Raw genomic sequence first — 60,199 nt, 5'->3', positions numbered from 1 at the left:
CACACAGATTGGTGAGGGACATTGATTGGTTAATGAGATGTATCTGGACTCATTCTTGTTTCATTGGAGTGTAATGTGGTTCAAATTTTGGAGTGGGCTAAAAGGAGAAAGTACAATGGGAAGATATTTCAAAATATTTCAAGCAGTTGGCCCATTGCTACCTGTCCTCTTTACTTCCACGACTTCCACCTTGACAGAAACATTTCAGGGTGTGGAGAAGGGATAGGGAGGGAGGGATGGAGGGAGGGAGATGTCCTCATCTTATAGTGCTGGGAGAGACCACTGATCCTAGAGAGTCACTGTCAGTCATTGCAGGCAGTACTGAATTAGATGGATCAAAGGCCTGGCTTGGTATAACTTAAGCTTTTTTCCCTATGTTGTCAGACATAACTTCAGCTGCTTAAAGAATGAGAAGCAGGATGAGGCTGAAACAACAGCACCAGATAGACTGGCACTGCAGGCTTATTGCTAAGACATTGCCTCTAATGTCTAGTGGAGGCAAATGGGGCACCACCCACCCACCTAAGCCTTGAGTCCTCAAAGCCCACTTTCCTACTGACAACCACTCCAGAGCCTGGCACTGCCTGTTGGCTTCCTCCTCCCGAGTCTCAAAGTTGACCCTGTAGAAACTCCGGAGGGAGGAGGATGGGGACAAAGCTAGAATTAGCTTGCTCTGCCTTTCATTGTCTCTACCTACTGTTGGGCTCCCTGCCTTTTGTCCCAGCTGTGCAATGGTCTGACTCAGTATAAGGCAGCTTCCTATGCTCCTATCCCTGCCAAGAACTTGCACACATAACTGATGTCTGCAGAAAACAGGCTTCGCTTCACCTCTTCTGCCCATTAGCCTCCTGCATTGGCTGTGTAAGCAAGTTGCCCGCAGAAGCTGGCGGTTGCTATTTTCCTCATGCTTGTGGATCTCTGGAAGGCATTCAGCTGGCCACTATAGAAAACCAGACCCTCTGCCACTGAGCTATGGCCCTTCCCTGTCATTTCTTATGAAATACTGTGTTTCTTCCAAGCTAGCTTTGATCTGAATTGAGAAAAAGAATGGCCTAGCTGTGTTTTAAGCCAGCAATATGTACACTGGCTGGATGCAGAATAAATGGGGGTATGTACACAGCCCTAGTCTAACTGCTGAGTTGCATTGCTAGCAAGACTATGAGCATACTGTTCTTCTGTTTTCAGGCTTGCAGGACAACCCATGGTATTGTGACTGTCGGATTTCCAAGCTAATTGAATTTTCCAAAATTGTGGATACCGCCATTTTGCTTCTGGACCCTTTTGTGGCTTGCAGTGGTCCTGAGAGCCTGGCTGGGATTTTGTTCCAAAGAGCAGAGCTGGAACAGTGCTTGAAACCATCCGTCATGACTTCGGCTACAAAGATCACCTCGCCCCTGGGAAGCAACGTCCTTCTGCGCTGTGATGCAACTGGCTATCCCACCCCACAACTCACCTGGGTTAGATCAGACAATGTGCCAGTGAACTATACAGGTATTGAGTCTCAAGCAAAAGGGAGACTAGAGGTCGTTTTACCTTGAGTTGACAGTGACCTGTGAGATCACTGAGAACCAATATAGGGGTGTAGTCATCAAGAGTGCTGGGCTGGAGTTATCAAAGTTCAAATGCCACTCAGCCATGAAGCTCACTAGGTAGTCTTGGCCAGCCACTATAGCCCTCTTCATGCATTACTCATGCGTAGAGAGCAAGTGTGGTGAAATGGATGGCAGGGATATGAATGACACTTCTCCTGCTGCTCTCTCCTTCCTTATGTTGAACACCACCCCAGTCCCCAAGCGGTGTGAAATTCCAGGGGTCCAGGCACTTACCCAGGGTCTGTTTATCCTTCTAGAAATGTATTAGATCTTTTGTATTGGATGCTGCTGGTCTGAGAGGCAGAACAAGAAATCAGTTTTTACAATAGCTTAAGGTTACCAGATTTTTATCAATGAATCCAGGGACACTTTTCAGCTTCAATGGATTTTGTCAGGGGACTGATTTGTGAATCCGAGGACTGTCCCCGGGAAACTGGGACGTCTGGTAACCTTACGATAGATCATTGTACAGCATGTAGGGCTGACTTGGATCCTGTGCCATTCAACCAGTTTCACATACCTGAAACAGATTTATAGCCCACCCTTGCATATATTTGTTTAGAATCAAGTCCTACAGAGTCCAGTGGGTTTTGGATTAAAATAGGCTGTACTGCAGGAGAAATGTTTCTTCTAAGATGGTGTCTGATTAATTAGACTTAAAGGTTTTTAACTGGTTGACCTTAATCAACCGATTGATCTTAATCAGTGAAATGTTGCAGCCCTATGAAAAAAGTTCCTTCTCATTTGAAATGTATGTTGTAACACCACAAAAAAGCACACTAAGGTAGTATGAATGCTGCTGCTTCGTATTCAGGTTATCATACTCACCTGCATTGAATTGTTTTCCAGTTATTCAAGAAAGTCCCGGTGAAGGTGTAAGATGGTCCATCATCAGCTTGACAGGCATTTCCTACAAGGATGCAGGCGACTACAGATGCAAGGCCAAAAATTTGGCTGGAATGTCCGAAGCTGCTGTTACAGTCACTGTTGTTGGTGTTGTCACCACAACTGTTTCTCCGCAAAAGTACGGGAAAAAGACTGGAGCAGAGCAGCAAAACACCACCCAGGAAGTGGTCAAACAAGAATCCTTGAATACAACCACCGCTTCTCCTTCAACATTGCCTACGAGCACTTCTCCTCCTACAACAACAACAGTGGCTACCAGTGAAAGGCCTACAACTGACAGAAGCAGTGACAAAAAACCACCCAAGTCGATGCCAGATGGAAGAAAGAACTCCAAATCAATTACAAATGGAGGCAAGAAACAACCAGGTGATGTTAGCAAGAAGGATGACGGGACATCCCTCAGCGCAGCAGCAGGAGCTGAAAAAAATGGCGCAGTAAAAAACCTAAGAGTAATTCCTGAAACTGACGACAGGGTGACCTTAACGTGGAAAACTGCCAATGTCACAAGCAACTCTTCTTTGACTGTGTTGTACTCAAAGTATGGGGAGAAAGACATGCTGCCCCTGAGCAGAGACCCCTCGAAAAACAAAGTCACCATAGATGGTTTAGAACCCAGCACACAATATATGGCCTGTGTTGTTCCCAAAGGGACCCCACCTACGAAGGACCAGTGCATCATTTTCTCCACTGATGGAATTACCGTGGAACGTGATTATCCGATTCCCATTTTGCTGGTGGCTGGTGGGGTGGCCTGTGCCGTTGTCTTACCGCTGATATTTTTCTTACTGTATAAAGTCTTAATGCTTCACAGGAAACCCAAACCCGTCAGGGAAGATGACCTTGAAAAAGAGACTTACGTCAAATTTGAAACCCTTTCCCTCAAACCGCGTTCCGTGGTGGCAGGTGGGGAGCTTTGGGCTCGGCGGAACACCGATGACTCAGAAAGACTACTGCTGTGTTCTAGGTCAAGTATGGATTCTCAGATGACCTTCAAAAGTGAAGGGTCAAGGTCAGAGTACCTCTGTTGACTCTGGGTGTTCTGCGGACCATCTGAAGATCCCTACTGGGGAATAGGGGAGTGACTGCAGCCTTGTTTCAGATGCTGGATCAGTGCCAGTTATAAAATGCGAGGATTAAGGACAGCAGCATTGAATAGAAATCAGAATCGTCTTTGGTGGGACATATGGGGGGGGGAATGCCTCTTTGAAAAGTGACATTTTTGAACTTTTGTATTGTTTTTGAAGCATTCTGCCTGTTTATATTCTGTCTTTTTATCAAATTGCTCTTGTTCAAATGAAAGATTTTGTGTTAAACATGTACCACCAGCCTGTCCATTGCTATCTATGTTTCTTGTTTTTTATATAAACTAACTTTAGATTAATAGGTATTAAAAACACATTTTTCATGTGCAGTTAAAATGTTAGGTTTCTATGCTTGGACATTTGACAGATACAAGGGCCACAATCCAGCACAACTCATTGAAATAAGTGTGGGTTCGTTGGTTTAATTCTGCTTTTTGAACTGAGGGTGAGATGTCTGGTGATAAAAACGTGGTTTGTGTTGTGGAACACAGTTGAACATTAAATAATGGCATGTTTTGATATGCAGTTTGATGTGCAGGTTGGATCCAGACTAAGTGACCTACTTAGGTCCCATTCATTTCAAAGGAATGGGAGGATAACAACTAACTTACTGTGGATCCAACCCGTTGTTGTTTAGTCATTTAGTTGTGTCCGATTCTTCGTGACCCCCTGGACCATAGCACGCCAGGCACTCCTGTCTTGCACTGCCTCCCACAGTTTGGTCAAACTCATGTTCGTAGCTTCGAGAACACTGTCCAACCATCTCGTCCTCTGTCGTCCCCTTCTCCTAGTGCCCTCAATCTTTCCCAACATCAGGGTCTTTTCCAAGGATTCTTCTCTTCTCATGAGGTGGCCACGATCTGTCCTTCTAGGGAGCACTCAGGATCCAACCCACTTAGCCAAAATTCATGGCTTTTTTTTTTCTTGTGAGAAATTATGCATCAGCTGCATATGATGGATACATTTGGGAAAAGTTTTATCTGCATTCTGAATTTAAGGAAAGGATGAATACATAGAATTTTGTAAGATACAAGTGTTTTGTTATACAGAAGTGTATAAAGCCTCCCCAAAATAGGGCTCTCCAGATGTTTTGTACTACAACTCTCATCTCTGCCTGCCTGCCTACACATTCATGTTGGTTGGAAGTGATGAGAGTTGATGTTCCAAACATCTGTAGGGACTTGGTTGGTGGCAGCTAGTTTAGAATACAGCTACAGTAATATATTCCTAATTTACACTGGTTAGACATAAGTGCTAAAGATATAAGAGGAAATCAAGGTAAAATTGACCAAACAAATTTCAATCCAGATGTCTCAAGGCACATAGCAGGGCATGTTTGGTTTTGCTTGTTTATTTAAGGGGTTTCTCCTTCCCTTCTGGAAGAAATCTTCCACAGAGCAGCTTGCAATATTTTAAAATACAAATCCATTCCATAAATCCTTTTAAAATACAGACAGCTATGACAAAAACCAACATTAAAACCACCAGTAGAAAACAATAATAATTCAGCAATACCATAGTAGTTAACTACCCTCTTTCATGCCCCACCCCAATCAAAACTGTTTGAGAAAAGAGATGGGGAATTGGCTTCTGGTTAGAGAGCCACTGCTGAGAATGCCCTGTTAAGTGTGCTAACCAGTTTAAAGCCTTTACTGTCAGGCACTGAAATAGGCCTTCTGAGCTAGATCTTTTGATATAGGCAAGACTAGCTCTCCCTCATTGCTTGTCCTCAGCACCTGCAATGCAGCACATGACCGTGGAAGGTCCATTTCAGCTGTCATGACTTATAGCAGTTGACAGACCATTATTACTCCAGGATTTTTGTCTACTCCTGTTTAACAACAACAACAACAACAACAACAACAACATAGGTTTTCAAGGCAATGCAAAACATTTCCCCTTCTCTTTCCAATGTTCAGATGTCAGTGCCACTCCAGATTTATGTTAAGCAACATTATCCACACAAGAGAGTAATAGCAGGCTGAGGGAAACTGCAGGGTTGACAGAAGTACAAACATATTTAGAAACTCCTCTTGGGGATGACTCAAAACATAACTCAATGAAGACACAGGTAGGTAGCCGTGTTGGTCTGAGTCGAAGCAAAATAAAAAAATTCCTTCAGTAGCACCCTAAAGACCAACTAAGTTTTTATATTGGTATGAGCTTTCGTGTGCATGCACACTTCTTCAGATACACTGGAAACAGAAGTGTCAGACCCTTATATTATATACAGAGGGTGGTGGGGGTGGGTGGGAATGGGTGATGGGCTGATGGGAGTGGTAAACCTGTGGATGGCTGTTAACGGCTGCTGATGACTGCAATTAGTCCTGGGGGGGGGGGGGAAGCAAGGGCTGAGGCGCTAAAGAAAGCTTGATCATGCATAATGAGATAAGAATCCGATGTCTCTATTCATCCCAGGTGGCTCCATGGTTTTAAGCTTGGTAATGAGTTTCAATTCAGCAACCAAAATAAAAACTTAGTTGGTCTTTAAGGTGCTACTGAAGGATTTTTTTATTTTTCAATGAAGACAGAGCATGTTCAGTTTCCATATCAACTAGTTTCCCCTGAATACATACTTTACGGGCTTTGGGAGCCAATTTTATCAGTAGCATAGCTTGGTATGTTGTTGAAGGCTTATCCACATGCCTGTAGTTAAAGACCTTTAGAACTGTTAACTTGAAAGTGGTGTTGTACTGCTTACAATTGCTGCAACTAAAACCTTGTTGAAAGGGTCCACTTCCAGGGACCCAGGCGCTCCAGGATATTCTAGAAGTGTTGGTTGCAGTGCTGATCAAGGAAAAGCAGCGTTGAAGAAGTTGGTTAACAAATCATCCTGCCTTTGGGCACGGTTTCCAAAGAGGTGCTCCTTCCTTGGGATCTAATTTTAGGTGGGAGAAAAAGGTTTTCTAATAAAACTAGCTTCATAAGGACAGATCAATTTGGAGGTGCATTGAGAGTATATCTATCTGATCAAGTCAAAATAATAGAATAGAATAGAATAGAATAGAATAGAATAGAATAATAATTTATTGGCCAAGTATCAACCATACTTGGAATTTTGCTTAGATATTATTTAAAAAACAAAGTTGCATCAAATGAATAAACAGAAAGCAAAATATCTCAAAAATAAGATACACTTCCCATAAATGTTATCTGGAATATTTTCAGGTAGGTTTTTTCTTTAAAAAAATTCCTGTTTTGTCAATTCAAATCAAGCATTGACTGCAAATGGAAAAGGCATTCAAAGACCTCATAGTATCATCCTGTTTCTTTTCATATTGACCTCAAGGCATCCCACTTATTTTCCACAGATGCAACTGAATCTGGCCTAATTTGGAACAAAACTATCTCAATTCCTGATTAGAAATAAAGCCATAATTTAAATATATGTTTTACTTACAATTGCTTTTAATTATGTCCAGCATTGAGTTACCTAGTTTGTGCCAAGTTTCACCCCTTTTCACTTGAACTTTTTGTAGTAGAGGTACTGTTCACAATGAGCTAATGTTAGGAGAATGTGGGTCTCTCAGATTGTCTTGAAATAAACAAGACTTGGCCATTGCTAGTGCACTATATCTTATATTGGATTTGTTTGCTTCACAAGGTGAAACACTTCCTCCACAGTGCATTTTATACCTCAACTTTCTCATCCCAGTTGTGGAGAATTATCTGTCACATCCACACACACATTTAATGCACAGTTAATGTATATTGCTTTACCCAAAGAATCCTGGGAATTGCAGTTTCCCTCTCACGGCTACAATTCCCAGCACTCCTAACAAACTACAGTTCACAGGATTCTGGGGGTGGGAGCCATGACTGTTAAAGCAGTATAAATCCCCTAAATGTTTGGTGCGGAAGTAAGTTAGAAGGAACTACTGGATAGGGATTGGTGGATATGCCAATTTCAGTTTCTGACAGTCTCTCAGTTTTTCCAATCATACATTCTTCATATTTTCACATCAGTTTGCATTTTTAAAAGAAAACCCCCCACAAAAAGTTCTCATGAAAATTCACCTGGATTTTAGTGTGAGTTTCCCTTAATATACACATTTTTGTATGCCAATTTGCCTGATATTTTTGGAAGGATTTCCCCCCTCATTTAATGCAGTTTTTTATACTATGTTCAATGATATATGCATTTTGATGCAAAGAAGTGCAAATTTCATCTGATGACTGTGTTTTGGTTCGTGTGTTATTGTGTGGCAATGTCCCTCCCTCCCCGGAAATAAAGGACACGACACAGTGAAATAAGTTTAAGTGGGTGAAAAGGCCACAACTTTATTGGTTAAGGATGTTGAGCGGTATTGGCTTAGGCATTGGAACCTAACCGACTATATCCGACTGCAACCCGTGTGTTACAGTCCGGGAGAAATTAACCACCAAGAAGGAGCCCAGTGATATGTATCTACTGAGACACCTCCTGTGGCCACCGTTGGGGGGTGCTCTAGGGCCCTGACCTCCGTAGGCCCAGGACAAAGCAACCGCCCCCGGAACCCCTTTAACGGGATTAAATCTCCAATTCCGGGCAGAGGATGACGCAATCTGCCCCCCCATTCTTTATCTATGCAAATTTTCCAATGCCTAACCGCCAAACCAAGTTGTGACGAAATGCTATGAGGTAGGCGAAAAAACCAGATTGGCTAATCCAAGTGGAAAAAATCCTACCCGGCCCCACGGCCAACCGAGGCGACCGACTAATTCCATAGCAGCGTCGGCCTACCTGCCTAACTGCCTATCCAAGAGGGTGGGTGGGTGGGTGATCCGAACAGCTGGGGTTCTCCGAGGTAAGAGAGGCAGTGTTCCCGCCTCCGGCCAGATTTAAAGGTAGCGGAAGGCCCCGCCTCCCGACACTACTGGTCGGCCGGGCATGACGGAGGCGGGAACCAACTCTCGCGAGAGGGCTGAACTGCAGCCCCCTCGCGAGGGTCGAGACGGGCCACGCCCACAACACCACCTCCGTGAAATGCGGAAGTGGTTTTGTGTGGCAATGTCCCTCCCTCGGCTACAATTCCCAGCACTCCTAACAAACTACAGTTCACAGGATTCTGGGGGTGGGAGCCATGACTGTTAAAGCAGTATAAATCCCCTAAATGTTTGGTGCGGAAGTAAGTTAGAAGGAACTACTGGATAGGGATTGGTGGATATGCCAATTTCAGTTTCTGACAGTCTCTCAGTTTTTCCAATCATACATTCTTCATATTTTCACATCAGTTTGCATTTTTAAAAGAAAACCCCCCACAAAAAGTTCTCATGAAAATTCACCTGGATTTTAGTGTGAGTTTCCCTTAATATACACATTTTTGTATGCCAATTTGCCTGATATTTTTGGAAGGATTTCCCCCCTCATTTAATGCAGTTTTTTATACTATGTTCAATGATATATGCATTTTGATGCAAAGAAGTGCAAATTTCATCTGATGACTGTGTTTTGGTTCGTGTGTTATTTCAGAAAGTGCAAATTAGGTTTTAAATGTGAACTGAATCAAATCATCTCCTCTGCTCGATCTTCAAGGTTCCTTCAGGAAATCTGTTGCTATTCCATCCCTGTTAGGTAGGCAACCCAGAGCTCTGCTTAAAAGGCTCTAACAAAGGACAACTCACTAGCTTTTCAGAGCAGTCTGTTTCACTGTCAAACAGTGGTCTTCCTGGATTAGTTGAAATTTCCACTCCTGTAATTTGAACTGTTTGAGTCAGGTCCTGCTCCCAGGAGCAATAGAATCAAATTTATTCTATCATCAAAGTCATAGCCACTCAGATATTTAAAGGTGGCTGTGCTATCATCTCTTAACAGTATAATCTCCGGGTGAAACATAGTTCACTCCTAAAGTAACTAATAGTTTCTAGACTGTTTTAACAACACATCTTTTCTTAGCTGTGTAATGTTACTGCCCAGAACCTGATTGATTGATTTTTAGATAATCTATGCCAGGGGTTATCAACCATTTTGAGTCAGTGGACATATTTGGAATTTTGAGAAAGCGCTATGGGTTCCGGTCACAAAATTGCTGCTGTGGGGCATTGCTACTACATTTTAAAAAGAAGACGAAGAGAGAGGACCACTAAACTATTTACATTCATGGCTCTGCTGACATTTGCCTCTGGGCACACCCACCTTGGGCTGCAAAAGGTTTTCTATCTCTGCAGTAATGGCTGGAATGGATTACGATGTGAACAGGAGATTTAGTCTGCATAGATGTATAAACAACAATGAAACATTTTCGTGCCATTGCTGTTAGTGGCACAGCTTCTAATTTGCTATTTCATGCTATTTCTTCATTTCCAAGAGTGCACGCCTATCAGTTTCTGTCAGTTAAGGTCAACAAAGCCAGTGTTCCTAGCAATGGCTCTATGTACAGCTGTGGCATCTCCTGGGTGCTGCCAGGATTGCCAGCTGCTGCGTTGTGCAGTTCCAGACAGCAGTCCTAGGCTCATGTCCCTGCTGGAAGTAAACCCTGCTGAACTCAATGGGACCTGTATCATGCTGCTAATCATATAATAATATACTTCACATTTCACAAGGAGTTGCCTGAAGGGTCCCAACTAACTAATATACTAAAATACTTCTTTAGCAATGAGCAAATTAGGAAGCACAGAATTATTGCTGCTGTTGTTATATTTTATTATTGATATGCTGCCCATTTGACTAAGTTCTCCCAGCCACTCTGAGTGGCTCCCAACAAAATATTAAAAACACAGTAAAACACCAACTATTAAAAACTTCCCTGTACAGGGCTTCCTTCAGATGTCTTCTAAAAGTCGAATAGTTATTTATCTCCTTGACATCTGATGGGAGGGCATTCTACAGGGCAGGTGCCACTACCGAGAAGGCCCTCTGCCTGGTTCCTTGCAGTGAGGGAACCGCCAGAAGGCCCTTGGAGCTGGACCACAGTGTCCAGGCTGGACAATGGGGGTGGAGATGCTCCTTCAAGAGTTCAAGTCATGTTTAGGTGTCATGCTGAACCCATTCTGCAATATTTGGCAACAAAGGCCTGGAAGATAACAAGGAGCTGTGTCTATTCAAGAGCAAATTAATTTTAGAGGACCCAAGAGACTGAGATTTCAATGTTAGCAAAGAGGCACTGACAAGACAGCAGCTTGTCTGATCAAGCTAAAGGGCCTTAGGTGTCTGACAGCCCTAAGACAGGGGTGGAAAATCTCGGTCCTGGGGACGAAATGTGTTTCTCCCAACCTACTCATTTGGGTTTCAGGACTTTCCTCAGTCTGCAAACCATCCCATAGGCTGCATCATCCTTGAGTATTTTTGCCTGGCTGGCAAGTGTCCTTGAACTGTGATAATGGCTTGCCTGGTTGGAGAATGGAGACGTGTGTGTGTGTGTGTGTGTGTGTGTGTGTGTGTGTGTGTAAGAGTACCATCCATCTGCTCTGCCCCCATTTGCATCTCTTCCGGATGTTTGCCCATGAGAGGGATCTTTCAGGTCCCCAAGCCTGTTGTAAGGAAGAAGCCCTAGTTCTAAGTGACAGGGCCCATCTTGGGCACAATTTTGCTCTGGTTTGCCTACCAAACTATTGGATGTCCCTCCAGGCCCAGAGTCAGCATGCAGCATTCTTGGGCAAATACTGGAGGCTGCATATCCTCCAACATTTTGGGAGGGCAAAGCAGGACGTCCCCTGCCACACTATCCTGCCCACCTGATCTCTGTGCTCCTTCTTCCATGCCTGATCTGAGTGGAGATTTGAACCCCAGTCTCCCAGGTCCTCCTCCAACACTCTAAATCACTACACCATGCTGCTGCTTCCCCTCTCTTTTTTTCTTTTTCTTCAAATAGACAATTAGCTGGGAGCGATTGTCTAGCTATGCATTGCCTAACTTCCCTGGACCATGGAGCTGGCTACAGTTCTATTTGCAAACACAAGCTTCACTCAAGTGGCACTAACAATACAAGAAAGAGGGGGGGGCAAGAAGCTGTAGGAAGAGAAGGACCGTCATTCTAACATGCGTACAAAAATGGGATCTATGTTTTGGGGGACTACAGTGTCTTTGTTTATTACTTTCAAAAGATTTCTTTAAAAATTAGTGCCTTCGTATATCCATATAAACCTGCAACAAATTCATTGTCTTGATATTGAATTTTGCAGTAGCACATGTGATTTTTTTTCTTTTTTAAGCCATGTTAATTTTGTAACAAGAGGGTTAGGCATTTCATACTTCACTTCCAAAAAAGAAGAAGAAGAAAAAAGGCAGAAGAAGTGTGTGCATGAGCAAAGAAGAGATCACCCTGGAATTTCTTTGAGGGTGAGAACTGGAGTCAGTCAGCCCCTCCGCTCTCCTAGTGTCAAGTTTAGCCAGACCACGGAATTGAGCTGGGCTGTGATGTGTCTCTGCTGTCGTAGATGCACCTTGGGAATGAGGACCCCTGCTTCTTTTTTGTCTTGAAGATGCCTGAAGTTGAGCAGTCTCGCCTGTCCTACTGACACTGAAAAAGTGGGTCAAGACTATGTCGCTCGCAGATCTTTTGCTTGTGGTTTTTAAAATCAGTTTGGTCGGTCTGTCAGCTGAGAAGCTCTGGAGCTGTCCCAGAGGATACCAAATGCAGAAGGAAAATTCCTCTGGCGTAGGTGAGTGAATTGGTTCCCCCCCTCCAAACTTCAGGTCAGTTAAGAGGCTTAGCAATGTGGGGCTTTTTCGTTCGACGCTATTTTCTTTAAAAAGAAACCATGTTTATGTGCCTTTATTCTTTGGAGTCTCTGCTATGTTTGCTGTGCATTTTTAGAAGAAATAGCTAGGACTCCAACCTTGAAAAGTTTCCAGTGGAACAGTAACAGGTGCTTTGAGATGTCTGCCAAGAAACTTGTCAGAAAAAAACAACAAAACAAAGCATGCAGGAGAAATATCTGGGTGAGAGGGGTGGGTGGGTTTGGTATTGATACATTTAATGGAAGTTAGGTTCATATGTGCCTTGGAGTAACTAATTTGCAGCAATTGTTTCTTGAGTAATTCATTTTTTTAAATTGATTTTCTTTCTACCACTTTAAGAGTTCTTGCTTCCCCATAAGAACACTGGGAACAGTAAGTTGCCAATGAGTTTCACCTGTGAAAGATGCCTATCCCCCCCCCCCCCCGAACTACCATTTCCAAGGAATGTAGGTCTGCAGTGTAAATATAATAGATATTGGCTGCTAGCATACACGTGCTTACTTGGGAGTAAATCCCATTAACTCAGCAGGACTTGCCTCTGAGATATCTTTATTGAGAAGTGTTTCAAAACCCATGAAAGCTAAAACCATAGCAATAAGAGCTCTCATCAGATGGATCAAATAGTTGAAAGGTTTGTTATTTGCTTCTCCATCACTGGGCATTGTTTTTTAAAAGGCCTATTTACTAGCAATCCTTTGATTTCCTTAAAGTGAAGGTGAATTCACGTGGCCCTTTTATCCACTACAGGTTTAATTTTTGCAGTTCAAGACCCTGTGAAGACCCTGATCTTGGGAATAATTCTACATTTAGTTCAAATCCACAAAATGCAGGATTTAGCAGTCAGGATGGGACTCCTTTATAGATCTTGCATGAGGTCCTTTTGTTTATTGCCCACACTGTTTGTTTGTTTGTTTGTTCATGGAATTTCCATGCTGCTTAATGTAAAAAGGCGTAAGAGATAATTATGAGGAAAGTCAATATAAATCCATATAGAAATGCAACATTAACAATCAAATAAAACTTTAAAAAAGCTGACTAAAACCAGAATGAAACTATGTACCATAGATAAAACTTAGCATTGTTCAAAAAGGAAAAAGGACCGCCAATCAGAAAACTGTGATCCAGAGTCCAGCATCTGGGTAAACATAGTGGTATGAATCTGGGGGCAGGGGTTAGGTTGTATGACTGACCCTGTGGTTGCGGCGCTCATCTCATGTTATTGGCAGAGGGAGCTGGCGTACAGCTTCCAGGTCAGGTGGCCAGCATGACAAAGCCACTTCTGGCAAACCAGAGCAGCACACACTGTTTACCTTCCCGCTTGGAGCGGTACCTATTTATCCACTTGCACTTTGATGTGCTTTCAAACTGCTAGGTTGGCAGGAGCTGGGACTGAGCAACGGGAGCTCACCCCGTCACAGGGATTCGAACAGCCGACCTTCTGATCGGCAAGCCCTAGGCTCAGTGTTTTAACCCACAGCGCCACCCGTGTCCCACTGTATGCCTGAGTCCCTTCCAATTCCTGAATGCAGCAAGGATTCACTTGCTGGAATAGCCCGGCCAATTTCTTGGTAATAGCCTATGTACAGGTAGGTCATTAAGGCAACAAAGGAAGAGACTCTGGCCAGATATCAAATGGGTGTGCCACCTCCCTCAACTGGCCGGTAGTTAGAAGTACAAAAGCCAGGATTGAGCTAGAAGCAGGTGGCAGGCAGAAGCCTGTGAGGGAGAGACATGCTTGATTTCTGCTGGAATTCAAGTCTGTGGCTATGGGAGCAGCAACACCTCTTAGGGTGTGAACCTCTTAATTGTAGCCAAGTTGTATATGTGTGTAAATAAATCATATATCATAAAGACACCACAGTCTCTAAGGTCCCTCATACCTCACCTCCAAAAGATTGTGGCTGCATAAACATTATACATTTAAAGCACTTTTGAAGCATATTTCCACCTCTCAAAGAATTCTGGGCACCATTGAGTACCTCTCACAGAGTTATAATTCCCAGCAACCCCTAAGAAACTACATACAGTGCCCAGAATCCTTTGGAGAGAGGGGAAATGTGCTTCGAATATGCTTCAAATAATGTTTGCACAACCTCAATCTTTTGGAGGTGAGGTAAAATACAACTGAATTAACATGAAGTATATTTTCTCCTCAACATATGATTTATAATTGAAAAGAAGAGTAGGGAAGAGGGGGTGGGAAGAAACTTGTAGCAGCACAGCAGATAACACTCAGCAGCAGCATGTAGCAACCTAAATTTGGAATAGCTGAATATCGCTATCATACTAGAAGATTCTGTATAGGCATTGGCATTAGGGAGGAAATAAACAAGGGCAGACTCTGGCTCACTTCACAATACACCAATGTGGACTCTGCCTCCCTGACAGGCATACTAATGCTTCTTCACCTTCTCTAACTGGGTCTTTTTTTTTGGACTCTTGGTAAATGAGGTTGCTTGTGTATAAAGATGCTAAGGACTGGCTGCTAGCATTGCAATGACATGATTCATCGTTTTTGCTCCTTCTTAAGACCCTCTGCTGAGATGGCATAAAGAGGCCTTTGAGCTGGGAGCAGAACCTCATTCTTCCATTCTGCGCTGCCTGCCAGAGCATTGTAGGAAACTTTTGTTCTCCCTAAGAGGATTTATTTAACACAGGGAAAGTTCTCATTACGGGGAAATTGTTGCCAGGGTATCCAGAGCAGCTGCAGGAAGATGGCAGCTACCTCACTATTTTGATGGGTGTGGGGGAAAGACAGGCAGCTGATGATGAGGAAGACTTGGTTGCACTTGATATTGTGGGATGTATGTTAAGAAACAGCATCTTCTCTACAAAAAGACAGATGTTTCCGCTGCTGGTTAAAACGGGCAAACCTGGAGTTGCCAAATGGAATAAACAAAAACACCACCCCCTCTGTTGCGGAATTGGCATGTTTTTCAGTCTGCATAATTATGTGGAACTGGATAAATTCTTGAGGTGGGCTTTGCCCAAGGTATTGGATGTCTAATCTGTAAAGGGCAGCACCCTGCATTGGCCAGAATTGCCTGATTTGTCAGCAAAGGGAACAAAGGCAAATTGCGGCTATAGGGAAGAAATCACTTGTGACGTCAAAGAATTATAACATCCTAGAGTTGTCCGAAAGGACCATCACAGGTATATGACACCATCATATCATCTCACCACATTGGCTTTTGATCTACAAGAAGGGCCAGCAGGTGATGATGGGAGGGGGGGGAGCTTTTGCTGTTTCTTTTACATGCAATTCTCTAGCTAGTTAACATGCAAAACATCTAGTTGGAGCCTGTAGAACTTGGGTGTCTATGCTTGAAGCTTAGCTGCTGTTCGGATTGAATTCCAGGGGTCTGATTTTTTATTTGTGATTATTTGAATACCAAAATCTGTAGGATAAAGATGGAAATGCATTGACAGTCAAGCACTTGTTTAAAATGAGTTACATGAATAGAGCCTACTGAGCTCCAGCTGTAGAGCAAACTAAATAGAGTACCTATTTTATTTAACAAAACCCAGTGCCCAAATCCAGTTCTATTTGTGCTTTATAATATATTACTAGTGGACCTGAATGAGGATGTGACAGCAAATGTATCTATCAAGTTTAATGGTGACAGCACACATTTTCAATTCAAGCTGCATTCAGATCACATGGATTCTCATTTCTGGATGGGGGCCAAATTATCAACACAAATAAATACAGGGAGAGTGGACACAGTATGATACTATGCCCTCAAAAAGTACCTGAACATTATTTTAGTCTGATCATCAACTGTCATTCCTTGCTTTCTTTACCAGGTGGTGTCATCAACAGCAAAATCTAAGACAATAACCCATACTACTTTATTTACAGGAATCAAAAAATGGCAATTGGCAGTTAACTTATTCCAAAACTTGAACAATTAGAAACATGTTTGGACTGTGGTTTACTGTTGTGTTCTAACCTATAAATGATTACTTTATAGATATTGATGAATGTATATTTTGCTCTAGGAGGCTTAGGGCCATGAGAATTTGTGTCCCAGGCTTTTTAGACTCATTATACCTCTCGGTCCCAGCTCCTGCCAACCTAGCAGTTTGAAAGCACGTCAAGTGCAAGTAGATAAATAGGTACCGCTCCGGCGGGAAGGTAAATGGGGTTTCCATGTGCTGCTCTGGTTTCGCCAGAAGTGGCTTTGTCATGCTGGCCACATGACCTGGAAACTGTACGCCTCCTCCCTCGGCCAATAATGCGAGATGAGTGCTGCAACCTCAGAGTCCGTCATGACTGGACCTAATGGTCAGGGGTCTCTTTACCTTTACCCATGTACTATCTGAAACAAAAGGGGTTCATTGGTTGCCAGATGTGATTCCCCCCAGCTCTCCTACCCCCACTAATAAAACATATTCAAGGAGAGATACTTTTTGTGGGTAATTATTACATAATGGTCTCTTGAGTCACCCATAATTCAAGGATCAGCCAAGTGCATGGTAGGAATTTTCTTAATGGGATATCACTTTGGTTTTTAGTGTCCTGTTGAAAATAGATTTTGGTGGTGATAACTTGCAATGGTGATATATTGATCCTCTCAAATTGATTGAGATACTTAAACTGTTGACTTGTTTCAACTAAGGCGTAATGGTTTTAGCTGACCATTGTTTCTGTCTGTAGGATTCACACGGGAAAAAATAGCATAAATGTGTTTATGCATTTAAAATATTGATACTCCTTTCCCCATATACTCAAAGGTGACTTATGGCAACATTTTAGGACAATAGCAAAATCATAAGAACAGATTTTAGAATATCAGCAAAAACAACAGCAAGAATACTTTTGCCATCATAGCTATTCACCCCTCCAAAGTCCTGTTGGACTAACCTACCTCGGTGTGAAATTCCATGTCTCAAACAACTTAGTAACAAAATGTATGTTAATGTTTGGTCAAGGGAGTAACTGGAAAAAGTGCAAGCAGGACAGCTGTCAGATTCCTGAGACAAATCAACTTTGTTGCAGTTCAGCCTTCATTTACCATGTATGCAAAGCAAGTCTACATAGTTTCATATTCTCCCAGTGCAAACAGCAGAAAGCAACATCACTTCAAATGCAGGAGCAACTCTGAACACTCCAAATACCCCCCCCCCAATAAACCACACTTTGTGATCTTTTCTCTTGAGTCACCAAAAACCAGGACTACCCATTGAATAAAAACTATACACCAGTCTAATATTTATTAAAAGTGTTATTAGATAACTCAAAAACAAAACCTTAGATTCGTGGAGATTGTTTTGAGCACAAAAAACCCAAATGTCTAGCTGTATGATAGCAATCATGTGCTTGAAGCTCATATATGTAAAGCAAAACTACAGTTAACTTGAATTTTAGGGTGAAGGCAAAAGAAACAACTCCTTCATGGATCACTGCCTTGTCGTGGCGAAGGGGCTTGAATAACTCAGAGAAGCTATGAGCTATGGACTGGATGAATCCCAAGCTGGAATTAAGATTGCCAGAAGAAATATCAACAACCTCAGATATGCTGATGGCACAACCCTGATGGCAGAAAGTGAGGAGGAATTAAAGAACCTTTTAATGAGGGTGAAAGAGGAGAGCGCAAAATATGGTCTGAAGCTCAACATAAAAAAACTAAGATCATGGCCACTGGTCCCATCACCTCCTGGCAAATAGAAGGGGAAGAAATGGAGGCAGTGAGAGATTTTACTTTCTTGGCTTCCATGATCACTGCAGATGGTGACAGCAGTCATGAAATTAAAAGACGCCTGCTTCTTGGGAGAAAAAAGCAATGACAGCATCTTAAAAAGCAGAGACATCACCTTGCCGACAAAGGTCTGTATAGTTAAAGCTATGGTTTTCCCAGTAGTGATGTATGGAAGTGAGAGCTGGACCATAAAGAAGGTTGATCGCCGAAGAATTGATGCTTTTGAATTGTGGTGCTGGAGGAGACTCTTGAGAGACCCATGGACTGCAAGAAGATCAAACCTATCCATTCTGAAGGAAATCAGCCCTGAGTGCTCCCTGGAAGGACAGATCGTGAAGCTGAGGCTCCAATACTTTGGCCACCTCATGAGAAGAGAAGAATCCTTGGAAAAGACCCTGATGTTGGGAAAGATTGAGGGCACTAGGAGAAGGGGACGTCAGAGGACGAGATGGTTGGACAGTGTTCTCGAAGCTACCAACATGAGTTTGACCAAACTGTAAAACACAGGCTGCACACCTGTCACAGGTGCTAACCTGTTCCAAACCAAACAGCTTTCCAGTTATCTTCTAGGAGTGCCTGGAGTTTGTCAAGATTTTGTTATCTATACCTGGATAATGGGTTCAGTGTCAAGCCAGTCATTTCAGGCTGCATCTAGATTGTCAGTATTTTGCGGGAGGGATTCAAGTGCATACCAGAAATTTAGGTCTGCACAATTAGTGTGTGTTAAAGTGCTCTGTGACCTAGTGCAAAAAAATCCACTTTTTTGTGAAGACAGCTTACAGATAAAAACAATAACTGCACTATTAGATGTACAGCTGGATAATGATCCTTGTGTTTGTTTAAAAACCATTAAAATTTGTTTTAAAAATGTTAAAAAATAGAAAACCAAAACCAATAACCCCTAAAAGCATAGAAAATGTTTACTAATATCCAATTGTGTGATTTCCCCAGCAGAATGGACCTCTGCTTGTGCAATGGGATCTTCCTTTCCTGTCCTCACCTCTCCTTGCAAACATCTATTTAGAAGATATCTGAAGGCAGCACTTATATAGGAAAGTTTTTAATGTTTGATGTTTTACTGTGGTTTTATAATTTGTTGGAAGCCACCCAGAGTGGCTGGGGAAAACATACCTATGTACCCCCAAAATCTGCTGCAGAAGGTTGAGGTACTCCTTGGATAAAATTCTGGGAACACACAGGGAACAGGTGGAGGTGAAAGAGAGGAAGAGGAAGGCCTGATGTATGAGTGGAAGTCAATAAAATTCTACAACATCCAAAATTCTCTACTTTTTTGTATTTAACTTTTTTCTCTTTTCTTGGCCTTTTTAGATCCTACGCCATTCCTAGTTTTCAGCCAAGGAAATGCAATCTTTAGAATAGACACTGAGGGAACCAATCACAAAAGACTGGTGGCTGATGCTGGCTTATCCACATTAATAGATTTTCATTATGAAGAAGATTGCCTTTATTGGGTGGACACTGAAGAAGGTCTTCTCCGGCGAGTACACCTGAATGGTTCAAATCAACAGGTAATGGAATGTTGTGAGTCGAGGCCCCGCCCCCGCTTGGTGATAAAATAAGACACATGGACACAAGTATTTTAGGTTAATGGGCTAAGAAAGGTCACAACTTTATTGGTTGCAGAATGTGAGTGGTATTGGCTTAGGTATTGGATCTGAATAGACTCTGCAGGGAGTCACACAAGGGTCTGTAGGGGGAGCTTGTTGATGCAAATCAACTGGAGCTTTCCCCTAGAATCACCGGGGATCATGCCATGGCCCTAGCCACCACCTGGGCATCGGACAGGAACCACAACCACCGGATTCCTTTAATGGAATACCCTCAAGGGGAGGGGTAGGTGATGGCCACAACCTCCCATCCAACATACAACGCCTTTTCCAATGCCTAACCGCCTAACCTTACAAAGTTGTGATGATTTGCTACGAGGTAGGCGAAAAACCAAGTGGCTGGTGCCAATCTGCCAAGTGGAAAAAATACAGCCTCAACTTCTCACCCTCAGCAGCGAAAATTCCTTGGCAGTAAACAGAGCTTCTGCCCCTCCTTCTGAAGCATGTCCATGAATTTAAACCTAATTATCTTCTTTAATCATGGAGATCCCGCCATGCAGGTTAGCGTCCGGGAGTTCCGACTCCCCATGAGTGCTCTCGGCCCAAGCCCCCCTCCCCTTGAACAGTCGGGGTGGGTTTGGGGGCATCGCGGGCCCGCGGGCCCTCTCCGTAACACCCGGAGAGGTGAGGGGGTTGCCATTTACTCCCCTAGCAACCGCCAAATTCCTCATGAAGGTCGGAGAGATGGAACAAGGGTCAGCCATTCCTGCAGGCGGAATAATAATAATAATAATAATAATAATAATAATAATAATAATAATTGTTAAAATTTGTACACTGCCCTCCATAGATGTTAGTGCAATTCACAACATAAAATTACAATATAGAAAACACATTTTAGCTGCTGCCCTCTCAGCACTCACCAACTAAATTCACAGTATTAGTAGGAGTGATGGACGGTCTATTATTAATGAACATAACTAGGGTGATCACTCACCCTACTTTACAGAGAGCAGTCCTCTAACTGAAGGGCTGACAGAGGACCACCCTCTATTTCAATGAGTCCTGTCTTGGAAGTGTAAACCAAGCCCAGTTTAAAGATAAGTAAGAGAAGAAGAAGGAACAGAAATGGCCTTGAAGTTACAGCAGCCTTGAGCAGGCATACACATCGGCGGGTCACAGTTGGTGAGATGTATTGTAGCTCTATATGAATTAGAGTAATTCTTTCTAAATTTGCATCTATACATATAAATTACAATTTTAATGCAAAGCTGTTTCCTCTTTGTTGCATTTCTTTTTGTTTGTTTGTTTGTTTGATTTTTAAAATTATGTCTCCCTCCCCTCTCCTTACTTTAAGCTAAACGTGTTTTGTGCATTTACATGTACTGTAGTGTGAGATAATATCTTGAGTAAGATATCTGGTTAGCCGCTCTACCAAACTAGACATGATGTTAAATGAGTCATTAATTTTATTGTTTCTCCTACTTCTCTGAGGAGGAGCAAAGGTTTAAACATCTCCCCATAGCACTCCTAATGACAATTCCCCCCCACAGATGCTAGGAGAAAGCTGCTATTTGTCAGGCAGACAAAGCCAAGGCTAAAATGTCCAAGCAAGGAAGGTCTCATGATAGAAAAATAGCATACTGTAGCTGCTTACACATTTAACAGGGCTTTTCTTGCTTTTCTGGTAAACGCATTAATGTACATCTCTTAGTGGTAATCTCAGGCAGCTTTCATCCTGAATTGTTTGATTAAGCTTCATGAATTCCATTGCTTTGCATGGCATTCTGATTCAACCAGTGATCTGGTGTCTTAGTATAATGACAATTGGGTGACAATTGTTCCCCCCCCCCTATTATAGACAATTTACCACATAGAAAAAGATGTTTCTGGATTTGCAGTGGATTGGATAAACCACAACTTTTACTTCGCTCACTACCAGAAGGCCACAATTGAGGCAGTTGACATGGATGGAAACCATTCCCAAATCATCATAAATGATGGACACCATCCCACAAATATTGTGGTTGATCCAAACAGAAGGTAACGCGGATTGGCTTTATGGCTTATAGTGACACAGTGCTGAAATAAAAAAAACGCAGTTTAGATGAAATGTAGACTGAAGGATCCTCTGTGGTTTGGAGGACTGGGAAAGGGTTATGTACTCTGATATTCCTTTTCATCTTCTCTCTCCTTCCTCCTCTTTTGTATGCCCTCCAAGTTATGATAGCAAATGAATTAAGTGAGAGATTTAGGATCTGCAGCTCTTGAAGCAATTTTAATAGCAATAATGGCAATCACTGATTTTATCAACAGGTTTTTATTTTGGTCCTCTGAAGGAACCACTGACAGTATCTACAGAGCAGTTCTGAATGGGAAAGACGTGTGGAGACTTCTGAGGAGCACAGGAAAAATCAGAAGTATCTCACTAGATTTTATTGATCTGAAGCTCTTCTGGATCCAATATGATGCCAGTGATGAAGTTTCACATATTGCAAGCTGTGACTACAATGCTAGTTCTGTTCATTTGCACAAATACATAGTGCGGTATGTTAACGAATATATGTTATATATATGTTAGTGGATATATAATGCCAAAGTGTAAAATAAATTGCCTCAATCTAGCCAGGAGACATATGGGTTCTACCCCATACATTTAAAGTTCACCCAACATGCTTTTAAACCACATGGCTTCCCGCAAAGCATTCTGGGAATTGTAGGTTTCCCTTCACAGAGCTACAGTTCCCAGGATTCTTTGGGGAATTCATGTGCTTTAAATGTATCTGGATGTGTTTTAAATGTACAGTATAGTAAGGATCTGCCCTGTTATCTCTGAATTGCTGCCTAACTGGCTAGAATGAACAGATGCAACTATTTGCTTTATTTTCCCCTAGAAACCAACTTTCCGACATATTCCTCTTTGCTGACCACATGTACTATTCCGACTCAACCACTGGTAGCATTTGGAGAGCCAATAAATATACAGGAAAAGATATAGTTGCAATTAACCTGCAGTTGTCACTTCTCCCACCTGCTGAAATAGTGGTAGTGCACCCATTAAAACAGCTCAGCATAAAGATGGGTTCTAGAACATTTGGTAAGTTTCCATGTAATTTGATTATCAAATATTTAAGAATTTTAACCTTAGCTCATGTTGCATAGTTTTTCTGCTCGGTCATTAGTATCTTGTATCTCAAATTATCTTGTACCACCCTGTTTTGCTACTGTAATGACATTCAAGGGTAATTCCTTATTCACATTTTCCAACCAAACCTTTCAAATGCCTTAACAATGCTGCAATTGAATGTTTCTATATCTAGAAATTTCTTTCATCTCTCCCCCTGTTCAACATTGCTTGGCTAAGCATGCTCATCGTGTAGGTATAAAATCGGCATTATTAATATCACATTCTCCAGCACCTCATTTTAAAAAGAAGCTCTCTCTCTCTCTCTCTCTCTCTCTCTCTCTCTCTCTCTCTCTCTCTCTCTCTCTCTCTCACACACACACACACACACACACACCTGTATCCCCCTTCCCTTGATATTGGCACACAATAGCTCTTACAACTTACTTTTGTTTCCATTTCCAGTAATGTGATAAACATGAATATCTCTCATTTTTTACATTTATATCCATTTTACATTGATTCATCTGAAGTTTTTCTTCCTCTAAGAATAAGTCATAGTAATACCCATTGTTCTTCACAGACATATTGTATAATAATCAACCACCGGAAATCCATTTGGAACAAATGTTTGCACGTTAACTTGTCCCAAATTTTGTAGTTTTTCAAACCACCCTTCATTGTAAAGTCCTTATTTTAAAAATAGACGTCTCTGAGGATACTTCTGGATTAAATGGCTGTGAATAAAGGATACTTCTTCCCCACAAAACCCACCAATACATAAGATTGAAATTAAAACAATGGTTTACTTTAAGCAATAGGAATAAAACTGGAAGAACACCAAAGGAACTTGGCTTGATGAATGTGTTCCTGACCATGCTTCTCTTCCCTTCAGCCTAATTCCCAAATCTGTCACATGACACTCTATGCTTGTGTACTGCTTTCACTGCCAGTGTTGCCTGAAAGTCTGAATGCCGCAGTGTACAGTACATGCATAGCCATTGTACATGCATAGCCTGCCCATCTATGGACCATTCACATGCAGGGCCTTTACAAACAGGAGGAGGGAGAGGGGAATGCTTGGGCAATTGCAAAGCTTATAACACTTCAAGAAATATGTATATAAAACCTGTCCACCTGTATCCTTGGGGACCGTTGCTCTGTTGGATGTGGTAGACGGTGAGTTTGTTGCAGTTTATTCTTGTAAATGGAACACTGCTAATCAGTTGTGTGCGCTCAGGCAAATAAAGATGATTGTGGGCTGGTGCTGAGGTGCCATCCTGTTGTGGAGGCTGATGCAAGCAGTCAACCTAAGCTTAGCAAACATCATTGCATAATATCACCTCAGTCAGCCTGTGCTCGTATTGACAGGAGGCCTTGCATGTGTGCATGCTGGGGAACAGGCAATCAACACTGTAAGTGATATGGGTCACAATGGCTGACAACAGAGTGGCAGAGGATTCTGGGAAAGTAAATTGTCCATAAAAATGAAGGTACTATATAGTAAGGTGCAATTTATTGACTCATGTGTATGCTCCTAGTTGCCTTTTCTCATGACCTTTTTGGCTAGCATAATATAGAGCTGTTGAGATGAGATGAAATTTCCCTTCTTTCCCACCTTAATAATTAGTTCGCTTTTAAAACGAGCTCTTCATTGACTTCCTTTTACGGCAGGATAGACTGGAGCATAGGAATTTGAAATGGATGTAATATAGGCCTCCCTCACTCCCCCACCGATGACTTCTTATAAAACATTGAGGGGGTGGAAAGAAGCTTAAGTTGCCCAATCCAGATGAAGCCTTTGGACTTTGCATGTGCGTTGTTTAGCTTATCCAGCCCAAGGACCTGGATTGAGGGAAGGCTAATTAGCCTGAAGTACAAATGAGATTTGTAAGGGGATCTTACAACAAGGGAAACCTGGAAATGAAATCATGTGAGCATTAATTCAATGCTCCGCAGAGGCTAAGTCAATGTGCGCTGGAGTTAAAAGTGCACAATCTAACATTGTTTTCTTTTTCTGTGCTTTTCACATACAATACAGAAACTGTTTTAGCTGTCAAATGCTTGCTAAGGTCAAATTTGGGTTATTAGTTGCAAGCTCTTTTCCTTCCACTAGATTAGTGTTCTGCTTCCAACAGGTCAAACCAGGATGCCTCCTACTGTTTTACCTGCCCTTCCCTCGGCGTTCTGACTTATCTTTACCAGGACTCTTTCATGGCACTGCACAGAACTACGTTGGCTTCAAAACCAATGCAAAGCGTTTGTGCAATGTCATAGCTCTATTCATAAACAGTGCACCTTTATGAAGTAACAATTGTATACAGTGACAAAGCGGCATTTGAAGATGAAACCACTTACAGCCATGTTCTGTACAATGTTACTACCGGTATCAAAAGAACCCAAGGCTTCCTTTACTTGAGAGAGAGGGAGGGAGGGGGGGGAATCAGTCTATCATCTCTCTCTCTCTCTCTCTCTCTCTCTCTCTCTCTCTCTCTCTCTCTCTCTCTCTCTCTCTCTCTCTCTCTCTCTCTCCCTCGCATCTATCTATCTATCTATCATCTATCTATCTATCTATCTATCTATCTATCTATCTATCTATCTATCTATCATCTATCTATCTATCATCTATCTATCTATCTATCTATCTATCTATCTATCTATCTATCTATATCTAATCTATCATCTATCTCATCTTCCTACCTATGCCTTAGATAGGTCATTTATCTGTATATGTCTGCACACACACACACACACACACACACACACGTGTACACACAACATTCATTCATGCATAAACACACCTATATTTTTCTGCTCAATTTTTTACACACAGGCCTTTTTTGTAGATATATTTGCATCCAGCTCAGTTTCTAATTTCCCTAATTTGTAATTGAGACACAGACAGCATTGAAATTCAGATTTGTTCTTCAAGTGAATCTATTCTCCAGGAGGACAGTACTGTAGCAAAGCTCCTTGTAGGTGCTGCAAATCATCAGAAGGGCAGGTTCGGTGAGAGGGGCAGTGTGCTAGAGTAGGCAGAGGTTTGGGGATGGGGGCTTGGGCAAGGAGTAAAGGGAAGGGGTTTTTTGGGAGGAAGGGATTGCTGATGGAATCCACCAGGTACATCAGCCCCTAATATATAAATAAAAACTGGGTGCATTCTGAGTCACTCTTTATCTTGATATAATCCTCTTTTCCAGAAAGAAGGCCGTGTCTTTCAACTCGAAAAAGCTGCAAGACAAGTACCTGCAAGCGAGACCCCAAGAGCAGTCGTTGCAAGTGTATGAGTGGGTTTACCTTAAGCAAAACAAAGCAATATTGTGAAGGTAATGAATGATAACTGCTTGTGACTGAATGATGTGGGTAGACAGACATACTTGTTACTCTCTAGTCTTTAAACTATAAACAGATGCACTAAATTGGGAAAAATAGATGGTGTTTCTCCACCGTATATAGGGACAAAAATGTCAGACCACAAGACTGCTCTTATGAAATCTTTCAGTCTGGTTCACAATGCTGGACTAATTTGAGGTGGGGGACAAGGAGGCCCTTTGTGAAATGCACAAGCTCTAGCTCCTGACTCCCCCATTATTATTATTTTGCCAAATCATGGCTCCCCACACTTTTTAGATACAGTAACTAATGAGGCTGTCCATTATAATCCAAGTGCTGGTTTGTTCAGAGTGAAGCAGGGGATTCATGAGACATAATACACTCTAAACTGATCAGCACTGAACACTGGACATGGAAATAAAATGAATGCCAGTCTTTTGTAGAATGAGTTGCCCCAAGCATAGGCATGTGTGATCCAAGACAGATGATGGTTTCGTGGCCACCAAGCTAAGTACATATTAGGTACAGATAAGCGATGAAATGTTTGGTTGTGATCATGCTATGGGCTCCTCCAGACATGGGGATTTATGTGCATGATGCTATTGGGATGGTCACACACAATCACACTTTCAATAGTATTTGCATGGTTACATGGGATCCTGCTTTTAATACTGTTTCTGGGGTGGTGGTGGGGGGCAGTCACACTGTTTCATTTCCAAACAGGGTGTATTCTCTAACTTCCTGCTGAAATCCCATTACTTTTCATACCACAAATATTCTGGAGTTTTTTTGTGTGTCCCAGTTTTGTCATGCTATAGCTCTTCTGGACAGCACATTAAAAACTGCCTTATATTGAATTGGGTCTGTTGGTTCATCTAGCTCAGTTTTCTCTCCCATTAGTTGCAGGAAGTTTCCAGTGTAGTTTTGTATTATTACTATTTACAGTGGTGCCTCTACTTACGAATTCAATGCGTTCCAAACACATATTTGTAAGTCGAAAAAAATTGTAAGTCGAATCCCATAGGAATTCATTGGGAGAAAAAATTCGTAAGTCACAGCAACCCTATCTAAAAATTCGTAAGTAGAAAAAATCCTATCTAAACCGCATCCAAGATGGCGGACGGAGCTCCATTTGTAAGTAGAAAAATTCGTAAGTAGAGTTATTTGTAAGTAGAGGTACCACTGTATTGAATTTGCATCCTGCATCTTATCTGAAGAACTCAAGGCAGTTTACAGCATAAAAACACAAAATACCTAATAAAAACAAGAACAAAAGAAGCCAATAACCCTCACCTCCCAAAAGTAGCATAGCTGTCTTCTCTTACTCAAGACATCCAAATGTGAATATTGGGCACCTGCAGATGACCTGCTTGCTGATTTATTTGGCGTGAGATTAGAAGGCATGGACTATTGAATGAGCATTCACTTTGATTTGTTTGTGTAGAGGTTAGGTAATGAGGTTGTGTAGAGGTTAGAGCAAATGTTATCATACACTTTCTCTGGTGCATTTCCCCATTACTTTCCTTTTCACAAAAGTCTGATCTTTGTGAGGGTGGGTTTGTTGTGCAGGAACTCCAAATCAGCTTGAATTGTGTAATCTGCATTTGCATGTGAACGAATCCCACCCCCAAATAGTGACAGCCCATAAAATCATTAATGATGTTCTTACTTTTTTTATTATTAACCCCCCCCTGAGTTTTTATATTTGCTCTTTCCTCCCCATCAGATGTCAATGAATGTGCATTATGGAACCATGGATGTACTTTAGGTTGTGTCAATGTCCCAGGCTCCTATTATTGTACATGTCCAAGAAATTTTGTTCTACTGTCTGACAAGAAAACTTGCCACGGTAGGTAGCTGTCAAACACAAATACTAGCATGTTTGCTCCTGCCTTCTGAAGTCCTCTTCTTATAGCAGTGGAGGTTTACCAGCACAGCCATGCTAACACTTTTGTTACATAGGGAAATAGGAAGTTGTCCTATGTTGAGCCAGATCTTTGGTCCATTTTGCTCCAGATCTACCAGATCCATTTGGCTTAGTCTTGTCTCCAATGACTGGCAGTAGCTCCCTAGGATTCTAGGCCGTGCTTTCCCCAACCCTACCCTGGAGAAGCTGTGCAGTGAACCTGGGTACTCTGAATGCAAAGCCCAAAGGCGTTTACCGATCAATCCTTCTTACCAGGGAACTCTGGGAACTGTAGCTCTGTTAGGGGAATAGGAGTCTCTTAACACTGCTCTGCACCCTTAACAAACTAAACTTCCCAGGATTCTTTGGTGGAAGGCTCAAGTGGTATGATACTGCTTCAAATGTTTTATTATGAGTTTGTGGGTCCCAGGGTTCTAATCCCTATCATCCTAGCAAGTGTTAAAATATAGATCAGGCTAGCTTCCTCATAGGTGATTGCCTGGGGAATGGGCCATTAAGGGAGCAAAAGAGAGGGGCTCGGGGCTCCTCCTCCAGCTTGCGAATATTAAGAAGGAGAAAAGCCAGAATTTAGAGCTGAAAAGTACAGTCATACCTTGGTTTAAGTACGCTTCAGTTTGAGTACTTTCAGTTTATGTACTCCACGGACCCGTCTGGAACGGATTAATCCACTTTCTATTACTTTCAATGGGAAAGTTTGCTTCAGGTTAAGTACGCTTCAGGTTAAGTACAGACTTCCGGAACCAATTGTGTACTTAAACCGAGGTACCACTGTATGTATTATTATGATCAGCCTCTTATTTCCAAATTCTAAAATCTTATTCAGCAAAATGAGGAACCTGTGCATTGTGAGATTAAGAAACAACAGCCATGAATGGTCTGAACAGATGGGGACAAATGAGATTTTCCTCCAGATCAAACATCGTTGTTGGATCATGGACTCCTCCACTTTTTCATTGTTCAGCTTTCATGTTGCTGACATCACTGTACTTGGGTAGGGCTGGTCATCTTCCTTCCTTCACACAATGTTGCTTATATGCAGCAATTTCTCTGTGTCCCAGGTGCACCATTCAGTATAGCTCAAAAGGCAGACAATATGATACACACAAGCAATGCTGGAAGAAGACAAATAAATTGCTTCCATTTATCTGGACATGTGACTTTAGGCACAGTTCCTCCCCCCCCCCATCCTCCTGGTCCATTAGATACTCCAATTCCAATAGCCAGTCTTTTCCCTCCTTACTTACAGCAGTGCCAGTCCTTGCTCCAAAAACCCCAGAGGCTAAACTATGATCTTGGAGGCAAGATGCATTATTTTGGTTATAGAGACCTGCATAGCTTAATTCTAAAGGCAGAGGTACTGTGTATTAAATCATACACTCAGAGACTGTCTTGTTAAAAGAGCTGAGGCTTGATGAGCCAGGATGGCTGAAATCTATCCCTTCCTTGAAATTCCTGCAAACCATTATTTCCATTGTTCAATCCATTCCCCCTTTAACTCGTATTTCCTTTGTTTTAAACCTACTGTAGAACTAATTCCCTGTCCAAGCAGTTACATTCATTGCAGCCATGGTTGTGGGCAGACAGTGAAGGGGCCTGTTTGCTTTTGCCCTGAGGGATCAGTTCTCCAAGCAGATGGAAGAACATGCACAGGTAAGCATGCGGAGAGTGAGCCACCTGCCTGGGAGGTGAGTGTGTTTGTGTGTACTCACCACCACTCTTGCACTGTCCAGATTGGTATCCTAGGAATAAGAAACCCATTTTTATTAGCAGCTAAATCATGTAACATAGGTAAGCTTCAAGTTGGACTTCAACCCAAATGTTCAACCCAAATGCCCAGCCTGCTACAAGATTTTCATCATCTACAGTAGCAACCCTGTGAGGGACAGGTTGCAATGAAAAACAGAAGGCAGGGAAAGGGTTAAAGCCCCCACCCAACTCATCATGAGACATGGATTTAAAAGATGCAATAAAACATGAAGCATCCTCTTGACAAGTTTCAGGATCATTGGGTTTCACTGCTTCATTATCCAAAGCCATTTCATATTGCGGTGTGTGAACGACTTTCATTTGGTGTGTCATTAAATGAGGTTCGGATGCTTAATATCTGCTAGAATTCATTGCTTTTTTTGGCAGATATTCTTCTGGCTGTTATGAACAGGGTTTTAAAAAAATACAGTTTTCCCTGGTGTATGTGTGATATTCATTCATTTTACTGCAAATGTTTTATGGAGCTTATGGATGAAACCTTTTCCTTAAGTCTTTGTCCAGCCATAACATTAATCGTTTAGGGCTGCACTATATGTTACACACAACTGTATGTTTTTAAATCTTTCTTCTGGTGGTGGAGAGGGTTAAGGTGTGGGAAGGGGTGATTTTAAGTGTAGGAGCAGCAGTGTTTTTAACCCTTTACATACCCACTACTTTTCAGTGACAACATTGCCCCACCATGATGTCCGCTTCTTCTCTGCGCAAAATCTCTTCTCCCAAAGCTGTTTTTCCTTAAAAGAAGCAGATTTCAAACCATATGTTTGCATGTGACATGCAGATTGGCTTGTAGAGGTTCTTGCTTAGTGGACACATGGGAACTGCAGCAAAATGTTGCAGCGTTTCAACCTTCCTAAAGTAAGCACTCCTGTTTAGGGTTCTAGTCTTCCAATCCCGCTCCCTCCCCACCACTCACTATCTTCTGAGTTTAAGACTCTGTATACACGTTAACTTTAAAGAACACCTCTTCCCTCAAAGAATTCTAGTTTGCTAAGGCCTTCTGGGAATTGTAAGTTTGTGAAGGGTAAACTACAGTGTCCAGAATTCTTTGAGGGAAAATAATGTGCTTCAAATGAGCTTTAAACATATAGTGTGTACACAGGTGATGCATGAGTAAACCTTATTATCCTGAGAATATTCCATATATTACTAAATTAGAGTGGTGAGGAACTACAGCAAATCTTCCTGAAGCTATCTAGACATCGTGACAAGTGTCCAGACTTGCTAACTGTCAGGGACAGCCAACCATGAGGAATGGATTTCCTTTTTGGGGGGGGAGTTTGGAAGAACCTCCTTGCCTTGAAGCTCCAGTGAGACAAAATATGGTAGAGGAGACCCTTCCTTGGAAGCAAACACAATTTTTGAAAAGAACAGTCTTGTTTTAGAAAGTTTAATAATGTTTAGAAAATTTAGTAACAGTTAATAAGGCTTCATTAGGGTGGGTGGTGATGTTTAATGTAAGCCTTATTGTAATATAGTTTTAGTGTTCAATTTTTTTTAATGGTCTCTTAAAGGTTGTTCATCTCCTGATAATGGTGGTTGCAGCCACATTTGTGTCTCTCTGAGTCCATTAACTTGGGCATGTGATTGCTTTCCTGGCTATAATCTCCAGGAGGACAAAAGACACTGTACTGCTGCAGGTTAGTATCACAATAGTTGGTTCCATTACAAGCAAACATGATTTCAGTAGTGACGAAACTCTGGAAGTGTACTGAATACATTCTTGTCTGACATCACTCTTTCTCCTTATGTTGAGCTAAGGGGAAACCATTTCAACCTCTGAAGTTGGCTGTGCACAATGTTGATTGGCTGACAGCTGTGATGTCATCATTCCTTTGCTCATCTGAAGCAATTTAATAATAATAATAATAATAATAATAATAATAATAATAATAATATTTGTAGCACACCCACCTGACTGGGTTTCCCCAGCTACTCAGGGTGGCTTCCAACATATATAAAAACATAATAAAACATTACACATTAAAAAGCTTCTCTATACAGGACTGCCTTCAAATGTCTTCTAATGATTATATCTGTCCATATGGTTTCATTGCACAAGTGGCTCCTTACAAAAATATAAATGTACAGCTCAGATAAAAGCATGGTGGAGAGATAAGACTGACAACTCAGGTTTTCTTTGAGTTTGACCTTACAGAGAGAGAAAATTTTTACAGAGAAATATTATTATTATTATTATTATTATTATTATTATTATTATTATTATGTTTTGATTACACCAGACCAACACCAGACTACCTACCTGTGACTTACAGAGAGAGTTTCTCTAATTTCCCCTAATTTCCTCTGAAGTTTCTCTTTCTTCCCTGCATTGTGGCTTTTTTCTCTTTTCCATATGGAAAAAGAAGCATATGCCATTACCATTCAAGTGTCACATTCTGTTTTTCTGTAGACTTCATTAAAAAAATGCTTTTTAGGGAAAAAAATGGTCTGCAACACCCTTTGTCCTTAGTGTGCAAAAGGTATAAGTAGCTCTGTAATCCTAAAGGTTTCTTCTCTAAAGATTATTATGGGACTAGAAGAGCTAACAAGCTATGAAATTTGTCACAAACAGGGCCGAAGCCATTTCTGTTGTTTGCACAGAGCCGAGAGATCCGCCGTATTGGTTTTGATGGAACAGATTACACAAATGTACTCGAGTGGCAGATGGGAGTAGTCTTAGCTCTTGACTATGACCCTGTTGAAAATAAGGTAAGGCTTTTACAAACTAGAGGATTTTGAAGTGTTGCAAGGACACTTGGCTTTTGCTTCTTTGCATTTTAACCTCTTGCTTACTGGTTCTCCTTGATGTGCATTAGTTTAGATTAGATTTTTTAAATTTCTGTACTGCTTGATATATTTAAAAATATCTCTAAGCTTGGTACAGAAAACTGAAGCAAAATCAAACAACTTAAACAAAACATTGTTGCACGCCACCCGTTCTCCGAGTGGTACGAAATTCATGGTGTTCCAGGCCCTTATCCAGGGTCTGTGCTTCCCTTTGGGAATGAGGCGCAGCGTAAACAATAGCAATATTACAAAAATACACAGTTACATATACTGTAAAAATGTTACATTAATACAAAGCTACTAGTATGTATAAATCAGTATCAAGCATTTTGCTTCCGACACAGCCTCCAGCTTCTCACCCAGGGTCCAACAAACTCACAGCTCACCCACAAAAATCTCACAATGAGAAGAGTTCTTGGAAACAACCGACGACCTGCTATCTTTTTAGATAATGTACCATATTTGGACACAGTTGCCTTGTGCTTATGTCTTATGATCTTAAGAATCCATCAATGGTTAAATGGGATTCCTCATTTGCTTTTGCTTTTTTTTAATTAAGTTTTTGAAATTTTTTTATACATATCAAACAAAACAATTTAAAACATTAAAATACAGAGTTACCCTTAGACCTCCTTCCCTCCCTCCATGGGTTCCATCTTTAAGATTAAATTTACTGCATCTTTTACCCTTATCTATCTATTATATAACCATAATTACCATAAAAAATTCACATTACAAGTGTCTTTACATCCCTGCCAAAGATTTTAACCATTTACAGTGTTCTTTTAAATAAATTACAAATTTACTCCAGTCTTTAGAAAATACTTGATCTTCCTGGTTTCAGATCTTCCCCGTCAGTTTTGCCATTTCCGCATACTCCATCAGTTTCACCTGTCATTCTTCTTTTGTGGTACTTCTCCTTCTTTCCATCTCTGGGCTAGTAGCATTCTCACTGCCGCCGTTGCATTCATAAAAAAGTTTTTTATCTTCTCTTGGGAACCCTTCACCTATTATATATTGTAAAAAGGCTTCTGGTTTTTTGACAAATGTATTTTTTTAATATTTTCTTTAACTCATTATATATCATTTACCAGAAAGTCTTTACCAATGTACATGTCCACCACATATGATAGAAAGTTCCCTCTTTCTCTCTATGTTTCCTTTAAGTTTTATTGTACCACAAATAAGCATGCCACCCAAATCTATTATCATGACCCTCCAAATCTAGTAAATCTGTATTTTTTTAACAAGATCCACTCCTGCAACCAGCAGAGACAGGACGCTTCATAATATAACTTCAAATCTGGCAAGGAGAAGCTTCCTGTCTCTTTAGAATCAGTTAGTAATTTATATTTTATTCTTGGAATAAAAAACCAGGAATTCCTCATTTGCAACCTGTAGTCTGACTTTCTCAATGCACTAACATGACTTATCTCTCATACTTGGCATTTCCAAATTTGTTTCAAAAGGTATCAGCAACCATACCCGCTGTTTTCAGTGTTCAGGGATGAAGGCCACTGTGTATGTAGCCAAAACAGTACCATCAATGCACGAGAGAGGCAGGAGCAGCCTCAAAGGAACCCCATGGTTTGCAGAACTTAAAACAAAAAGAAAAACTGCTGCCCCTTAGAAAACTAAAGGGGGGGACCCTAAGAAACACCCAAGAAAGACTGAGAATGAGCAATAGCCATGGAATGACTGCCAGTTGCCAGGTGGGAAAACTGAGGGGAAGAAGGAGTGGAATGGAGTATTTTGGAGCAGGGGGTAACTAACTGACTTGAGCACTGAACAGGAGCAGTCCGTACTGTAACCATTTGTTGCAGGTCCTTAGTTAAAACCTATCAGATTCCAGAATTATTTTATAGATTACTGATTGTTTCTCCTATTGCAAGTTGCTTGGCTGAAAGAGAAGCACAGGTTATTGAAGAGATGGTATATAGGGCAGTCAGGATTTACTTGCTAAGCATGCTCAGGCTGCAGAAGTCATTCTGGTTGAAGGATAAGTGCCTGCTTATTCGATCTGTAATCATGGGCTACAATTTTGTAATTACTCATTTATCCCCCCCCCCAAGAAATTTCATTGCTGATGGTAAAGCCACTAGATAAGGAAATCCTGCTCTCTAATAAGATGAGCAATAATCAGCTATAAACCTCCTGTTTTTCTCATTACAGATTTATTTTGCTCACACAGCCTTGAAGTGGATAGAGAGAACTAATCTGGATGGCTCAGATCGTGAAAATGTTATCCGCGAAGCAACGGAGAAACCTGAAGGACTCGCCATCGACTGGATTAACCGCAAATTGTATTGGACTGACTGGGGGTAGGTTTCTCTCACACACATATTACAGCAAACTTAATGCTGGCATAAGACAGTGTGGGAAATGAATGACTGGCAAAAGACTGGCGTAATTGAAATGTTGTTCTCAAAGATGCCAGTGTGCTCTTGTGTGCTTAAGGCATAACAGAAAGGCTTCGCAAATGGGAAATGCCATCGCTGCCCAGTGTCGAAGGGTCAGACAGACCTTTTTGCTGAACATTATTCTGCATAGAAGTGGTCATGAAAGGCAGTATCTGCATGAAGAGCAGATCTATACCTTTTGGGGCAATAAGATTAGTGATGGATCCGTGTCCCCTGCGTATATATTCTCTTAAGCCTCTTTTCTCTGAAATTACTACAGAAATTTCTCAGCTCTGGGGCACCATAAAGGAAGGGAACATTTTTTTAGTTAAATGAGGAAATCACAATGGAGTAGGTGTGGGAGACGCTGCACCCTTTTAAATCCAAGGTCAAAGAATTATGATGTCATGCCATGCCATGCCATGATATCATGTTATTAGCATTTAGTGATAATTCTGTGGTGCTTAAAAAGAAGTGTGCGACATGTTATAAGGAGATGTGTGCTATATATCAGCAAATTATGATGCAGGCTAATAATATTATCCCAATGTTATGGATGGGGGTGGATAAGGCAGCGGCTTGCTTAAGACAAACAATGGCTTTTGGGGACTGATATGTGGTTTTTAAACAGGGCAATTTGACTCATAGCTCATGCTCTTTAAAAAGGTAAAGCCCCCTGACAGTGAAGTTCAGTCGCAGACGACTCTGGGGTTGTGGCGCTCATCTCGCTTTACAGGTTAAGGGAGCCAGCGTTTGTCCGCAGACAGTTTGTGCTAAACCGGTTCTTGATCCTGATATAAGCTGTTATAATTACTGTTACAATTATATGCAGTAACATTAACAGAATGCCTGGTTGCAGGGACAAAGCAAAACTGAGAAGGAGATATCAGGAAGGGGGATAGGAGCAATGGAGCAGAACAAAACTGGATGGAAATATAGATGGTACCATGAACTGACTGTAGCCACAAACGAAAAGAGCAACAATTTATTTTGTTGGTAATGAAGTACTGTAATAACTAATCTATCTGCATGTGTACGCAGGAAGTCCCAAATTGAAAGTAGCAATCTGAATGGAATGCAGAGGAAAATAATTGTCTGGGAAGACGTGTCTCAGCCTCGGGGAATTGCTGTCCATCCATTCACTGAGTAAGAAGTGAAACTTTCTTTGAAACTGACAGCAGGAGATGCACAGACTAAAGAATAAAGCCAGTAGTGCAATTAGATTATTTTCGATTCTGGGCTTCAATGTCTTCTTTAGACTGCAATCCTAACCCCATTTACCTGGGAGCAGGTCTTATTGAATTCAGTGGGACTTACTTCTGAGAAGACGTGGTTAAGACTGCAGCCTTACAGGCTCGTTAGATGAAAATGTTTATAACTTTATTTAAAGAAAATATGGTTAGCCAACCCTGCTGTGTTGGGTGGGGCTGGGGGTTGATATTATGATCATTCTGCTGAGTGGGGTTCTGGACCTCTGCCCCCAAATCCTGCCCAGAATGCACCACTGAACAAAGTATGTGAAACTATTATTTTAGATTCATGTTTTGGCATGAATACCTTTACGGAGTGTGTCTACAAAGCTAAGCCACTCAACACAGGGATCATTTCGTTCTTTCTTTATAACCTGCTCTTGTCTGAGTGTTTTGATCCCAGAGAGGCAAAGGAACCAACTCCTAGGGGCCATGGGGGCTTTGGGCCCCACAATAAAATATTTGAGGGGGCTGAGCACAATCTTTGCCCACAAAGTTGATGAGCATTCCCGTTCAAATGACATTTTTGCACTGCATCCTGTGATTGATTATGCAGGGCAGGGCTTATCTGGGCCCCCACAATATTTTATTCAAGTTGGCACCCCTGCAGAGGAGGATGAAATAAAAAAATAGGCATTAAAATAATTCAAAGGGTCTTTTATCCTAGAGCATCTGTCCAGAATGACACCTGAGGTTGCGATGGTCTAATACAGGGAATCACACTCACATGGGAGATAAGGGAGTCACAGCTCATGATAGTTGCAGGAAATGCTTAGCCATGCCATTCATGGGCACCAATAAATGGAACCCAGATGTTACTATACACAGGAGTCAGACCAATTGGTTTATCTGGGTCAGCACTGCCTACATTGACTTGCAGGATTTCAGGCCATAGACATTCCCAGCTCTACCTAGAGATACTGGGGATTAAACCAGGGAATCTTCTGCATGCAAAGCAGATGCTAAACCATGGTTTGCAGTGGCATGGCAACGTTCAATTAACCACGTGGGTTTTTTTGTTGTTGTCTACTTCAGTTAAACCCAAAGGCTTTCCTTACAGCTGTCATGTGATGAACCTGTCACGAGAAAAGCATAATTGACAGTTTTAATCTGTGGAACTGGCACTGTTCTCCAATCATGCCTATCCAGACATGTAGAAGTCAACAATTTTATGATTCTGGTTTTGGCTTATTGTAGAAATAATCATTATTTCCTTTTTTAAAATATTATTTTAGCTCTGTCATTTATTGGCAATGCTAATGTTTGCAAATATAGCCTCCGGTTTACAAAAAAATAAAACAGTCAAATTATATAAATTCTATAGAAATAAAATAAAATAAAAATATTTCTCTTGGTGACCACTGTGGCTTGAAATGTGATTGCAGAAGTTGTCATGTGACTTTTGTTTTGTTTTGTCACAGCTCAAGCATCAGGGAGAGAATTTAACATACAAAATAAAAACCTCCCTGTATAATTGCTTACATTTATATCAGCCACAACAATAAATCCTGTAATGTATACAATGTTTTAAGTATTCCCCACCCCCCTCTTTTTACTGCATGGTGAAAGTGTGTGTGTGTGTTTTTTTTAATAAATCTTTTTCTTCAATAAAGGCAACTATTTTGGACAGACCTAGGGATTAATCCACGGATTGAAAGGTCTTCCCTACAAGGCTTTGATCGTCTCATTATAGTAGATTCCGATTTGCTTTGGCCCAGTGGAATAACGATTGACTACTTTGCTGACAAGCTATACTGGTGTGATGCAAAAAAGGCTGCTATTGAGACTTCAAATCTGGATGGTTCTGAACGGAAAATACTCACACAGAATGATGTAGGTGAGGCTTTGGGATTGACAGTTTTCTGATGATAGATGCAAGAGTTTCAGTGCATTGGTATGCTGCGCATATCGAAATATCAGTGAAAGGCCACCTTTCGAGTTAACCAGTGCATTCTGAATTCTACAGATTGATGCCAGTTGAAAATTCTTAACCCAGTTTCAGGAAACCTGCATATTTATTCTATGCTTTTACTGAAGTTATCAGTCTATATTGTGAACTGCTTTGAGCAAATTGGAGTGGAGTGGGTGAAAACATACGTACGGTATATTCAAAGATAACTATGGAAATAAGCTGCAGTTTTGCAACGGGAAAAGAGAAATGTGTAATAATATGAGAGGGGAACAGGCTTTTCTTTTTTTAAATGGAAAGGTTTACAAGAGACAACTAAAAATATACAGTAACTAGTTCTTTGCTGAACGTTCATGGCATGTTGTTCTTTTTTGCTACAAGCATTGCCATTTCAGACGGAAACCTTTTTCTTGCAGTTTGTTTATCAGCCTACAGCCATTCTTTCCCTGATTTGTTTCCTTGTTTCAGTGCTGCTTGAAAAGAACTTCACTGCTCTCACTTGAGTTGGGAATAAGGGAATATGTCCCTATTCCTCTGTCAGCTGAATCGAAGACCACTGGCTTGCTATGCTGTGTCAGTGCTTGTATGACAAGACTTTCTGAGCTGGCACAGCTTTCCATTTGTGTGCGGGTAGTCAGTTAAAGACCCCCCGAGTCAGTCACGACTGGACCTAATGGTCAGGGGTCCCTTTACCTTTACCTTAGTCAGTTAAAAAGGTAAAGGGACCCCTGACCGTTAGGTCCAGTTGCGGACGACTCTGGGTTTGCAGCGCTCATTTTGCTTTACTGGCCGAGGGAGCCGGCGTACAGCTTCCAGGTCATGTGGCCAGCATGACTAAGCCGCTTCTGGCGAACCAGAGCAGCGCACGGAAACGCCGTTTACCTTCCTGTCTGAGCAGTACCTATTTAGCTACTTGCACTTTGAGGTGCTTTCATACTGCTAGGTTGGCAGGAGCTGGGCCCGAGCAACAGGAGCTCACCCCGTCGCGGGGATTCAAACTGCTGACCTTCTGATTGGCAAGCCCTAGGCTCTGTGGTTTAGACCACAGCACCACCCATGTCCCTGTGAGGTAGTCAGTTACTCATGACTAATTGGGCAGTATGTGGCTGTGCCTCATAGAGACACACATCCAGATGTACATTCCACTGAAAGTGGATAACAAATGTATACTATCCACATTCAGATTTGCATCTATGGATCTGCCATCTGTGATACATAGCTTGGCAAGTCGTGCAGCAGGGTGAACTGGTGTACTTCAGGCAGAACCAGGAAGGAAGTATAAATGAAGGCAGGAAAGAAGGAGCTGGGCTTCATTTTATGCTGCAACGGTCTTGGGTTGTCACCATTATTCTCAATTGGCTATGCCCAGTCCACATCCCCATTCCCCTTTTGCCCCAACCAGTCAACAATCTGTGACTAGAGCAGGACTAGTTAAAATGGGTGGAAGTTACAGGAGTGCGGGTTTTGGTGGAACATCAGGAGGAACGCCTTGACACTGGAACATGTTTCCTAGAAGGATGGTGAGCTCTCCCTTGCTGGAGATCTTCAAGTTGAGACTGAGCACCCATCTGTTGGAGATGCTTTAGCTCTGGATTTCCTGCTTTGAGCAGGGGCTTGGACTAGATGACCTACAACACCCTCCTCAACACTATCCTCCTATAATTTTCAGCATTAGTGTGGTTGCCTTGGCAATGGGGATGTATTCCTTTCTACCTTTAGCACCTACTTCATTGCAGTTTTACACCCTTTTGGAAAGAGTTGTGAAAAATCTTGGAAAACTGTGCATGTTCTTTCAGGGGAGAAAATGCTCACCCCACGACAGCCCCATTTTGGCTCAGCAGTACCATTAATATGCAAATGCTTTGACTGCAGATTTATTAGAGCAAGGATTCTTGCTGCAGTGCTACTGCCATCTACTGTTGCTCTTGGTGTTGTGATCTGTGAATAATGAGACACATCAATTGCAAGAACAGAATGGCTTTGCATTCCTTTTTGTTAAGAGGGGCTGAAAATATATCATAAAATTATAGCTCCTGATTTGGACACGGAAAGGTGTTGTTGTTGTTTTTTGTCCCTCATAAATTGGCATGGAATTAGATCATATGAAAACAAAAACAACTGAGTTAAAGAATTAAGTCTGTGGTGAAACTCAAACAATATGATTGATATAGAATCATAGGACTGGAAAAGGGATACAAAATCATTCACCCTATCCACTACCAAAAGCTCAGTTCTCTGTTCAGTTTACCTCTAGCTGCTACTGCAATTAACTTTGGCCATCTCAACCACGGTGTGCCACAAAGCAGAAATGCAACAGCAAGGTAACAGCAGCCTAAAAAATGCCACAGAGAAGAAAGAGCAGCTGACCTCCTATCCGCTGTGCATAATGCAACATGCAGCAGTTTTGAACTCCAGGAAAGTTACTTTGAACAGTGGAACAAGCTGTCAGCATATTTGTGACATTTCCTTCCTTGGAGGCTTCTATGCACTGAATAAGTTCTTGGTGGTGGATCAGGGATCGGCAATATGTCATGCCATGCCCTCCCATGGCAGCCAATTTTTTTACAAGCCCCCCCACCCATGACTGCCATTTTGTGACTGGCATCCAGAGCACTTTCTCAAAATTCCAAACACCCTCAGGGGTCTCAAAAGGTTGGCAACCCCTGCTGAATGTGCTTCCTCGGGAAAAGAGGTTGAACTGGGTGACCGGTGGGTTTTGCCCTATCTATGACAACCTTTGATCTATATACAATGCTAAGTATAATGTGAGGAATAGATGCTTGTGTGCATATTCATTGGTGTTTTCTTCAGTATGCTGGTGCAATGGAATTATAAAGAGCATACATATCTATATTTTTAGGCCATCCATTTGACATAACAGTGTTTGAGGATCACATTTGGATCTCTGACTGGGCAAGGCCTTCGTTGCTGAGAATGGACAAGAAGACTGGCCTAAATAGGGTCCGACTTGGGGGGAGCATGTTGAGACCCTCGTCATTGATCGTCATCCACCCCATATCAAAACCAGGTATATTTCAAGGGTTAGGCAGCTCTTTTCCTATTAGCTCCAGCTAACAGGGCCTATTAGGTAGGTTGACTGAATGAGCAGCAGAGTGGTAGGCTAGGTATTATTTGGCGAATGCTGTAGATAGTGAAGAAAGAGATGAATCCCTGGTGGCAAATGAGCTAGAGACCAACAACCCATGTGTGAAGTATCTTCTCAGTTGAATGTTGTTGCTATTACTCTGAATTTTGTGAGTGTCAGAGGAATCCCGTGTGAAATAAATATGTGTTATTTCACAACATGCAGACCCCTGCATGCTATTACTAGCCTGTTTGGTCCCAGAAACAAGCTGCATTTGCTTTCTTTTATAAATTGGAAAGCTGCATATACGACTGTGATATTTGCTCATCACCAGTCAGCTATGCAAGAAATCCAATGCATTGACTTTACACACATGAAAGGGCTTTTGAAGACAGCCCCTTCCCCCTGCAGCCCCTGAAAATTAACATTATGCAGTTGGGGGACTCTGCAGAATACGGAGGAGGAGAATGTAGGGAAAGAATGAATCAGCAAAAACGGCCTTTTCTCATCTACTCTTCTATAAGCATCATCACCATCACCATCACCAACAACAAATTTACCCACCCTTCAGCAGGAAGTTCTAGGGAAGGTTATAACATTTAAAATTGAAGAATTAAAAACAGTACTATCACAGGATTAGGGTAGGTCCTGAAAACACAAATCTCAGGTGTCAAGAGCAATTTAGGGGCTGCCACAGAGAATGCCCTCTCTTGGGTCACCCTCCCAAATTTCTGAGAGAGGTGGAACTAACTAAAAGGCCCTCTCTGCTGATCTTAACACCTGAGAAATTCTATAGGGAATGAGCAGTCCTTCAGATATTTGGGACCTTGGTCATTTAGGACTTTAAACACTAATGTGAGCACATTCAATTAGGCCTGGAAACAAACTGGAAGTCAAAGCAGCTGTTTTAGAACTGGGGTTATGTGGCAACCTCGGCAGTAATCTGACCACCACATTTTGGACCGGCTGAAATCACTGAGTCATCTTCAAGGGCAGCGCCATGTAGAGTGCATTGCCATATTCTCATCTGGAAGTCACTGGTGGAGGCATGTGCTGGATCAAAAGCCCTTCTGAGTGCGCGAGCCCCAGTTGGATGCCACCCTAGACCTAAACTTCAAAATGCTTTGAGTCTTATTGTTATTGTTTCAGGTTGCAGATTCACATCCAATGCAGGAGTGCTGACTAACAAGACATTATTAGCCCTGAAAACACACCACCAGCATCCTCTGAGTTCATACGGAGATAGCAGAGGAGATGGACAACAAATGAAACCAATGCTGACTGCTGAAATCGTGGTGTCTAGTAAAGATTGCAATTTCCTATTTCATAACTCCAGGGGGTGGTTGATTCACCCAGCAATGGGCAATTTGGTTTCAGACAGATATGCCCTGAATAGGCTTAAGAACAACTATTGATGTTAAAAGGCAGGGAGTCCCAGGGCATATCAAACACAAAAATAATTCGTTGCAAGTATATTTGAGGACATGTTTCTGCATAGCAAGAAAATGGAGGAAATCCAGGTTCAGTGGTGGAGAATGTCCTAGTAGGGAATATCATTTTAGGGGGTGAAATTTTTGCAAATTTCTTCAGTGAGAAGTGTATTGAAAGGTTGGCTCTAATTAATTTGTCCTGAGTAATGACCTATTCTGAGCACATGTACTATGAACAATGAGAATGAGCATGCTTTGTTTTGTGCCACAGACCAGGACAATTGCATATGGTTGGGATGTGATATCAACGCCCAGTGCATTTTGAATGAAGATGGCACTACTTGTCAATGCCAGGCAGGGTTCCTCATGGAAGGCCAACTTTGCTATGGTAATTTTAGTGTCACGTGTTTATTTTATTTTATTATTTTATTTTATTCATGTGGATATATGTATACAAGTTTTAAGGACTATTCGGCTCTCCCAAGGAGATGTACATATTTACCCCCTCCCACATATAGAGTTGTATCCCACTAAGAGGAGACCCATTTAAATCAATGGGCTTAGGGTAGTCAAATCCATTGATTTCAATGGGTCCATGCTGAGTATGACTTAGTTGGATGCGACCCACATTATACAAAAAAGCAAATATCAGTGGTCAGGGATCATGAGAGTCATAGTCCAAAACCGAATGGGGAGCCAAGGTTGAGAAAGCTTGATCTAGACTTAAAAACAGTTACATTTTCGAATGCAGTCAACACTGTTTTCAATCTAGTTCTTACCCAAAAAACAAAAAACACCCCAAACCCTTTCCATTCCTTCTCACAGCTTTTAACCTTGTTTCTGTTGTAGATGTTGATGAGTGTGCTTTCGGCATGGACACATGCGATCGGAGCTTGTCGACGTGTATCAATACCGAAGGCAGCTACTTTTGTGAGTGCCTTGTGGGATATACGGGAGACGGGCTTCGTTGCTCTGGTGAGTGGATGGAAGGGCTGTTCCCGCTTGCCCTCTAAAATCTTGCACATGGGATGATTTGCTGATAATCTGCAAATGGATTTTTGTGGCAGGCTTCTGAATGACATCCCAAATCGAACATGAGCTATTTTTCTTAGGGTTGTAGTGATGCAACTTTGACCTGTTGATTCTGCATTCTATGTATTCCCCTTTTGTGGTACAGTCTAGCCCAGGCGTAGTCAACCTTTTTATACCTACCACCCACTAATGCATCTTTCTTGATGGTGAAATTTCCTTACCGCCCACCAGTGCTCGATGGAAGGAGGATTCAGCTTGTGCCGTAGAACCCCCTACTGCCCACCTAGAATCCTGAAACGCCCACTAGTGGGCGGTAGAGACCAGGCTGACAACCCCTGGTCTAGCCTGTACCACTAGGCAGCTCTACCACAAACCTTGCTTTTCAACCTCTAAGCTAGTGGGTTAGGGCTCCCCCCACTAATTAGAAGATAGATTTTCCTTGCAACACGCATCCAAATATTATGATGTAAAAAATAAATTTAAAAATGCATCAATGTGTTTGTAATTTCTATATAAACTAGCCTTTAGGGCCTTCTGTGCCAAAGCTAAACTTCTGAGCTCCAATTATGCTCTCCTTTTGATGTGTGCAGCAGCAACACTTCATCTATATGTAAAGCCTTCAGTTGCCGCCTTGTGAACTGGATGTTTTCTTCTCCTTTTGTTAGGCAGATCTATTGGAAGGGGGCGGGGTGGGGGAAAGAATGACCCGACGGAGATTTATTGGAAATCATTACCATGCATATAAACGAAAGCAAAGTATTGAGTCAGTTATAATACTCAGCAAATAATTTTATGTTGGTTTAATAGTCATGAGATTCAGAGTGCTGACATTTACAATCTGAATACATTTAAACCCATGTTCGCAATTAAGGCCAGACTCACTGATCCCCACAACTAGGTCTGGCATTATTCTATCACTATGCTGTATACTGCTTTTATTCTCCCAGTATCTCAGGATTTTGTTCTCATTTCATTTGTAGCCTGTGTGCTGCCTTTCTATGTGACTACTCAAAGTAGTACAGTAGAAATGACAAGCTACGCCACAAAAATCATATTGTCATCTTAGAAGACTTTGAAATATAATTAAAATAAACAATTATAACAATTCAAGAATCCATTTCGCATATAGTAGTGTGAGATCATAGGAAAAAAAGTTTTTATTTCTCACATTTCTTTTATCTTGAAAGCCCTCTAGGTCTCTTTACTGGTTCTTAGAACTTCTCTTCCATGACATCGCAACTCCCCTGCATTATAGTATAAATCACCAGCTTGTCCAAACCAGTTCTCTCTTTTTTCCCTTAAAAAACCCAAAACAAAAACAATCGTGGAATACTGTGTTTCAGAACCTGCCATGTCTCCTACCACTGCAACACGCGATGAGTCCACCGTATCTGAGCAAGAAAGTTCTGCTGGCTGCCCTCCATCTTACTGTCTCCATGAGGGAGTTTGTGTTTATTTTTTTGATCTGCAAGCTTTTGCATGCAAGTAAGTGGAGAACTCTTGTGCTGCAAGGGCAGTCAAAGACATTTTGTTGCCCCCATCCTGCAAGTATCATAGGCAAGTTGAGTTATTCTGAAACCTGAGGCAGAAAATCCCACAAGCACCTCTCTTTCTCCATGGCAGTAAAAATACAACCACAATAACACATTAAATAACTAACAATTTGCTGCCCGTTCATGACATCCCAAATTGGCTACCCGAGGCAGCTCTCTCACTCTGCCTAATGGCAGGGCCGGCCCTGCTGTGGGTTTTCCACTTGTTGCAGTGGGAATTCTTTTGTCCATGACATCTAATATTTTGGTTGGGGCTCAGTGGAATAACATCTAGGTTAAACAGTGTTGCTGAACATGTTAATAATATATTAGTGTTTAGCAGAGGCATAGGGGGGGCATAATTTGAGCCTATAACAGTCAGCCATTGGGCACATTCACCAAACCTCATGGAGAATAAGCACATAATTCTTCTGTGAAGAGGGAATTGTGATCAGCCAAGCAGCAGGAAGAAGGGAGGTCTGCTTTTTTTCATGTACAGAATTCAACAGAGATATTGACCAAGAGAGGCACACAATTCCCACTACATGAAATGATTATATGTACATTCTCCATGAGAACGCCCCCCCCGTCCCAAGTTAATCATCTTAACGATGTCAAGATGTGTGATATCACCAACAACAGTTAAGAATTTAATTCACTTCCAGTAATTTCTGAATTTCCTTTCCTTCTGACCTCCCTGTTTACAATTCACTCCTGCTCCTATGCTTGCAACTCAGGATGACACTTCATGCATCTGATTAAATGGAAAGATTCTGTTATAATAAATATTTTCAATTTTTTGAAAATAAATTCACACTAGGTGGCAGTGTTTCACCATTCTTCACCAACACATGCACACTCTTGGTCCCACAGAAAATCTAGCAGGAAATGCACACGCACGCACGCACGCACGCACGCACACACACACACACTTCTGCCTTATGTTTCAAGTAGACAAACTACATAGTTTCTGACTTACTTTGGGAAGCATGCCTGAGATATAAAGTTATTAATATGGCTCACCAGTGTTTAGATATCAGCATACAGTGGAACCTCGGTTTATGAACACCTCAGTTTATGAATTTTCGGTTTACGAATGCTGCGGACCCATCTGGAATGGATTAATTCACTTTCCATTACTTTCAGTGGGAAAGTTCGCTTCAGTTTATGAACGTTTCAGTTTATGAACAGACTTCCGGAACCAATTACACCCATGCTTCGGGTTAAGTACGCTTCAGGTTGAGTACTCCACGGACCCGTCTGGAACGGATTAATCCACTTTCCATTACTTTCAATGGGAAAGTTCGCTTCAGTTTATGAACGCTTCAGTTTAAGTACTCCGTGGACCGCCTGGAACGGATTAATCCACTTTCCATTACTTTCAATGGGAAAGTTCGCTTCAGTTTATGAACAGACTTTCGGAACCAATTGTGTTCATAAACCGAGGTACCACTGTATATATGTTCCTAGCCTAGTGATATAAACTATCTTGTAAAGCTGACTTAATTCTTCAGATGTGTGTGGTGGTACTGCTAGATGGAAGGTGTGATGAATTTACAGAGCTCAACAAAAGTGAGGGTGCTTCTAGACGGTAGTTTAATATTACAAATGGGTAGTTCAGATATTGCAGATGGATCATTGGCAACAGCTACCCTAAAACCGCTTCTGCTGCAAGGAAGGCAATTGTGAGCAAGCAGCAGCTTGCAGCGGGGGAGAGACACTGTGAATAATACTATTTCTGTTCTCCTCCTTGTATGTTTAAGTAGTGTTTGAAAAACCCCAACTAATCAGCCTCATCCCCAAATTCATCTGGCACTAGATCTGGGGTAGGTGGTCCCAAGGTTGGCACAGGGTGGGGGGCAGGCTTGGTCCAATCCAGGGTCCACAGGGTGGATGGGGCGTGTGTCTGTGCACAGCCATAATTTTAATGCCAATTCTGCTGTGGCAAAAAATGTGTAAGCATGAGGAGCGCCTTTCCACAATCAGCATCCATCTGCAAACACCCTTTGTGTTTATTATTTGTTCATGGCTTCTCTGCACAGTATAGTTTGGAGTAAAATTGGCTCCAGAGGGTGTCTTTGCTCAGCAGGAAATAGCTCATTTTAATTTCCTTTCCTGGTGGTTTCAAGAAAACCTCATTTTAAAAGTGCTCCACTGGCTGCAGTTGACACCCTCCTGGAACCATTAGCAAAGCCCACAATGATTTTGACTGCTTTAGATTACCCCAATCCAAGGTTTCTGGAATGGCTGGAATTTGGTGGAATTAAACCATGATGGTGATCTTTGCAGTATTCTCCTTTATTGGCTGCTGTGTCTCCTCGTTTGACAGCTGTCCCAAAGGCTACCTGGGAGAGCGCTGCCAGTTCAGTGACTTAGAGTGGTGGGAGCAGCAGCAAGTGATGCAAAGAAACAACCAGAACATGATCACTGCAGCTTGCTTGGCCATGTTGCTCCTGGCCTTCCTCCTTGGAGTTGCCGCTGTCTACTGCTACAGGTAAAACTATCTGCAAAACCTGCCACAGTGCCCCTCCAGACAACCTATTTATTGAGCATTCACCCTGAGTTGCTTGCACAAAGCTTACACAGAAGTTAGGTTATACCCAGTCTTTACCAAGCATTGGTTCCGATTTGTTTGTGGCCACTTCCACCAGCTCCATCTAGCACAGCCAGTGGCCCAGGATGATGGGGGTTGAGGACCAATAATACCTCAAGGCAGGGATATCACTATTAGGTGAGCAACAGGCAGCAATGATGCAATAAGGTTGGTGAAGTATCACAGCACAACTCATAATGTGGAATGCTGTCTGGAGGGTCCATTAAAAGTCCACCATTAATGCACTACAGTATTATTGCCTCAATGACATACATACACCCACAAAAATGCATCAACTTAGAGTGGCCCTGAGTCACCCAGTGCACTGTTCTCATGCAAAGTTACATGCATACTTTAGACTGCATGCGAGCTGCTTTCATACATAGTGCTGCTTTCGTGCCTCATAGATTTCTGTGGCCTGGTTTTAGAGTACTATAACGAAAACTGATCGCTGATTGTCCTGCTTTCACCACTTCCCAACAACCTGAGTGATTGATGTGGAATCACTACATGACACTGAGGCTACCAAATTGGTTGGTGAACTAGCTCTAAAACTATCATTTTAACAACACTGGAAATATTGGGGTGTGTGTGTGTGTATTTGGGTGCCTTGATTCATGTACTCTTCTTTCTTCTTTCTCCTTCTGCAACCTGTTCTCACTTAGAAACAAAAATAAAAAGTCATTGTTTTGCCCTGATTTACTTTCCTCCTTTACCAAATGGTTTTGATCAATATAACTGTTTATCTTGAAAGCAAGTTTTCAATTACATGCTCGGCTGGGTTTGTACTACAGCTATTAGTAGCCTAACTAGATCAAAATGAAACCACTGATCTAAATCCCCCTTTAACTGGAGTCCAGAAACCAATATTTGGATTGGGATTGCTATTTCATTTTTGCTCATACTCTGCTGTATTTTAAGACCTATCGATTAAGTTCCATGAGCAGGTCAGTAAAAGTCCTTCCCTTCATCCATAAAACATAAACTCATCTTGCCCCTTAATGTGAGGCTTGCAGGAATAAAAAATGAGCTGCAGGGATAAGACTTTTTAAAGACCAAGCCCTACAAACAAGACACACACACACACACACACACACACACACACACACAGCCAACTCTCCTGTATTTACCTATTCAGAACATTTACAGGAGGGTACTGCTTGGTCCCTGCTCCTGCCAACCTAGCAGTTCGAAAGCACGTCAAAGTGCAAGTAGATAAATAGGTACCACTCCGGCAGGAAGGTAAACGCCGTTTCCGTGCGCTGCTCTGGTTCGCCAGAAGCGGCTTAGTTATGCTGGCCACATGACCCGGAAAATGTACGCTGGCTCCCTTGGCCTATAGAGCGAGATGAGCGCCACAACCCCAGAGTCATCCGAGACTGGACCTAACAGTCAGGGGTCCCTTTACCTTTACCTTACTGCAACCAAAGGTTGCCATGTGGAATACTCTTGTTCAGACATGCCATCTTTAAGGATACTCCTGCTTCCAGGTTCCCCAGAAATAATTAGCCAGCATTCTGTGGGCAGTGAGCATGTTTAGTCCTCATTGGGGGGCCCTGGCTTGTTTTCTTCTTCTAAAAAAATGTATTTCTAAAAAAAATGGTTTACACTAAGCCTGCTAAAGCTCCATCTTGTGTGGTCATCATGGTGCTGTTTTGACTACATAAGGATGCACATTCAAAAAATTAACTCAGTAGGCTTTGGAAGGATGAGCCTCTGTGCCAGTGTAATCCATAGCTAGCTAAATGGTGCTACACTCAGGTGGTTCTTTATGGGAAAATGTGTGCTGGATTCAAGAGTCCAGCCTCCCAATTTTTATAACCCACAATTCGGCCAGCATTGGGGGATATGGACACCATTTCCCAAAGATTCATATCGAAGGGTATGGCATTTGAAGGTGGAAGAAACCAAAATGGTCAAAGGCCTGGAAACGATGCCTTATGAGGAACGGCTTAGGGAGCTGGGTATGTTTAGCCCGTAGAAGAGAAGGTTAAGGGGTGATATGATAGCCATGTTCAAGTATATAAAAGGATGTCATATAGAAGAGGGTGAAAGGTTGTTTTCTGCTGCTCAAGAGAAGCGGACACGGAGCAATGGATTAAAGCTACAAGAAAGAAGATTCCACCTAAACATTAGGAAGAACTTCCTGACAGTAAGAGCTGTTCGGCAGTGGGATTTGCTGCCAAGGAGTGTGGTGGAGTCTCCTTCTTTGGAGGTCTTTAAGTGGAGGCTTGACAGCCATCCGTCAGGAATGCTTTGATGGTGTTTCCTGCTTGGCAGGGGGTTGGACTGGATGGCCCTTGTGGTCTCTTCCAACTCTATGATTGTACGATTCTAGTGGCATGCTTCTGGCAGGGGGATGGCCACTTCAGAGAGCAACCACTTTTGCATCTAACTGTAGGTTGAATTGTGTCCCAGCTTGTGGTGCCCTACAGATGCCGCTGCACTACAGCTCCCATCATCTCTGAACTGGCTGGGGCTGATGGGAGTTGTAGTCCGCCAACTTCTGGAGGGCTATCCCATTGGCTACCCCTGCAGTATTGAGTGCCAACTCATCAGCTGAAGAGCAATGCTAGATTACATTGGTTCCTGGTAGTGATGAAAGGACACTCAGCTGCCAAAACAAATGGAGTGTTTGAGCTGTGTTGCGTGGCCAGTATCCCTTTCCCCTGAGGGCGTCTTATTTTTTTGGCTCCTTTCTCTTTTTCAGTAGACACAGGAGGTTTTTCAAGAAGGAGCCATACATAGAATCAACACAAGAGACTAGCAGCAGCAGCAGCGCTGACAGCAGGAACACGAAGCTCCCCAGCAACGAGCCGCTGGTAATTCTATATTAACACGTGGAGTGGTGAGAGAAGGAGAAAGGATGAAAGGGATCCACTTGAGATTATCCATCAAATAATTCACATCTTAAATATATTAAATAACTGCTGGGGTCATCAAGTGCTTAGCTATGAACCCCAGTTCCTCTTACCTCATTGTTATGTTATCCTTCTAAGTTCACAGCTGCCTGGGTGCGTTGTGGGCAGGAGACAGTGTTATTGTTAGCTCGGCACACAACAGTTGGAGGGGATGTGTTCTAAATTAAGGAATACCGATGTGATGACATGCCTGATTCGCACAGCAGAGATGTAAATGGGTTTTGTTTCTTAGAGACCGAGCCTGCAATCCCGAAACCAGTTAGGCATGCTTGCTCACCACCCAAGTCCAGGAGTCCGAAGCATGCTCAAGCTGGTACCAAATTGCAGCTCACAGATCCTGTGTGCTACCTAGGGATGTTTGGTTTGGAAGGGATGAAATGCCTTTGCATCAGAAGCAGCTTTGTATTTATTTCGGCAGCTGAGGAGTGAAACAAAGAGAATGATAAATGAGCTGATGAGATCACCTCATGTTCCTTGTTAACTTTTACATGGAGGCCAGTTTTATACCACCCTGACAGAATAAAGGTGCCTTAATGGTGCATTTTGCACCAAAGGTTTTATTTTACGACCTGCATTATTTGTGGCAATAGGTGAAAAATGTAATTTGTCATCTCATCTAGAACTTCTAGAACCAGAATGATGTATTAGAATTGCAACCACCTTGTTTACGTCAAGCTGTTTGTTATCGCTGAATAAGGCTGCCCTTTGCAGTAGTTCCTGCTGCAGTTAATCTTGGCTAGTAATATAATTGTCATTGAGTATGAGGGTTAATTAAACATCTAAACAGTGGACTGAGTCAATAAAATCAAATCTAACTTAATCTGCTGTGATGTATTTTTCACTGTTGATTTTCTCTCTGCTGCGTTGCTTTACTTGATAGTGAAATTATTAGCAGCAGTTGGTAGGATCCAAATCTGTTAAGTTTTTGTGGCTATGCCTTGAAGTAAGTCCATGAAATAATAATATTTTTTTTAAAAAAATGGAAACCTGGAGAGCCTGTGACTCTCCATATGCTGGATGGCTGAATAAGTGGCAGTCCATATGTTGCCACACTCCAACTTCCATCATCTCCAGCCAGGGGGATGGGGATTGGAGTCCAACATCTGGAGAGCTCTTATCTCTGCCATATTTAAATGACAGGTAGGTAGCCGTGTTGGTCTGAGTCGAAGCAAAATAAAAAAATTCCTTCAGTAGCACCTTAAAGACCAACTAAGTTTATATTTTGGTATGAGCTTTCGTGTGCATGCACACGAAAGCTCATACCAAAATATAAACTTAGTTGGTCTTTAAGGTGCTACTGAAGGAATATTTAAATGAATGAGCCCCCTTCATTTCAATAAAGCTTGCATATAAGAACGTTACGTGCTTATACAAACTCACATGTGCACATTGCCTGTTTTGTAGTTCATTGTAATGGCATGTGATGACAACAGTGAAGGCAGACCCACTGATGGAACGGACTGCGATACAAAAGATCTTGATTATTTCTGCCTTTCAGAACCCTGTGAGTAGATTTTCTTTATTTTTGGCAAATGTCTTTACCTTAAAAGTATAGCAAAAGGAAAGATAAGCAGAGCTTTTCAGGTCAGATTCTTCAGTTGTCTGCATAGTTTGAGTACCATCACAATCCTTACTTGGAACTACATGAGAAGTGACTTCTGAGAAATGGCTGCCTTGAAAGTAGGGATGGCTGATTCGGTCAATTTCAGCTCCTTTCAATTTCTCATCTTCACTTCAGTTCTTCACTTTTCCATGTGACTTTGCATTAAAAACCAAAGAACTTGAGGCTACTGCCACTGCTCACGCTAATCGACAATCCCACCTATCCCTTTCCCTTTCCACCCATCTGTCCAACCCCCTCCCTTTACACCTCACCCACCCCCTTGCCTATCCTCTCCAGCTCACCCAAAGACCCACACTTCTGGCACCATCCCTTACATGTTAAGTATAATTGCACTCTGAAATGGAGAATGCCTGTATGTTGCTAAGGGTTTAACGTTGGAGAATTCCATTGGAGTATGTTCATGGCCACCTCATGAGAAGAGAAGACTCCCTGGAAAAGACCCTGATGTTGGGAAAGATGGAGGGCACAAGGAGAAGGGGACGACAGAGGACGAGATGGTTGGACAGTGTTCTCAAAGCCACCAACATGAGTCTGACCAAACTGCGGGAGGCAGTGGAAGACAGGCATGCCTGGCGTGCTCTGGTCCATGGGGTCACGAAGAGTCAGACACGACTAAACAACTAAACAACAACAAAGCTAGAAGAGGGCTCTCTGAGCTTCTAGCTGAGTTGATAATCAACATTAGATGTTCTCTGCTAGCAGTCACGTGAGTGTTTAACCTTGAAACATGTGATTAAGGTATTCAATTGCAAATCTCCATTTTGAAAGGTTTTTTTTTGTTCCCAGGCACAGGGAGAGAAAGATGTGATAAGATGCCTCTCCAGCAGCTGCATACCCTTAGGCTGGATGCAGTCTAATGCAAGCTATGGGAGAGACAGAGTTTTGACCTTTGCTCTGATCCTAATTGTTATCTATATATCTAAAAAGAAGAAGAACCTATGCTTGAATATGTATATCCTTTATATAGCTTTCTGGGTGCATCATTGATGGTTTTTGTACCTGTTTTGAAAAAGTTCTGGTTAGTAAAGCTTTGAATAATATTTATGGGTCTGGACATTTTTTATTCCAAAAGGATTCAGTTTTTATGCATCCAGTTGCTTCAAGTTATACAATACTGTATTAATATCTGCAATATTGCATCATACCGGCTCTCAGAACTGCCATTCCTGTCTATTTCTGGAGCCGTTTGCACACGTGTTAGATACATAAGAAAAATTGGATCAGAATGAAGGTCCACCTAGTCCTGTATTCTGTCACTCACAGTGGCCAATCACATGTCTATGGGAAGCCGGATATGAGCACACTAGCCTTTTCCTGAAGCTTTTTACACCAAGAATAACTGTTCTCTTTTTTTCTTCTTGTCCAGCTTGAGCAAAGGAAGTGTGGTCCACCAATGTTGGCAAAGGAAACAACAGATCTGGCTTCTCCCTTAGAATCTGTCTCCAGCTGCCTGAAAACCTTTGCCTTTGCCTTGTAACTCAGAAAATGACTTTCAGCTTCTTCAGTGGAATGCCAGCCCTAAACACCACCAAAAGTGATCCTCGCTCCACATCCTCATACATCAGGATGGGCGAATCTGTCAAGTTTTCCAGTTTGTTTCTCCACATCAGTTTGCAAAAAGAAAAGAAAAAAGTATTTTTGCATGAATTTCTTCCACTACACACATATTTGTACGCAGTTTTGACTAATATATCAATTTTTGTGCAATATGACATCTTTGTGCATTATATTTGCTAATATATACATTTCTAGGCACATTTCTGTGTAGACACCACTTGGCTGGAGAACTGCACCAGAAAATTCTCAGAAGTGTAACTTTCGAAGGCTGGCTGTCAGTGCCTGTATTCTTTCAGAAAGTGTGAATTAGGTAGGTTCACTTTATATGTGAATTCTGTTTCTCCCCCATCCCTACTCACACAGCCAGTTAATGAAAGCAGATTCAATAACCTTCCAGCTATGCCTTGTTATGTAACTGGAATGTGTGATCTTTCAAAAGAACTATTTTATGAAAATTAATTTGCATGCATGTATAACAAAGGTTTTTTAAGGGACCCAGGTGGCGCTGTGGTTAAACCACTGAGCCTAGGGCTTGCTGATCAGAAGGTCAGCGGTTCGAATCGCTGCGACGGGGTGAGCTCCCATTGCTTGGTCCCAGCTCCTGCCAACCTAGCAGTTCGAAAGCACATCAAAATGCAAGTAGATAAATAGGAACCGCTACAGCGGGAAGGTAAACGGCGTTTCCATGTGCTGCTCTGGTTTGCCAGAAGCGGCTTTGTCATGTTGACCACATGACCTGGAAGCTATACGCCGGCTCCCTCGGCCAATAATGCGAGATGAGCGCGCAACCCCAGAGTCGGTCACGACTGGACCTAATGGTCAGGGGTCCCTTTACCTTTTTAACAAAGGTTTAAAATATTATCCCCCCAACCCTGTCCCCAAAAGTACTTTTCTATATATGAAGTTGGCCAGTATTTTTAATGCAGGCGAAAATAGTTTTCTGGAAAGGGAAATAATGCAGCTTTGGAAGGATTTCCAAAGAGGTTGGAAGGTTGCATTTGAAGATGGGAGATTCACATATTACATGCCCCAACTCAAAAACAACAATCCTGGATGAAGTATTAGGGCTATATTGCAGGTTCTTCACCTCTGCCTTATTGAAATGAATATGAGTTTATGAGCTGAAGATGTTAGAAAAGCTTTTTGTACTTGTCCCGACTATCATTTATCAACCCTATACATAGTTGATCACATGGCATTGATTAGGAGGCTAAGGGCTCCCCGTCTTGTGCTCAATCAAGCACATTCAGGCTGAAATGGAAGGAACCATTTATCTTCCAGCAACTGCTTGAACCACTTTTCTGAGGCCAACGCTGGGAATTCTGGTTCTATATATCATGCACACAGCACACTGCAGAGAGAGAGAAGGGGCCACAGGGATCTGTTGAATAGCAAAAGGCTGCTCCAGTGCCTTCAACAAAAGGTTATTTTAAAACTGGAGGAAAATCAATCTTGGAATTGATTTTGAATAGAGCTACTTCATCTATATTGCCTCTGTGAAATCTACAAGACAGATTGCATAAAAATGGAGAGGATTTATATTTATGATTTACATACATATATTTCCAGATTATAGTTCAGGACATAATTAAAACTAAGAGCTTTAGGAAAGTTGGGCTGCAATCCTATTCTCATTTACCTATCATCACTTACCTGGGAGTAAATCCTTTTGAAGTCAGTGAGACTCACAGAGCAATCCAAGCTATAGGAAACCAGCATAATTTGTGCAATTTACCCCTATTCCAAATTTTTGTAATTTACCCCTATTCCAAATGCCAGCTACTAGGTAATGCTACCCAACTCAAAAGCTTGCTCACTATTTTTGTGATCTTTTGGTTCGTATTGATGAAGATATTTCACTACTGTGGGTTTTAAATGTTACAGATCAATAGCCGAAAGCACTCATATATATGCTAAAATGTTTGTACAACTTATCTGCTTTAAATGTTGTTGAAATAAATGGAACTGTTGATGAATTGATTCCCAAGTTTAGTTATTCTGAACCTAATTTGCCCCATATGGCCATTTCACTCCAGCTGTGCCCACTTCTGCTATCAGGTGACTGATTGATTGACTGATTATATAAATGCGTTATTTTTCATCTCTCTCTGTCTCTGTCTCTCTCTCTCTCTCTCTCTCTGCCACACCCATCTATATCTTGGAATATTGTTCCAAGTAAACAATGTTGAAGTTTCCAGTTGAAACCTACCAGTTAAAGAACTGTTCTAGTGACCTTCATGGGGTATTTATCTCTCCCCCCCAACACACACACACCCAAGATGCTGTGCCCCAGTTTGGCTTTGTAGCTGTGTTATTACACACCACCCACTTCACTAAAAGAAAGTCCCTGGGTCTGGATAACCTCTTTAAACAGTAGCTTTTAATGAAAGATTTTCAACAATGGGTATAGCAGTGCAGTAGCTTTCCAACAGACAGAACAGAAAAGGTTGTGGTGATCCATTGGAAGATCAATCCTTGGAATGTAAAGCAACAAGGAGCTGAGATTTAAAATGTGAAATGTTACTCTTTCCACATGTATTTGTAGAAAATGGATACGTTTCAAGTTCTTTCAATTATAAGCCACGTCTTCTCTCCCTTTCCTATGCAGATTGTGTTACTTATTTGAACATCACTTGTTCTTCAACAGGTCACCCAGCTAAAATCAGGAGGATTTATATGTGAAACAAAACCATTCACTGTTTTTAAAGGCAGCATTTCAAAGAAGTTCTTGCAGACTTCTCAAGGCGCTGGGATTTGCACTGAAAGCTATTGTAGAATAGCGTGTGTCATTTGCTGCCACCTAGAAACATTATTTTCACATTCAGGGATTTCATACTAGATTAGAGAAAATGAGAATGGTCCACAGATATCCTATATAGTCTCTAGATGGGTCCCCTCAAACCCCACCCCATCTCTTAGGTAGGGGGTTGTCTTCTACAGAAAGAAAAGCTGCTAAAAGAGGCCAAACCAGTTTTTGGTTAAGTGAATGGCTCTAGCCAAGTATGTTAAGTATTACCTTTTACAGGTAGGTAGCCGTGTTGGTCTGATGCAGTCAAAACAAAATAAAAAAATCTTTCCAGTAGCACCTTAGAGACCAACTAAGTTTGTCATAGGTACGGTATGAGCTTTCGTGTGCATGCACACTTCTTCAGATACCAAAGAATCTGAAGAAGTGTGCATGCACACAAAAGCTCATACGTATGACAAACTTAGTTGGTCTCTAAGGTGCTACTGGAAAGTATTACCTTTGTTGTGTTAAACTGGGGCAAAAATGTTGCATAGGAACTAAGAGATGGAGACCCTGGCTGAAGGTGAAGTTGTGGGTCTGTGGATGGAAGAAAACAAAGGGTAGTCAGATTGGTAACTGGAATCTGGAAAGAAAGGGAGGGATTGTGGCCCTCAAAATGTAATGGGGACCAGTACCTGTTAGAGTGCTAATGCTGTGAACCACTCATGCTGTATATATGTGCAAATAAAACTGTATATATTACAGGGACACTGGAATGTCAAATACCCTTCATTCTGTGGAGATAATAACCCACAGTATGTGTGGAGCCCTTTGCAGTCTCTTACTGCTCAGGGACTGGGGTCTGCCCCATAACAATACTAATAGCAAATTCACTCTCAGGATGCTTCTAGGGTTGTATGCAACACAACTCGGAGCAGACCAACTGAAGTTAATGAACCTTAGTTATGTTCATGAATTTCAGTGTGCCTACTCTGAGTCAAACATAGTTGAATAATAATAATAATAATAAATTCCCCACCCATCTGGCTGGGTTACCCCAGCCACTCTGGGTGGCTCCCAACAGAATATTAAAAACACGATAAAACATCAAACATTAAAAACTTCCGTAAACAGGGTTGCCTTCAGAAATCTTCTAAAAATCAGATACCGGTAGCTGTTTTTTCATTGACATCTGTTGGGAGGGTGTTCCACAGGGCGGGCGCCACCACTGAGAAGGCCCTCTGCCTTGAAGACCACCCTAGATCCAAAACAGCTCCAGCCACATACATAAGTGAGGGAACAGTAGGCTATGGGGAACCCCAGGATGTGCAAAAGTAAAAAAGTAAAGCCCTTTAGAAGGAAACCTTAAAGGGAGGCAGGGATCCCACATAGATCAGTGAGGACTGAGCATGCTCAGTGGGCACAGAATGTTGATTGACTGCTGGGGAAGGAGTATTGGAGTATCCTAGAAAAGGATTGGTTCAAACATTCCAGTAGTGTTCCCGATGGCACCATTTTGTTGCAGGTCCTGCTTTCTTCCTACAATGTCTGTCTTGCTGAGGACAATGGGGAACCTTTGTGCATGAGTTCAGTGTGTGGAATACAGAGACCAGATCACAGCTGCAGTATTTGTACACGTGGCTTAGTAACAGCAAGAGAGCTCTTTGCCAGTTACGTTGGGGAAGCAGGCAACCTGATCCACCACCAAGAAGCATAGAGAGTCCATGGATTTAGGTTGGTTTAGTTAAAGTCTCTGTAAAGCTAACTAAACAAAATCAGCTTAAGTCCACATGCCCCAGTTTAACTATTCTGTGAACTGGGTAGCTGTTGGATGAAATCCAGGTAATCTGCCTTAAGTGGCTTGGGGGATCATGAGTTCTGCTGGCAAAATGGAAGGTTGTCATAATTCCCAATGAGCTGCACGTTAGATTCCCAGTTCTGTTAATAAAAAGTGGATAGATAGACAGCAACGACTGTCACAAGTATCCAGTAAGGTTGTTTGGGTTTTTCTCCGAAACAAAGAAAAACATTTCTAGTGAATGGGAACAGTGCTGAGTGATACAACAGGATTAAAAGAGAATGGATTGTTTTCACAATGTTTAGCTAAAAAGTGATGCTCAGCATTGTTGTTTTATTAGTAATGGCATTCATGGCATTCATGTTTTGCTTCTCAGAGGTGTGCTTTAGATTGATGGGAACAGTAAGAGAACACCTTGCTTAAACTGATGTTTTACAACCCAAATTCTGTACACAAGGAGCACTTTTTGCCTGTAACAACCCAGCAGTGGACATGTGAATCGCCTGTTCTTCTGAGATCTGTAAATTCATAGCAGATGCGATGGAAGGGAGGCAGGCTTCTCTCTCTGGGCATCGTTCAGGGCCCAAATGCACCCTTCAACAGGACCGTTTTACAGATCAATTTCTCAAGGTCATAAAAAATAAATGTAAACGCTCTTGGAAGAGTCCGTTAACATTTGTACAGCTGCATTATGCATAAGTCTTACCCTCTTAGGGCATGGCTAAACTTTGCTAGATTCCATTAGGCTTTCCCCATTTTATGTTGCTAAGAGCTGGCCAAAAATGAAAACGAAAAAAAGAACTCAAACTGGCAAATGCTGGTTGTTTCATAGCCTTTGCTGAGATCTTCTCTAGACATTTTTAATAATACTGCACAACCTTCCTTGGAGTTCTATTCCTGCATTCCATTTCAGGGCAAAACTATGTATAATGTGAGAAGTTATTATTTTATTCTTCTGAAATGTTTTGTTGTTTGCCGTGTTGTTTTTTATTGTAATTATCTGTATGTTTTAATAGATTGTATATAATAAAAATGTATAATAATAAAAGTTTTAATTCTGTTAATGTGTAATTGGTTTTTTAAATGATCCCTCCTATGTTTTAGCTGCTCCTATTTTATCTGTAAGTCCCTGTCAGGGGAAAAGGCAGGGGAAAAACAACAACAACAACAACAACTGACCCATTTATAATTTAAATCAGAAGTGGGGAGATTGTTTTGAACTTCAGCTGCCAGCACCCTTGGGTCAGGGATGAAGAAAGTCTAATTTAGGGTTGACATATGTCCGGAATTTCCCAGACATAGGCGTCAACCAACCGTCGGCAACTGTGTCTGGCTGGGAATCGCTGAAACTTCCATTTTCTTTGGCCAATATTTTTTTAAAGCTCAACAAGTTTTCTTTTTTTTAAAAAAAAAATCACAACATCTTGAGGGCTCACATCTTCCCCACCCCCCAACTGAAACAAAAGCAGAGGTGATCATCCAGCAAGTCCCAGGATAATTTGTGAATTCCCTGGAGCCTAGGACAAAGAGCATTTTTCAATTCACTGTACCCTGCAGGTACATCCCCTTGGTAGGATGGCTGCTTAATTATTGACACCTGAAGCACCTTAGCAACCTGGGAGGGATTTCTTTGAAGACTGAAGCAAGAACTGGCATCACAATGGCTGAGGAAGCTCAAGTGAGTTTTCAATTAGCCAAAGTAGTTCTTTGATACTAGAAACCAATTTTGCTTATATTTTCAACAACAGCAAAGGGGTTGGGAGGAAAAGAGAGAGAAGAAAGTCTTTTGTTTCTGTACCTCATTGCACAAGTCCTGTTAGGAGAGAGGGGCCGTATTGTTTGTGAATACAGTTTATTCCCAGTAACGCAGTACTGTAATTACTATTTGTGCATC

The 60,199-nt window shown here is 41.9% G+C and overlaps 2 protein-coding genes across 3 annotated transcripts in view; both read left to right on the top strand.

Annotated features, from left to right (window-relative positions):
• Positions 1 to 3,906, top strand: part of LRIT3 (leucine rich repeat, Ig-like and transmembrane domains 3) — a 6,969-nt gene extending 3,063 nt beyond the window's left edge. Inside the window, exons 2-3 of the mRNA XM_035111998.3 lie at positions 1,186 to 1,491; positions 2,442 to 3,906. Of these exons, the coding sequence (XP_034967889.3) occupies positions 1,186 to 1,491; positions 2,442 to 3,526 (1,391 nt within the window). The 3' untranslated portion in view covers positions 3,527 to 3,906. The remainder of the gene's footprint in view (positions 1 to 1,185; positions 1,492 to 2,441) is intronic.
• Positions 3,907 to 11,493: 7,587 nt separating this feature from the next.
• Positions 11,494 to 55,758, top strand: EGF (epidermal growth factor). 2 transcript variants are annotated; one of them, XM_035112448.3, is made up of 22 exons: positions 11,494 to 12,160; positions 19,271 to 19,470; positions 21,371 to 21,552; positions 21,826 to 22,056; positions 22,404 to 22,606; positions 25,834 to 25,959; positions 27,693 to 27,815; positions 29,421 to 29,543; positions 31,172 to 31,297; positions 32,233 to 32,369; positions 34,620 to 34,768; positions 35,888 to 35,992; positions 37,710 to 37,933; positions 40,866 to 41,033; positions 42,240 to 42,392; positions 42,792 to 42,908; positions 43,370 to 43,495; positions 44,896 to 45,037; positions 47,414 to 47,578; positions 50,388 to 50,499; positions 52,003 to 52,102; positions 53,589 to 55,758. In XM_035112448.3, the coding sequence occupies exons 1-22, from the start codon at positions 12,040 to 12,042 to the stop codon at positions 53,591 to 53,593; spliced, it is 3,138 nt and encodes a 1,045-aa protein (XP_034968339.2). In that variant the 5' UTR covers positions 11,494 to 12,039; the 3' UTR covers positions 53,594 to 55,758. The 2 variants fall into 2 exon arrangements, with proteins under 2 accessions (XP_034968339.2, XP_088516571.1); XM_088660445.1 differs by lacking the exon at positions 21,371 to 21,552 and having other exon boundaries at positions 11,890 to 12,160.
• The last annotated feature ends 4,441 nt before the right edge of the window (positions 55,759 to 60,199 follow it).

The sequence above is a fragment of the Zootoca vivipara genome, chromosome Z1 (assembly GCF_965207765.1).
Source record: "Zootoca vivipara chromosome Z1, rZooViv2.hap1.1, whole genome shotgun sequence".
NCBI lineage: Eukaryota > Metazoa > Chordata > Lepidosauria > Squamata > Lacertidae > Zootoca > Zootoca vivipara.
Note: the sequence above shows the minus strand (reverse complement) of the source record. Positions and strands in the feature narration are given on the sequence as shown.

Bases quoted from the DNA above. Each gene is read 5' to 3' on its own strand.
- EGF (XM_035112448.3), top strand. From the start codon at position 12,040: ATGTCGCTCGCAGATCTTTTGCTTGTGGTTTTTAAAATCAGTTTGGTC. The intron at 34,769-35,887 runs GTAGGTTTCTCT...ATGTGTACGCAG, and splicing joins TTGTATTGGACTGACTGGGG to GAAGTCCCAAATTGAAAGTA. The intron at 45,038-47,413 runs GTAAGTGGAGAA...CTCGTTTGACAG, and splicing joins CTGCAAGCTTTTGCATGCAA to CTGTCCCAAAGGCTACCTGG.